Source organism: Triturus cristatus, chromosome 5_1 (genome assembly GCF_964204655.1).
Source record: "Triturus cristatus chromosome 5_1, aTriCri1.1, whole genome shotgun sequence".
Lineage (NCBI taxonomy): Eukaryota > Metazoa > Chordata > Amphibia > Caudata > Salamandridae > Triturus > Triturus cristatus.
This window is the reverse complement of record NC_140587.1, coordinates 326,971,377-327,043,465: the sequence shown is the minus strand read 5'-3', so window position 1 is coordinate 327,043,465 and position 72,089 is coordinate 326,971,377.

Here is a 72,089-nt window from a genome sequence, read left to right as displayed (position 1 = left end):
AAATTGCATTTGCCCAGACTGCATCATAGCGCAGTTTTAAAAAGGTTATAGCCACACTGCAAAACATCTGCACTGCTGTACAGCATGGCTACAAAACATTGCCAAAAGCTAATATCTCTCATAGGCGAGACCTATTGGCTTTCCCAATGTTTGTTCTTATTTATTTTATTCTCTGGCCTTTGAAGCCTTTTAAATTGAAAAGTTCATGTGCTGCCTTCCTTTTGATCTTAAAATACAAGTGCCTCTTTTTGCAGTAACCTGAGGTCACTTATCAGGCTAGGTGAAGTTTGGGTGCTGTTATTTCTGCAAGGAAGACGTGCTAATGTTGAGATAAAAGTTGGTAAAAAAGCTTGTAGCAGTCATGAGGGTGTTTTGTGAAGCTTCTTATGTTGATATTTCACCCCTGTGCTCATCGACCAAATGCAAGAATGAAAAGCATGAGCAGCTAGTACAAGTCACTCTCTGTTTGGTTGTGAGGGAACACATGCCTTAGTTGTGTAACTCAAAGCTTTGTTTCTGGCAAACCTGATAAGGCGTCACCCACCCGCGCCCCTCCAGTAGCAAAACACGAACAAGACGCGGCAGTAACTCGGTTAGTGTCTGACTTAAGCACCAGTCTACTTCTCTAGGTTATGCTAATATGCAAATTATATTAGCTGAGGAAGCCACACCCACTCTTGTGCAGCATGATTCATCACCCGCAACCTCATCCCACCCTGATAATATGATACAATAAGGGTGGACTCAACCTTTAAAGAGAAAAGTCGGGATACAGGTGGTTAAAATTACCTTGACATAAACCCGAAGGAAATACCCTTATTAATAAGTATCTAAGGTGTAATAAAAAAAGAATATGAATAAGTATGATGGTTGGGTCAAAAGCCCATCAGAGCTGGGGGATCCCTGCTCCTACTGCTATCCTTGCATACACACATGGGGAAGGAATTTCCTACCTACACAGCAAAAAGTGAAATGAACCTAGGAGGGAATGAAAACATAATATTTATCTATGATCCCATGCAGAATTCACAGATAAAAGAAGGCAATAAATGCATACACTGTTTGTTTTCAAGAGCACAAGCATATCACAAGGGATGGCACACAGGTTACACAGCACAGCAAACAAAACGCTGTAAATGTGTTGAGTGAGATGTGAGTAAAAGCATTCAAGCATACGAACACCTACTCTAACTCTGGCTTATTTGGGCAACCTGGTCTTTGCCGAGGGGAGGCACCCTCTGTAGAAACACACTTCCAAGGATGACAGATGAATAAGAGTAAATTACAAATCCAAAAATCATCAACCAAACGTAATGCAGATGAGGTGTCTAACCTTGCACCTGCTGTTGGCAAACTGTCCTGGTGGAGAGACTCAATCTCATGCAAATCATGGCGCATGTTAGAGCCAGTCTTCAATGTAACAAGTAGGTTGCTTTTTAGTAGCTAGATTGATGGAGAATGCAAAAACAACCCCATCTGTACATACACAAGAATTTATGTGGACATCTATAAATCAATCAGGGGAATTGTAAGCGTGCTACTCACCCGTGAGGGTCTCAATGTGCTGCGGGGGGGGGGAGGAGGGGGTAAGCAGCTCCGTTCAGTCGAAGAGCCAGGTCTTGAGCATCTTCCCGAAGATGTTTAGGGAGGGGGTGCATCTGATGTCGATCGGGAGCTTGTTCCAGGTCTTGGCCACGATGTAGGAGAAGGCTCTTCTGCCTGTTTGGCTCTGCAGATGAGCGGGGTTTCAGTGAGGGTAAGGTCAGAGGATCGGAGGTTTCTCTTGGGTGTGTGGAAGGAGATTCTCTCGTTGAGGTATTGGGGTCCGGTGTTGTGGAGGCATTTGTAGGCGTGGGTGAGTATCTTTAATGTCACACTCTTCTCGAAGGAGAGCCAGTGGAGGTTCCGCAGGTGTTGGGTGATGTGATTATGTCGAGGGATGCCGAGGACGAGCCTGGCTGCTGTGTTCTGTATGGTCTGGAGTTTGTGGAGTAGAGACTTGTTGATCCCGGCGTAGAGGGCGTATCTGTAGTCCAATCTGCTGGTTATGAGTGCGTGGGTGATGGTCTTCCTTGGTTGGGGGGATCCATTTGAATGTCTTTCAGAGGATGCGGAGGGTGTTGAAGCAGCTGGAGGTGACGGAGTTGACCTTTCGGGTCATGGAGAGGGGAGTAGTCAAGTACGATGCCGAGGTTTTGGGCGTGCTACGTGGGGGTGGGAGGGCTGCCGAGGGCGGTGGGCCACCAGGTGTTGTCCCATGCAGAGGGGGAGGGTCCGAGGACAAGGACCTCTGTCTTCTTCCAGTTGAGCTTCAGGCAGCTGCCGCTCATCCAGGATGCAACGTCCTTCATTCCTTCCTGGAAGTTGAGTCTGGTGGTGATGGGGTCCTTGGTGAGGGAGAGGATGAGCTGGGTGTCGTCAGCGTAGGACCCTATTCTGAGTCCATGCTCTCTGATGATGGTGGCGAGGGAGGCCTTATAGATGTTGAAGAGCATGGGGCTGAGCGATGATCCTTGGGGTACTCTTCAGTTAATTTCTGTGGGTTCGAAGAGGAAGGGTGGCAGTCTGATCCTTTGGGTTCTGCCGGTAAAGAAGGAGCGGATCCAGTCCAGGGCGGTTCCCTGTGTGCCGGCGTCGTGGAGTCTGGCGTTGAATGTGCGGTGGGAGACGGTGTCGAAGGCTGCAGAGAGGTCCAGTAGGATCAGGGCCGCGGTGTGTCCTTGGTCGATGAGGGTGCGGATGTCGTCTGTGGCGGTGAGTAGAGCGGTCTCGGTGCTGTGGGTGCTGCAGAATCCGGATTGGGAGGGGTCGAGGATGGAGTTGTCTTTGATGAATTTTGTTAGCTGGGCATTGACGATCTTTTCGGTGACTTTGTGAAGGTGAAGGGGAGGAGGGAAATTGGGTGGTAGTTCTTGAGGTCGGTGAGGTCTGCTGAGGGTTGCCTGAGCAGGGGTCTGACTTCTGTGCGTTTCCAGTCATTGGGGAAGATGACGGTCTTGAAGGTGGTGTTGATGGAGTGTCTATGTTCTGGAGCGATGTGCAGTGGGGAGGGATCCGTGGGGGCTCCAGAGTGGATGCCTTTCATGGTCGAAGTGGTGTCCTCAGTGGTGACTGTGGTCCAGGAGGAGATAGTAGGTTGGCTGGCGTTGCTGGAGAGGGAGGTGGTTTCGGAGTCAGGTGTCTGGTTGTTGAAATGGTCGTAGTGGCCCTTGATTTTCAGATTAAAGTAGGATCCGAGCTTGTCACAGAGGTCCTAGGAGGGGGTGAGGTCCGTGGTTTCGCTGGGGGGGTTTGTTGAATTCCTGGATGATGCTGAAGAGTTCCTTGGAGTTGCTGGTGAGGATCTTGTTTTGGATGAAGGTCCTTTTGGTGGATGTGATGCGTTGGTGGTACTCTGCCATGGCGTTCTTGTAGGTGGTGCGATCTTCTGGCGTTTTGCTGTTTCTCCAGTTCTTCTCGAGACGTCTGCAGGTGCGTCTGGATTCTTGGAGGTCGGTGGTGAACCAGGAGGCCTTCCTGGGGTGCTGTCCGTCGGGGTAGCATAGGGGTGCGAGCTCATCTGTGCAATTGGAGATCCGTCTGTGGAGTTTTTTTGCTGCGAGGTTGGCGTAGGTCGATGTGGTGGGGGCGTCGCGGTTGAGGGCGGAGTTGAGCTGCTCCTCAGTGATTTTGCTCCAGTTCCTTCTTGGAGGTCGTGGTGCAGGTTTGGGGATGGTGGGTTTGTTGACGTTGAAGTGTATGCAGTGGTGGTCCGTCCAGGTAGGTTGCATGGTATGGCTGTAGTGGATGCTGTTGCCTCCTGCGAAGATGGGGTAGAGGGTGTGTCCTGCCTTGTAGGTGGGCATGGTGACAAGCTGTTTCAGGCTGATGTTGGTGAGGTTGTCCAGGAGGGTGGTGGAGTTGGGGTCGCTGGGGTTGTTGAGGTGGAAGTTCAGGTCTCCGATGAGTATGTAGTCCATGGAGGTGATGGCATGGGGTATGATGAGCTCGGCGATGGATGTGGCGAACGAGGCACGAGGTCCAGGGGGGCTGTAAGCGAGGGTGCCGCAAAGTGTGGTTCTAAGGCTGGTCTGGATCTAGAAGTGAAGGTGTTCGGTGGTGGTGGAGGGTCAGAGGGAGCTTTTGTGTGTGATAGCGGGCCCGCCTCCTGGGCAGTTGGGGCGGTCTTTCCTCTGGAACTTGTATCTGACAGGGATGGCGGTGGCGATGTCAGGGCTGGAGGAGGTGTTGGTCCATGTTTCTGTAAAGAAGGCGACGTCTGGAGAGAGGGTGTCGTGGAGGTCCCAGATCTCAACAGCGTGTCTGTGCAGGGAGCGCACGTTGAGTAGGATGCACTTCAGCGTTTCTGAGGTATTCGCGTTAGGTGCGGTGGTGGTGGCCGAGGGTGTTAGGGCGGTGGTGAAGGTCTGGCAGCAGTGACAGCAGGAGAACTGTTTGTGTGAGGTGCTTGGCATAGATAGCTGGCAGTTGTTGAGTGCAAGGAGGGCAGCTGAGTCGTAGAAGTGGATGACTGGAGTTCCAGGGTTCCTGACGCTGGCCGCGGTCGGGTTGCGGGCGGGCGCAGAAAGGCTTGCCTTTGGCACACCAGCGGTGCAACCGGACAGTAGCCGCCATTAAGTAGGGGAGGGTCGAGAGACAAGCGGCTGGGAGGCGGGAACAGGCATCGGCAGGGGGGAGGGGCCGCAGGGGCAGCAGCGGCGGGTAGAGAGCCGGGCACACAGTCACAGAAGATAAAACAGTTAACAATGAGCAGTATAATTACAGTAAGAAAAATAAGAGGCAAAAATGAGCGTAACATTACTGTAAGAAAAATAAGAGGCAACAATGAGCAGCAAAATTACAGTAAGAAAAAAATAGGAGGCAAACAACAGCGCAGGATGCAGCACGGGGCACTGGGCAGGCTGAAACGAGCTGGCAGGTTGGAACGGGCACAGCAGGGAGCGGAACGCAGCGGCCTCGAACCTCAGGCAGGGAGGTGATACTGAGTCCGCGGCGAGGCAAGGCACAGCGGAGCTGCTGGGGAGCGGGCAGATCTCAGACCATGATCTTGATATGGTCGAGGAAAGACAGTCCTAGGTAATTAAAAATAAATTCATAAAAGTGTGTCCTTCATGTCATTTATGTAATTTTCAGTAAATAACATTGGTGGCAGTGAGGCACTTTTTTAAAAGATCTGGAATGAATAAGTGTATATATATTCATAAATTCAAACACACCTAGTTTTTTTGAGGTTCAGCCATATTGATTAAGTAGAACCTAAGCAAAGCATAACATGGCATAGGTGTACTCCTGTCTGGCATATCTGGTACGCCATACATCATTTCAATTTCTTAGCTACATGTACATTGCAAAGAGGATGCTCAGAAAGAAACCATCCCTTGACAGGTGGGGGCACACACACTGACTGCTTCTGAGGTTGGCCAATTCCTGCAGCAACTCTGCCTTGCGCTCACCAGGCAATGTAGATGTAGGAAACTGGGTTACCCATGGGGAGGTGAAAATCTATTCAACCAGCAACCACAATTCTAGTCAGAGTAAAACACAAGCAAACCCCAAATTAACCTGTGCTCAACCCTCTGATAGCTTGGCATAAAAGCAGTTGGTTAAACTTAGAGGCATCAGCCTCAATTTTTGTCAGGGTGAAACACAAGCAAATTAACTTGTGCTTATCATGAGAGCAGCTTCAGGATTGGCCTGAGCGCCGAGGATTTGCACTCCCAGGGAGTCTTGGAGCCTGTGCTTTGCTGTCTCCAATCCAGCAATGCAGCTGGATTGAAGAGAGCCTCAGTGTGCAGGATGGTTTGGTCCACCAAACCATCATGCACATTGATAGCAGTGCCCACCACTCCCTTCGTGCCGATCATCCCTCTAGCCCCACCCTCAAGACTCGGCCCGGAAACAAAATAAAACAATAACAAACCGGAGTTTATCATTTTACTTTTATTAACGCTCCTGGCAGGGGGGCGATGCACCTTCACCGTAGAGGAGGAGCCCCTTCTGATAATTTGACACCAAAACAACAAACATCCAATCAGTAGAGCCAGAGATATGCAATTTTAAAAATTTAGGCGCACAAAGCATCAACTGTGGTTATTTGGTCGCACCGGACTGGGAAAATGTCAGGCGGTCTGTGATAGAGCATGGGCTGGATACAGGGACCAAGTTAGTCCTGTTGAAAAATTTACCGTGAAGTGATGAGCCACGCAGCGGCAATCCAGAGGAGCAATGCGAGGTCCGCATGCAGTATGCGTCACGCAGTGGTGGTTCCGATGAACTGCGAGCCTCCGTCAAGGCTGCATCACACTACGTTGGTTCCAGTGAGGAGCTGCGAGGTCTGAGTCGAGGATGAGGTGCCGCAAAGAGCTGTATTGGGATTTATCATGCTGTGTTGGTTCTGATGAGACCATATCTGGGCTGACAGAACATCTTTGGCTCAGTGTCCAAGGGTCCAGGATTGGAGAGGCACCACTTGGTGGGTTACGACTCACAGTTGAGCAGACAGAGTCCAGGTGCAGGGGTCAAGATGGTTGGAGCCTTTTCTGTCCCTGAGGTTCTGATCAGGAGGACAGCAAACTAGCCATTGGAGTAACTCTGGTGGTCCTGGTTTCAAGATGCAGGTCCAGTCCTTCACACAAAGGCAGCAGGCTAGTTCTTCTTGAAGCAAACCAGCAAAGCAGTTGTTCTTATGAGCCTTCCACCGGTCCAAAAGGGTACTAAAGATTGGATCTGAGAGGCCATTATTCATACCTGCTGCCCACTTTGAAGTGGGAGAATCTTCTAGAGTCTTCCCCCTACACAAGTGACTGGAATTTCCTACCTCCCTGTCCTGCCCAGCTTGTCTGGGGGCACAAAAGAATAGTGTGAAACTCTTTGTGAGTGTGCTGGGGCAGTGTGCTTGTTATGTGCAAGTGTGGTAGGTGACACCTCTGCCCCTATCAAGTCAGAGATTCTCTGCCCAACACCTATTTCCTCTTTGTCTCATGTCTGGGAGCAATACACAAAGACCAACTGCCAGGAACTCCTAGTCATGTGCGCGAGGATACAGGTGCAGTCACCAAATGGTTAGGACAATTAAATGCCAACTTTCTAAAAGTCAATATACACAGCAAAATACCTCTAACACCATCAATCAGTTATTCTTTCGGCCTCAGTGGTTATCTCAATTAACCCTTGGCTACCATTTATTTATGGGATCATTCAATATTTTATAAAATGCAAAGAAGAGGTTGCCATCACATAACATTTCAAGACATATGACCCCTTCTATTTTGGAGCAGGCAGTGTTTTTAACACAAATACAAAAACAAGTTTACACTTATTTCATTGCAAATATTACAGTAACCTAATATTTAAACACAAAACAAGACAAAACACCAGGTTTAAGACAGTGCTAATATACATTTGTTATAGGCAACAGTGGTCAGTCCTCCATATTTTTTATATAATTGGGACTTTGTGATATTCGGTCCTCAATTCTTTTTTGGTTCAGGTCCTAGAGAGGTCAGGGATTTATTAGCAGACTCTACTACAGAGCATCAACTGTTCAGCTCAAGAGTGCCTGATATGTAGTAATGTCTTCGAGTTAGGCAGGTCTGAACCTCTCTTTATGTTAAGCCAACGCGTTTCGACCTTCAGTTGTTGGGACCAAAAAATTCTTTCAAACGAAGGTCTTCATCAGGGCGGGGTTTTGAGATGGTAGGATTTTGAGTGCCTGCATAAATGGGACTTTAAAGGACCTGGTCAGTGACTCAAACTAATTACCTATTATGTGCATTAAATTAGTTAGTTAAAATTAGGATTATGACACTGTTTTAGGCTCACATGTAGGAATAGCGTGGTATTCCTATACTCCTTTGAATGGCATTGCAATCAGAGCTAAATTCTTCAAGTCTATATTAGAGAGAGGAGGAGAGGAGGAAAGGTCAATTGGTATCTGTGCGGTTAAACAGCATACAAGTTTGATCTGCTTGCAAACTTCATTAGATAGCTAGGTGATAATAGTTATTGTGCTAGCACCTTCCATGGTGGTAAAGTTAGTGGAGCGTGTTGGCGTCATGCTGGAACAGGTTTGACCCTGTCTTGCGGGCATTTCTTCTGCTTTAAGACAGGTGGGGGACAGGCGAGGAGATTATAAGAGTTCACAGCGCTCGGAATATGCCCCTGTCATATATGCGTTTCTTGTGAGGAGCGGAAGGTGGGGGCAGTGCTGGACAAAATGAACGGCTTTTGTGCATCCGTGCCATGCATGCATGCTTTCTAAAAGTGGCATTTTCAGAATTGTGACTTAAAATCCAACTTTACTATTGAAGAAATTACAATTCTTTAGAGATCAGACTCGACTTTCCTACCTGATCCCAATTGAAAGCTATTACTTATTAAATGTAATTAGGTAACCCAATGTTATCCTATGAGAGAGGTAAGCCTTGCAGTAGAGACAAATGAATTTAAGAATGTTTTACTACCAGGGCGTATAAAAGTTAAAAGTTCATGTCCAGCTTTTTCAATACGCTGCACCTTGTCCGATGGGCTGTTTAGGGCTTCGCTAGGGGTGATCTATGTGTATTAAAAAGAAAGGTTTAGGTTTCTTTTTAAAATTAGAAGAAAAGCTGTGCACTCATCAATGCACTGCAATTGATAAATAGTTAATCAAAATTCCAATGGCTAGTGAGCTTGTGAGTATCACTCTCCGCTCATGGGTGATGCAAAGTCAAACACCATATGCACGTACAGAAAACGACACGCGTCTCCTAGAGCACTACTACAGGTACTGTGAGGAGTCTCCACTCCTAATCAATCATCAGGTGGAAAGTGTACTAACGTCAAAAGAAAGCAATAACACTATTAACTATCTTGTATGTGGTACATTTCAGCAATATTTTCCAATAGTAAGTTTAGATTAGCACATACCAAATTAAATAATCAAAACCCATGCTTTATATCAAAAGCAAATGTTTATTTTTTGCATATGCCGCATTGAGTTCGCTTTGTAAGTGTCTTATTGGTGCCTTCATATGCATTGTAATGTATTCCTTGTTATATCTTATGGGATGTAATTATGGATATCATTTTCTGATCTGTTTATGAATGTATATCATGAGGATGAGCAGTTTTGGTTCTACTTGTTTTATTTTACTTTATTTATTTTTCTCTACTTCTCTTTCTTTCTATTTGTTTTGCCGTTATTCTAGCGCTTCAGATGTCAGTGCTTCATATAGTGTACTCCCCCACCCTATTGCATAATCTTTCATATTCAGGCAATGGACTTTTAAACTACTTGGAGTCCTTTTTCTGTGTTAAGGACACACGATGCCCCCGTTCCTGAATGTGGGCGAGGCCACACTTGTGTCCTGTGACTAGTTTACCTAGCCGGATTACGTTGTTATCGTTGAGGCCCTGAAAGCATTCAAATACGAAGCAGCACATTTCTACGTGTCACGTGATCCTTTCTGACATGGAGAACGCTGCTATCCCACTGCAAGCCTGACTGAAGATGCCGCACCGGAGGGTGGCTGAGCGTAGACTTGATCTCCAGCATCAAACACAAGTAAGTGGTTCAACCTAGTTAATTTGGTGGAATTTTTTACCGAGCAAAAGCAGTTTCTGATTCAACCGCCCTCACTGCTTGCCTTTTTCGCTAGGAACTTGATTTCCTTTTACTGTAGAGACGAGTTCCCATACTTGATGAGCTTCTGTGAACCGTAATGGAGGGTGAATCTTAACCCCGCTGCGTTTTACTTTAGAATTTCGATGTAAGCCCAGTTCGTGCAGTATTTTTTTTACCATGTTTTATTTCACAGCCATTTAGGATCCATTACTGACTGTAACACTTGTTTTGCCTCTACATAGTAATCATATATGGAACGATCTTTTCAAGGCACCCACATTTTCCTTTTAAGATGGTCAGTCATGTGTTAAGTTATAGGTTAGTCTTCATTTTTGTATTGCACCACACTATGGACTCCCTAGCACTTACTACTCCTTTTTCCTTTGGCTTACTTGGATTCTTGGGTTTCCTTTTTAGTTGATTAAGATGTCCAAGAAGTCCTCATTGCATGGCTTCCCACATTCTTCTACTTCTTGATTTAAACGCCAGAATTTCAGCCTTTCGCCTATGATGCCCATTTTTTTAGAACATGCATGCTGCCTTGACAAGACACTGGTGGTGGAAATCTATTTACTGTTCTTGGTGGGTATTTAAAATGATGTTTGACACCCGGTACTTTGGGAGTCTATAGAATCTTGACCTTTCTTACTCACTTTTTACATTTTTTTTTTCTATTTCATTTTGGTCGTCGTTTTTGCTGTCCAGCACGTACACTGCTTGTCCAAGAGAGGTGACTAACTGTCATACAGCATACCTCTGAGTGAAAATACCTTTTGTAAATATAAGAGAGATGATATTTATTTGTATATATTACGTTGTAGGTGTTGCATTCCTTTTGCCATTGACCCCACAATTTGGAGGAGTCTGACAAATTATGAATGATATGCATAAGAAATTTCTACACGCTCTTTTCTAAGTAGACGGTTGAAGTATCCCCTTGAGTGTGTATGGGACTATCTTCCCTCCTTTCGGATTGCTATTTGAATTGTATTGTTTGTTTATTGTTTAGCATCCTTAACACAAGAACAGGTAGGAAGGAATTGTGTGTATATATGTATATGTATTTACTTTTGTACATGACTTGTGTGTTGTGTTATTTAAAAGATAAATATACTTTTTGACTACTACTTCTGGTGTTGGTATTAGAGTCAAATCAAATAAGTGTACAGATTGTACGCTCAACGAGAGGGATTTATGTTTCTGAGCATGAGGGTGTCCTCTGCATCATGTCTAAATTACATCTGTCTCAATATAAGCCATTGCGAAAAATATATTTCAAACACAATAAGATGATGGACAGAGAACTGAAATTTTCAGACACTCACCCCCAGTGGGCATACCATGCCAGCTTAGGTTTAACAAGCAAACACAATAAGATGATGGACGGAGCACTTACACTTTTCAATCACTCATCCCCATTGCGTTTGAAAAATATATTTCCCCATTTCTTTTTTCAAAATCTCTTCAATTTGAAAATGTTGGCATGTATGATGACGCCTACCTGGTTGCTTGTGCAGTCTAGGCTGTCTTGTCAAGTATAAAACCTTTGCTCCGTAATCATGAGTTTAGCAGCTACAGGAGCAGCTCGCATGCTTGTGAGGAAATTATCCACAATTAGTTAGCTGCTTGGTGAAGTTCATGGAAGTTAATAAGAGGCCCATCTGCCGCCAGAAAGGCCGCTCAGGCCACCACTGGGCCGGTGGCGGCATCTGAACTGCAAGACACAGTACATATCAGCCACCACACTAGCCAAAAAAGGAACCCACAGCAGGTGCAACTTGGATACCGCCCCATCGCCGACTGCCCGAACTTCAGCTATTTTTAATAACAAATGAAGGACGTCACTAATACTATTAGCTAGTCAGTGGTTGAAAAGAAATATAGGTGCCAATTTGGCATGGAGAATTTTACATCGAACTGTATTTATCTATTGTGCAAACATCCCTCTCAGGTGACATCCTTATTCACAAATTACTTTTGCACATGGAGGCTTCTCCAGCTATTTAGTTACATGTTCAGTCACATATATCTATTGTACTTTTGGAATAACTCTCTGGTTTCACAATCTTTTAAGTTACACCCTCTTTCACACATATTGTTGTTGGACATGGGCATACCAAATGAGCGTCCTTATTGTAGAGAGCCACCTGTGCTCTCTTATAAAATGTAACCACTTTTCACGCATGCCTACACCCCTCTGGGCGGGCTCATCCCGAGGGGATAAATAAACGGCAGAAGACCGCTCGGGGTCTTCCGGCCATGAAAGTAAAAGCACTGGTGTCATAGCTTTATTTAAGCGCAGCAGCGGCCTAGTTCCCCGTGGCCCCGCCGCGCTACATTGGCGACGAGGCCGCTCACACCCCACGCGTGTCTTGCCGCTCACTTAGCAACCTGCTGGGAGCTCGTGGAGCCCACCCGCATCACCCTGCTCCGTCTGCCGGTAAAATGCTGCCCTGGTGTCTCCATGGGCCTGCGCGACGTCCGCGGCCTGCATTGCCTGCCTGTGAGAGGAGTACCGCTGTGCTCGCGCCCGCCCATGCATCTCCCTGTCCAGCGGGAGCGCGTTCAGCCGGCGGTGCATGCTGTGGCCGTTTACTGGGGTGAGTGCCTGCCACGCGAGGTTCTCCCAGCTGTGTGCCCCGCGGTGGCGTGATCAGCCACTCCTGCTCCCTGCACTGACTGCACCAGCGCATGGCCTTTCCTTCCTGCCTTCATCCCCCAACAAAGTCCGTCTGTGTCTGGGATGAGTGCTAGGTCCCAACACCTTCTAGCTGCAAGGCCCCAAATCTGAGGCTGCCGAGCTTGCTGCCTGCATCCACCAAGAAGACGAGGGACAAGGGTGTAAGAGAGGGCAGCACTCCACTGCCTTCATCACACACAAAAAAAAGAAAAAAAAAACATTGGCAAAGGAAATAGAAAGGAGGACATACTAGGATCCCAGCAAGGCCCACCAGCACGCACAAAGGTTTTGGCACCCGGTTTGATCCCCTGGATGCGTGCCGACTGCAGACGAGATATCATCGCCACAGTCAGCGCCCAAGAGCAAAACGTGCCTCTTCTGCGCCATCAGGGCCAAAAGACAGGCCATCGTGCGTAGCCAAGCACTAGTGCGCACGCCCACCCACGGATCCTCGGTGCCAAAATCACACCCTCACACCAGTGTGCTGACGCACGGTCGTCATGAGCAACCCACCCACATCTGGCGCTGCCAGCCAACAGGCCGGGGGAAGCAATCCAGACAGGGGTGCTAATGCACCACCCTGCGGACATGGCCACATGGGTGTGGCACCTCTGCCACTATTCAGCGTAGCCTCAGACCCTGCCACGGCTGCGCCACGATGGAAAGCGTGGGTTGGACAGCTCAACCACTACTTCAAAGGGACATGGGAGACTGATGGCACCGAGAAACGGTCGCTTCTCATCTACTACGGAGGCTCAGAAATCTATGACCTCTTCGAAACGCTCCCCAACACGGGCAACGACAATGACTACGAGGCGGCGGTCGCCACGCTTAACAGGCACTTTGACCCCCAAATCAACCCAGACTTCGAGAAGTTCAAGTTCCGGAGGGCGTCGCAGATGGACTCGGAGTCCGTCGATATGTTTTACTCATGGCTGCGCCGGCTGGCCAGGACGTGCACCTTCATGGATCACCGGGAGGAGATACGGGACCAAATCATCCTGGGAGGCCGCTCCAAACTCCTGCGGAAACTGATCCTTCGTCATCCTGGGATCTCGCTGGACGAGATCCTTGTCCTGGCCCGTTCCCACGAGCTGTCGGACATACGAGCTGAGGCTGCCTTACACACACCAGTTGCCGCCTCACATGGAACCAGACCTCCCTAATCAAAGAAGAGAGGGTCGAGGCAATCCAAAGGCGCCCCAACACAGCTCGTCAAGCTCCAAGACCGCCACCAGAAGGGCAGTGTGGATACTGTGGGGAAGACCACTTGGCAACAGCCATCTGTGGGCGAAGGGGAAGACATGCTCCCGCTGCGGGAGGCTCAATCACTACGCCAAAGTGTGCCGCAGCGGACGGTTCAGACAGACTCCATCGAAGCCAAGGGGCATGTCGCAGCGTGTTCGCCAGATCTGCCTTGAAGATCCGCCATCGACATAGGAGGCTCAGCAGCAGGAACGATATCCTGTGTTTGAAGATGATGAGGTGTTTGTGGTGTCATACGTCATAATCTCTTCAATTTGAAAATGTTGGCATGTATGATGACGCCTACCTGGTTGCTTGTGCAGTCTAGGCTGTCTTGTCAAGTATAAAACCTTTGCTCCGTAATCATGAGTTTAGCAGCTACAGGAGCAGCTCGCATGCTTGTGAGGAAATTATCCACAATTAGTTAGCTGCTTGGTGAAGTTCATGGAAGTTAATAAGAGGCCCATCTGCCGCCAGAAAGGCCGCTCAGGCCACCACTGGGCCGGTGGCGGCATCTGAACTGCAAGACACAGTACATATCAGCCACCACACTAGCCAAAAAAGGAACCCACAGCAGGTGCAACTTGGATACCGCCCCATCGCCGAGTGCCCGAACTTCAGCTATTTTTAATAACAAATGAAGGACGTCACTAATACTATTAGCTAGTCAGTGGTTGAAAAGAAATATAGGTGCCAATTTGGCATGGAGAATTTTACATCGAACTGTATTTATCTATTGTGCAAACATCCCTCTCAGGTGACATCCTTATTCACAAATTACTTTTGCACATGGAGGCTTCTCCAGCTATTTAGTTACATGTTCAGTCACATATATGTATTGTACTTTTGGAATAACTCTCTGGTTTCACAATCTTTTAAGTTACACCCTCTTTCACACATATTGTTGTTGGACATGGGCATACCAAATGAGCGTCCTTATTGTAGAGAGCCACCTGTGCTCTCTTATAAAATGTAACCACTTTTCACGCATGCCTACACCCCTCTGGGCGGGCTCATCCCGAGGGGATAAATAAACGGCAGAAGACCGCTCGGGGTCTTCCGGCCATGAAAGTAAAAGCACTGGTGTCATAGCTTTATTTAAGCGCAGCAGCGGCCTAGTTCCCCGTGGCCCCGCCGCGCTACATTGGCGACGAGGCCGCTCACACCCCACGCGTGTCTTGCCGCTCACTTAGCAACCTGCTGGGAGCTCGTGGAGCCCACCCGCATCGCCCTGCTCCGTCTGCCGGTAAAATGCTGCCCTGGTGTCTCCATGGGCCTGCGCGACGTCCGCGGCCTGCATTGCCTGCCTGTGAGAGGAGTACCGCTGTGCTCGCGCCCGCCCATGCATCTCCCTGTCCAGCGGGAGCGCGTTCAGCCGGCGGTGCATGCTGTGGCCGTTTACTGGGGTGAGTGCCTGCCACGCGAGGTTCTCCCAGCTGTGTGCCCCGCGGTGGCGTGATCAGCCACTCCTGCTCCCTGCACTGACTGCACCAGCGCATGGCCTTTCCTTCCTGCCTTCATCCCCCAACAAAGTCCGTCTGTGTCTGGGATGAGTGCTAGGTCCCAACACCTTCTAGCTGCAAGGCCCCAAATCTGAGGCTGCCGAGCTTGCTGCCTGCATCCACCAAGAAGACGAGGGACAAGGGTGTAAGAGAGGGCAGCACTCCACTGCCTTCATCACACACAAAAAAAAGAAAAAAAAAACATTGGCAAAGGAAATAGAAAGGAGGACATACTAGGATCCCAGCAAGGCCCACCAGCACGCACAAAGGTTTTGGCACCCGGTTTGATCCCCTGGATGCGTGCCGACTGCAGACGAGATATCATCGCCACAGTCAGCGCCCAAGAGCAAAACGTGCCTCTTCTGCGCCATCAGGGCCAAAAGACAGGCCATCGTGCGTAGCCAAGCACTAGTGCGCACGCCCACCCACGGATCCTCGGTGCCAAAATCACACCCTCACACCACTGTGCTGACGCACGGTCGTCATGAGCAACCCACCCACATCTGGCGCTGCCAGCCAACAGGCCGGGGGAAGCAATCCAGACAGGGGTGCTAATGCACCACCCTGCGGACATGGCCACATGGGTGTGGCACCTCTGCCACTATTCAGCGTAGCCTCAGACCCTGCCACGGCTGCGCCACGATGGAAAGCGTGGGTTGGACAGCTCAACCACTACTTCAAAGGGACATGGGAGACTGATGGCACCGAGAAACGGTCGCTTCTCATCTACTACGGAGGCTCAGAAATCTATGACCTCTTCGAAACGCTCCCCAACACGGGCAACGACAATGACTACGAGGCGGCGGTCGCCACGCTTAACAGGCACTTTGACCCCCAAATCAACCCAGACTTCGAGAAGTTCAAGTTCCGGAGGGCGTCGCAGATGGACTCGGAGTCCGCCGATATGTTTTACTCATGGCTGCGCCGGCTGGCCAGGACGTGCACCTTCATGGATCACCGGGAGGAGATACGGGACCAAATCATCCTGGGAGGCCGCTCCAAACTCCTGCGGAAACTGATCCTCCGTCATCCTGGGATCTCGCTGGACGAGATCCTTGTCCTGGCCCGTTCCCACGAGCTGTCGGACATACGAGCTGAGGCTGCCTTACACACACCAGTTGCCGCCTCACATGGAACCAGACCTCCCTAATCAAAGAAGAGAGGGTCGAGGCAATCCAAAGGCGCCCCAACACAGCTCGTCAAGCTCCAAGACCGCCACCAGAAGGGCAGTGTGGATACTGTGGGGAAGACCACTTGGCAACAGCCATCTGTGGGGCGAAGGGGAAGACATGCTCCCGCTGCGGGAGGCTCAATCACTACGCCAAAGTGTGCCGCAGCGGACGGTTCAGACAGACTCCATCGAAGCCAAGGGGCATGTCGCAGCGTGTTCGCCAGATCTGCCTTGAAGATCCACCATCGACATAGGAGGCTCAGCAGCAGGAACGATATCCTGTGTTTGAAGACGATGAGGGGTTTGTGGTGTCATACGTCAGCAGGACGGACCATCACCGAAGACCACCTCCAATGTGCTCCGTCTCAGTGGGGGGCACGGCTGTTCAGGCTCTCATCGACACCGGCGCCTCTGTCAACATGATGGACCCCGAGCAATACGACCGCCTGTCACCACGGCCTCCACTTGCACTCTCTAGGGCCCGGATCTACACATACGGAGGGACTGATCCACTTCCTCTCCGCGGAGTCATCCAGGCCAAGGTCGCCAGTGGAAAATACACCACTGATACCAAATTCCACATCACCGAGGGAAGAAAAGGGACCCTGCTCAGCTGCCACACAGCGGAAGACCTGCGACTCGTCTTTTTTGCCAACCAGATCCATGATTCACATGCCAAAGCCATTCTGAAGGTATTCCCGGCTCTATTCACAGGACTAGGAAAACTCAAGGGCAAGAAATTCACACTGACCCCTCTGTGAGACCAGTCGCACTCAGGCACCGGAGAGTGCCGTTCAATATTCTCATGCAGGTGAAAGAAGAGCTGAGGAAACTTGAAGAGCTCAACGTGATTGAGACGGTCTCTGGCCCCACCCCCTGGGTGTCCCCGCTGGTCGTGGCTCCCATACCCAAGCATCCCGGAGCCATCCGGCTCTGTGTGGACATGAGGCTACCGAACACGGCCATTTAAAGAGAACGCCACATTACCCCCACCATGGATGATATAGTGGCTGACCTTAACGGGGCCAAATGGTTCTCCAAACTGGACTTGAATGCCGGGTAACATCAGCTGGAACTAGAACCCGAAAGCAGGTATATCACCACCTTCTCAATGCACGTTGGACTCCGAAGGTACAAGAGGCTCATCTTGGGGGTGTCGTCGGCAGCCGAAGAGAGACACTGTCAGGGCTGCAGGGCGTGATTAACCTCAGTGATGATATCTTGGTATTCTCAGACACGTTAAAGGATCATCACATCACAATCACTTCCGGGCCACCTTGAAGAGACTAGAAGACTGCGGATTGACTCTTCACAAGTCCAAGTGCTCGTTCTACCAAGAATCCGTTGATTTCTTTGGATATACCTTCACCTGAGAGGGACTGCTAGTAGATCCCAAGAAGGCTGCAGCCATCCGAACAGCCAGCACTTCGAAGAACCCCACAGAAGTAAGGAGTTTTCTCTGCATGGCCACCTATTGTGGGTGCTTCATTCCAAACCTTGCTGCCATGTCGGAGCCACTCCGGGCCCTCACAAGCAATGATCACAAGTGGGAGTGGACTGGGATCGCCCACAAGGCATTCAATGACATCAAGGCAGGACTGCTCGATAAGACAGTAATGGCCTACTTCCATCCGGGGCGGCGCACTGAACTGATAGTTGACGCCAGCTCAGTGGGTCTGGGAGCAGTTCTCCTTCAGGAACACGGCCCTGAGGTCTGGAGGCCAGTAGCCTACGCCAGCAAGGCCCTTACCGACACAGAGACAAGGTACGCCCAAATTGAGAGGGAGGCCCTGGCCATCAAGTGGGCGTGTCAACACTTTCACCTCTACCTATGCGGCCAAGAATTCCAGGTGGTGACCGACCACAAGCCTTTACTCCCGCTCTTCGCAGGCTCATCCAGACTGGCGCCCCCGAGAATCGAGCGATGGGCAGTACAGCTGCAGCCTTGCAACTTCAAGATCTTGTTCCGTCCTGGGGCCCACAACCCAGCTGATTACTTATCCCGACACCCAGAGTGCACGTCACCTCCAGACCCGTCAACAGCCCACATGCAACGCTGAGGCATTCGTGAAGATGGTGTTGAAAGGTGCGTGCCCCACAGCCATGGCACTCGAGGAGATCGGCTGTGCTACGAAAGAAGATGAGACGCTGTCACGGGTGAAGACTGCACTGGACACTAACGGATGGGCACACTTTATGGATGGAGCCTGCCCTCTCCGAACGGAGATCAGCCACGCCCGACAACAGCTCTGGCAAGTACGCCACAAACTCAGTGTGGGGGATCAGGGAGTTGTTCTGAGAGGACAGCTGATCGTAATTTCAGAAAGGCTACAGAAGCGGATTCTCACACTGGCACATGTCGGCCACCAGGGGATGGCCAAGATGAAGGCAAGCATGCGAAACAAGGTCTGGTTCCCCGCAATGGACTCCATGGTGGAACAGATTGTGAGACCGTGCCATGCCTGCACAATCACAGGAGGAGATTCGTTGCCGGTGATTACTGAAGAGCCTAGTAAGACCCCCTGGGAAAAAGTCAGCCTGGACTTCGGGAACTTCTCCGATGGACGTCACATGCTGGTCATGGTTGACTTGTTTTCGAAATACCCTATTGTGGAGGTGGTAGCGTCCATAGCGTTCACTCACGTGAAGCGAGTTCTTGACAAGACATTTGCAATGATGGGGTTGCCCGAGGAGGTCAAGTCAGACAACGGCCCGACGTTCCAGAGCCGGGAATTCCAGGAGTATCTCGAGAGCAAGGCGATTCGTCATCGGAAGATCACCCTGCTGTGGCCTAAAGTGAATGGGGAGGTGGAACGTCTGATGCGGACACTGAACCAAGCGCTGCGCATCGCCGTAGACCAAGGTGAAGACGCCGAGACAGCTCTGGACCAATTCCTTGGCACCTATCGCCAGACGCCTCATAGCACCACCAAGTGTGACCCGTCTCATCTGCTGTTCAAGCGGCCCCCGCAAGACAGAATCCTGTCAGACCCGATGTGGGAGCCCTTGGAGCGAGACAACGAAGCGGTTCAGGCCAAAATGGCGACGACGAACCGCAAGGCCAGCGAGGCCCATCGGGCACAAGAGCCCCAGCTAAAGGTGGGAGACCGACACCCCGGTTGGAAGTTCCGAACGCCCTGTGAGCTGGAGGTGTGGACCGTCGTGGGCATTCAAGGGACCATGGTCACTGCTCGGAGAGGACAGCACTCTGTCACGAGAAATGTGTCTAGCTTCAAGAAGCCGGGCGAGAAAGGTCTGGCCACGAAGAACTCGATCATCCAGAAACAACCCCAAGTCTCTCCCCACCTGCCTCGCCAGGTACATTGAGTCCATCGCCGCGGTAATCCAGAAGTGTGAGCGAAGGTAGCGTCCCCATGGCTGGGTCGGCCTGTTCTGGCGAAGCGCTTGAGTCGTCCCCGGATGTTTTGTCCAGCGCAGTGGTCAGTTCCAGCTCCCGGAGCCAGAAGTATGGTCTCCGGCCGAACCATGCACCAAGTCAAAGACTGAAAGACTTTGTATATATGTCTCCATGAACTGGTGTAACCCTACGGTCTGTTACTAAAAGAAAGGAGGGATGTAGAGCCACCCAGGCTCTCTTCTAAAATGTAACCACTTTTCACATATGCCTACACCCCTCGGGGCAGGCTCGTCCCGAGGGGATAAATAAACGGCGGAAGACCGCTCGGGGTCTTCCGGCCATTAAAGTAAAAGCACTGGTGTCATACCTTTATTTAAGCGCAGCAGCGGCCTAGTTTCCCGTGGCCCCGCTGTGCTACACTTATCTCTTTATAATTTATTGCACCACCCTGCAGTGTGAGGTAGGAGCTTTCCGAGCTTTATGGACCATCAAATACTTTGCTTGTGAGCGAAAGGATCCATTCTAAAGCACCCAACTATTTGTGTTACACAGGCAAGTTTCCCTACATTTGTCAGATTTTCTTTTCTTTTTGTACACTCATCAGACTCTGCGTGCACATGCTTATTTTCATTTTACATACTAGATGAACTATGCAATATTATCTTTCAAACATTAGTTGTCCAACAGGGGCAGTCAGCATTGTTAACCATACTATTTAGCTAATGTAAGATAAGGACTGCAGTAGGCCCTTGTTTTGGACTAGGTACAGTGCTTTAAATGGGCCGGTGTTGTGTAATATCTGGTATCCTCTTGGGATCGTGTATTCCCTGCTCTTCCGCTTCTTTCGGGACTCCTCCCACCTCGTACACATTGACTGCGTGCTCCTCTCAACCCTCTTACGCCATGCACACTCTTTTCTAGTCCGTACCCACTAGTGCCATTCTTGCAGGAGCAGACAAAAGAGTAGCACGCCGAGCGGGGGACTGATTTAAGGTGCACTTGTATTTTCACTCAGGCGCTTATTTACTTTTTACAGTAATGTATTATAGCAGTGGCCAAAAACCATCGATTAAGGCCATTAAAGTTCATGTGCTCCCAGTCTTTCTAATATAAGCTGAGCTGGGTGTTGATTTAAGATGTGTCTATGTATCATGACTACATCGCTTCTTTTCACAGTAATTTATTATAGCAGTTTTTTAAAATTGTATTTATTTATTTAATGCGATTTTATATAGCGTGAACATTACTCGAAGGTGTCAGAGCGCTTTACAAAAGAACCAGTTGCGTTACATAAGGACTTTGGATTACATGAGTTACATAAGAGATGCAAACCGAAAAAAAAGAAAAAGAAATTGCAAATATACAAGTGGAGTGAAAGGAGGGAAAAATTGCAAATGTAGAAGTTGTAAAGTCACTCAAGGAAGAGATACAAACTCTAAAATCACATAGGAGTGGTAGTAAGTACAAAGGTCTACTACATATACTAGTGGTTAGAGTTATATATACAAGTGGGGTGAAAGGACGGAAAAATTGTAAATGTACAACTTGTACAGTGGTGGTCAAAAACAAAATCCGGTGATAATTTTACAGACTGCAGCGAATTTTACAAATCGATACTGTATCTAATTAGGCCTTTAAAGTTTGTGTTGTCCCAGTCTTGCAAACATAAACTTATTCCAGAACGTCTGCAACAAAGTACGACAGCTCCAACTAGTGGCTTTGAACATACGGTAACTCTCTGGATTTTGCACATTATGTGGTATAATGCACGGCCAAATCAGCGAATCCCATCCAGTACTCTCCTTGTTGCTCAATATTGACATTTACCGTAGATAGGCTCTGGGTACCGCAAGCTTGACATGCTTAGGAGGAGTGGGTTTATGCGCCTACGCACAAGAGTGTAGATTCAATGGGGGGAGGGAGTGTCTTTGTGATATTATGCCCCCCTAATAAATGTATTTTCTTGTAAGTAGTTCGGTACAGAGGCTTATGGTGAGGTGTCTGTCGGATTTTCCCAGAACTTTTCAGATACAAAGAGACAATTCACATTCACTCGCTCTCTCTGTTTTGAAAGTCTTCAAAAATTGTTAATTTCTAAAATATTGTGTTTTCCCTCACTTCGTACCCCTACCAATCCACATTCCTCTCCTTTTCCACTGCCCCTTAAGCCGCTCTAATGTGCCCTGCTAGCCATATAATGTATTTTAATAATATATGCAAGCGTGATTATTGAAACTCTGAAGCTCATCCTCTCCCCCACCTCCAATTTACTGATCATGCTACGCCCTTGCCTACGGAGGGCAAAGTAAGTAGAGGCCCTGCTAGACAATGAGGTGACATTGATGCTATTCCTATACAGGTGTGTAAGGGCCACAGGTCCCCCCAGCTTTCAGAACAGGTGTTGTGTAATATATGGTATCCCCATCATATCCTGTATCCACATCCCCAATATGTGTTGTTGTTTTATATTTGATATCCCCATCGTCTCCTATATCCCCTGCACTTTGGCTCCTTTCAGGATTCCTCCCACCTCGCACACAGTGACTGCGTGCTTCTATCAACCCTCTTAACGTTATGCACACTCTTTTCTACTCTGTGCCCATCAGAGCCACTCTTGCAGGAGCAGACACAAGAGCAGCACGCCGAGCTGGTGATTGATTTAAGGTGCGTTTATGTATCATCACTCCAGTGCTTATTTTCTTTTTACAGTCATTTATTTTAGCAGTGGACAAAAAAAGCCAGTGATAATGTTACACACTGCTGCACATTTTACAAATCAGAACTGTCACTTAGGACGCTAGCTCTGTATATACTATACCAAGTAAGGTCTGGGGTGCACATAGTCCAATGGATCCCCAGAGGTATGTCAGAGGATAAAATAGTTAACACTTTACTCTCTTTTGTGTTATTGTGTTTGAGCAGTCAGGCTTATCAGAGGGTATTGTTAAGCATTTGTTGTACACGCTCATGCAAGGAATGATGTCACACGCTCAACAGACTGAATCCAGGCCAATTGGTTGTTTAAACAGTTGTTACTTTGTTATTGTTATTATTAGAACCAAAATTCAATACTTTTCATGGTACAGTGTGCACTGGTTTTGTAGAAGCAAAAAAAATATTTTTCAGTCGAGAAAATGTGTTGTAAGCTCTAAAGAGCACTTGTAGAGCACTGGTCAGCCAGGGACTTCACAGTGAATGCATAAATGCCCCTGCTGTATCATTTAGTTTCTTAGCATCAGCAAGGGTGCCAAATTTCTTTCCACTCAGGGCGCTATGTAAACAAATGCCAGCTCTGGCTGCCAGACCCTTGCGGCTGTTGGCATGGTTTGGGCAGCACCACCACTACAAGATGTTTCCAGCGGGTGATGACTGAACAGATGGCAGAGCGTAGTGTGTCTAGACTCTTTGAAGACAGCAGGCACCCGGCGGCTCTGCCATCTTAGGTTCCCACATTGATTAGTTCAAGAAGATCCATGTTTCCATGCAGTCATGAGATTTGACTTTTTCAATGGTGCTTATGGTGTCAGAAAGAGCCAATGCGTGCTTTTGCCTGATCAGGGCATTCAGGAACAGAGGATGCTACACTTCTTTTGTAAAGAAATTTTAGTTACGCTTCTTTGGCTCTGCCCTTATTAGAGGCCCACAGCCGCACTTTTTTTAGCCCACTTAAAGCACTGGTGCTTAGCCAATAAAGCAAGCCTTGGGAAAAGGCAATTGGTCTTGCCTTTGTGATCTATTGGTTTTGCCAATGCCTTTTAACTATGGTGTGCAGCATGGTTAAGGAGGAAACTAAAATAAAATTGCTTTGACATAGCACTGCGGCTGTGTCATTTCATCAGTGCTTGCACCACGCATGCATGATTAGTTAGGGCCTCTGCTGGAGGCCCGGACCCATCGTGCGAGGAAACCCAGGCTGGGGAGCGGCGAAATAGAGAGGCCGTCCTCTCCACTCCCCAGCCTCTTATACCCTGAAAGGAGAGGGCAAACCGGTCCCGACCAGCTTGCCCGATGTTGCCTGAGCGCATGAACCGGAAGCACTACTAAGTGCTTCCGGTTCACGCCAGCCACCAGCCAATTACCAGTGGACCCAGGGGAGGCCGGGGTGCCGCAGCACTACTGTGCACGGCGCGTCCCGCCTCCCATTGATGCGGGAGGACTGGTGCACCCGCCATAATGGCAGCGTGCCCGAGTCCGTGCCCTGCCTTTCAAAATGTGCATGTTCTTTTTTTTCCTTTTTTATTATGGATCTAAGTTGAATTGGTAAATGAAAGGTAGTGCAAAAGCATTTTATTTAGAAAAGTGAGTGGAGGATATAACAAGAAGAGTGTGTATGAGCTTCTATGAAATTTAGAGCCATGATGATTGAAAGGGTTGTGGTGGTTGTAATGGCAAGGGTGGTCATGCTAGGGTGGTGGTGTGAGGGTGGTATTGTGGTAGGGGTGTGGGGATGATTAGGGTGGTGGTGGTTACAGTAGGGTTTTAGTGGTGTTTACCATGGAGGTGCCGTTACCGTGTTGATGGGTAGGTTAGGGTATTGTGGTTAAGTTATAGTGGTTGTGGTTATCTTAGGTTGGTGGTGGTAAAGCGGGTGGTGCTTATTTTGCTAGGGCAGTGGTTTGTGTGGTGGTGGCAGGTATGGTGGTGTTGGTGGTTGTGTTGGGGTGGTGGTGGTTAAGGTATGGTGGTGGTGGTAATTGTGGTTATGGTGATTATGGTCGTACTGCTGATTAGGATGGTGTTGGTCAGGGTGATGTTAGAGTGTTTCTTGTGCTGTTAGGGTGGTAGTTGTTGTGTTGGTGGTAGGGTGGTTCTTATAGAATGGTGGTGGTAGGGTGGTGGTGGCAGGGTTTTGTGGTGGAAGGGTGGTGATGGTAGTAGGGTGATGGTAGAATGGTGGTGGTATAGGTGGTTGTGATAGGGAGCTAGGGTGCTTGTGGTAGGGTGGTGGATGTAGGTGGGGTCTGCATTTTGTGTGCATGCATGTGTCTGAGTGCTTCTGAGATATTTTATTTAGATGCTTAAGAGGCAAGCAACAATGCACAGCGGAACAGTGGGAGGGAGAAGGCCTGCAAACACCTTCACTCTTAAAGAGTGCTGCAACTAACATTTTAAACAGTTCTCCGAAAGCGTGTGCGCAGTGGAAGTATCAGTGAAAAACATTCGGTGCCTCAAGGAAGCTATACTTTGTCCACGCTCCAGGGGAGGGACAAACACACTAGAAGTGAAGCAAGCACGTCTAACTCAAACTACTACCCAGCATACACATATCTAAGCACCTTAATATCCTCTACTGTCTCCCTAACCACAAACACGCCTTTTTCAAGCTTCTCACACACACCTACAAGTCACTACACAATCGAAGCCCAGAATACCTCAGTTGCAGCATCCATTTCCACACACCAGCCATACTCCTTCCCTCTGCCAGCCTTCTCGCCCATGTTCCATAGCCAGAGGCCACAGCTTTTTCTTTCTGTGCCACAAAGCTTGCAATAACCTTCCCTACTACATCAGAGCTGCTAGGTACACAATACCTCAGGAAATTGAAAACATAGGGGCATATGTACAAGAAATTGGCAGAGTACTGTGGTACGCCAAAATTGATAACGCCGTGCTCCTTCAGTTTCAAAATGCAGGGATGCGCTGTATTTTCTAAAATAAGGTGCACCCCTGCGTTTCTAAAGAAGCTGCCTAGCACCAGCGTAGGCACCCTAGCGCCATTTTGCTAGGGTGCCTATGCTGCACGGGGGATTTTTTATGTGCAGGAATGGACAACTTCCAATTTTCCAATTTTACAATGCCACCAGCACGTTGCAAAAAGTGACGTTCTCTGGCGTTAACTCCTGGTTATTATGACCCATATTTTTTTTCATAGGCTGCAGACAGGACAGCCCCTCCCTTTTTTTTGTGAAATGTGAATTATACAAACGAGTATGACATAACACAACATGTAACATGTGGTATTATTTAGTGCTTGTATCAATATTTATCCTGAAGAGCAAAGAATAAACATTACTAGTTTTACAATAGGCCTTATGGCAATCAAAACATATATCGAGCATTAACAAAATAGATTAAAAATCAACGTAATACCTACCAAACACCATTCCTTTTCTAAAATTTGGTGAGTTTGTGAAGAGGTTGCTCAGCAACTTCTGTTTCACCAAATAATTGTTCACTCATGACTATCCAAAGAGTTTGCCCACACCTGCAATCCGGTGTTTCCGTAAGTTCTTGTATATGTTTGTTTCTAAATATTTTGCAAATATTTTGAATTTAAAGCCTACATTTGAGGGCTTATTGTTGAGCATAAAATGGATTATGATTAACAAGGGGCCCATATCGCAAAATAAACAACTTTTTTCAATGCACAAGTGATGGGTTGTGTTTTACAAAAATCTCAATCTGCCACTTACCTTTTATCTTTAAGTATCAATGTTAAGTATTTTTTTTATTTATTCTTGTTTTTATTTCTAGACTTACAGAAATCAAGATCGCCAAACAAAGTTTATGTAGTACTGCATGCAAGGGAGGCACGAGTTTTTGCAATGCTCTAGATATTGCTACACTAGTTGTGTGAAGTCCTGGGTCGGTCAGGGGTTACTGGGTTCAAATTGTAAGATGAAACTCTTTAGAACCAAGCACACCCTATTCATACTTGACCCTCCGGGTAGCAAATTCAAGTAGTCCAAGGGTTAGTCGAGGAGTTGTTTTGGGTTTACAGACTAGACAATAGACAATGTAATCTCAATCATTAAATCAGTGTTCAGTCAGTTCTTTCATTTAGACAAAGTATTTTAACTCTAAGGCACAACATAATACCATAAATAGTTACTAAAGGCCACTTCAATTGGCAAAACAATATCTTGTGTAATAATCCTGATAAGGGGGGCTTGGCCAACCGCAGAGCGAAATGGCCGCTTCTTGAGGCGGCTCCTTCCGAGCGCGCCCATCCCAGTAAAATATCCGTATGTAATGATTCAGCAGATGGCACAACTGTACGCCAGAACACTTCGTAACTCCTGGGAGTCGTCGAAGCCGAGTCACAGCTCACCCCGAGTGGCGGTTCCGGAGTCTGGACCGCTGACGTACTTCACCGGGGATGGCTGCCTGCTTTGGCGCCTGGGCCTCCCTGCATCGCGGCCTACACCCCTGATCCCGCCCACCGTCCGTGACTTTCCCGGCCGGACCAACGCTGGGTGATCATTGGGAATCCGCTGTCCTGCTGGGGTTGAAGGTGAGGAGGACTGGCGGCGGCAGCCTGGAGGCGTATGGAGCGGCACGACTGGTGCGAGACACCATGCCTGGAGGGGGTGGCCTGTGCCCTACCTTGCGCTGCCGGTGATAGCCCTGAGTGACATCCGGTGTCACGTGGCACTGAGCCCTCTGTGTGACTGCCGGCAATGGGCCCTTTTGAGGACTTAAAGGCGCCAAGCCAGAGAGATACGGCCTACACTGGGGATAGGGACCTTAGCTGGGGGCGTTGCTAGAGGTGCCTGGCGGCCATACTGAGCCGGGGAAGAGTGTGGAGCTGCGTTGCTGGGGAGAGACGGATCCTGTTGCCCTGTGGGTCTCTGAGAGGCCTGGCACGCAATCTATATCGTATTCATCCTGTGGGGAGCCACTGCCTGCCACTGGGGCCCAGCCTACAGCGCCACTCAACTGCCTTGCCATACCAGGCCCAAGTGGAGATGGGCTAATAGTCGAGGTTGCCGGGCTTATAGTCGAGGTTGCCAGGCTTCCATTTAGGCCCATTCTCCATGCCATTCCGGGCCTGAATCAGGTCCAGCAGGGCCATATATACCATGACGGGGGGGCCGCAGTTCAAAAGCAGCACTCCAGGCCAAACTAACTAAATATGCCTGGGATGGGGGCCCTGGCACAAGCCCAAAGGGGGGACCAGTCACGCTGGCCAAGCCCAATCCTGGCGGGAAACGGAAGGAACCGTCGTTGCAAGATATCCTTGAAGCCATCACGACTGTCCGTACATCCTTGGAATCGCGTATTGACACTGTCTCCCCTGAAGTGTCCCTTATTCGGGCAGACATGCACTCGATGAATTCACAATTAAAAAACGTCGAAATTAAAGTAAACTCTCTTGTTGAGGACACATCCACACTACAGAGATGGATGGATGAAATGCAGTCGCACGCCGCGAGGCCCCCCCATGGCCTCTCCTTGCTAGGATCTTCAACTTCCGAGACAGGGATGTTATCTTGAAGTGTGCTCGCTCAGTCCCACCGGTGGAGTTCCAAAACAGTAGCATCACCTTCTTCCCGGACTTCACCCTCAAGGTATAGCGACAACGGCGCAGCTTCTTGGACGTGAAAAAAGCACTCCGACACAGGGAATTGAAATATGCCATGCTTTTCTCGGCCCAACTGAGGGTGGAAACGGAGGGAAAAACTTGGTTCTTTACTACCCCGAAGGAGGCCTGGGACTGGCTGGACAGATGGCGTAAGGCAGCCGAAACAACAACCACACCAGGAGTGCCGGGTCGAACGGGGTCACCAGAGACTCTGATGGTGGCGCATCCCCTTGTGAGCAGAACGAGGTGACAGGTGACATCAAATAAATGGATGTATACTTCCTTTTTGGGGGTGGAAGGTTCCTTCAATGACTGGGGGCTGAGGCGGAGTGGTGGCTCCCCTGCGGGCACCACACTTCAAGGTGGTGCTGAGCTGGACTCTCACTGTCAACTCTGTCAAACTGGTCTTTCTCAGACTCGCCTGACCACGTATAAGTTCCCTAGCGCTCTCTGGGATTCGTTTGACGCTCTTAGTATGTTTATGTTATTTGAATGTGATTACCATCTGACACATTTCTAGGGATGGGTGCTACAAGAACCCGTATTGCTGGGGGGCAGGAAGACTTGACACCGCCGAGCAGGGAGGCGGGGGGGGTATTGAGGAATGTTTTTTGGGTCTGCGGGGAAGGTGGGATGGGATTGGTTTTGTGTTTGTGTTGGAGTTCTGTTGTTTTTCAGGCATGATTTCTTTGATTGGTCCCATGTACAATTAGTTGCATTCTTGATGTCCTTATTGATGAGAGGAGTGGGGGGTATGTCGGTGACTCTCCCCATGGGTCTTGCGAAGTGCTTCTCTCTAGGTCACCACAAATCTTCAGGACTGGGTGATGGGCACGGCGAGTAGACAGAAACTTAATTTGCTCTCCTGGAATGTCAACAGACTGGGTAATAAAATTAAGAGGGGGTAGTTCTTCAATTCCTGAAGCCACATTCACCAGATATTGTTCTTCTGCAGGAGACACACCTGCTGGTTAATGGCTGTAAGGCCGTTTCACGATGGGGCTTCCAGTTGGCAGCCCACTCAGCCTTTGGTTCTGGTTCCCGGGGGTGGGCATATTAGTCCGTAAATCATTCCCCTTGACCGTGGACGTGGTCCGTACTGACCCTCTGGGTAGATTAGTTGCTGTCTCCGGGATTTGGGAGGGATCCACACTTAATCTTGTCTCAGTGTATATACCACTGGGATTACATACGCAGGCTTTTATTGATCTCTGTGATCTCCTTCTTGGCTTGCCGGATGGGAGGTTATTGACCAGGGCGACTTTAACTCCATTGTCTCTGACTTCCTGGACCGTTGGCCCCAGAAATACCTGCCGCCCTCCCGCAAAACGTATCCATAGTTTTTTGGGAGCGATGGGCCTTGTGGATGTTTGGAGGTGTCTGTACCCCGATGAGCTCCAGTATACTTATTTTTCTGGATCCCATCACAGCATGTCATGTATAGACTATGTGCTTACTCTTACACACCACCTTTATACTGTCAAGGACACACAACACTTGGCCAGCGGGATTTCGGATCATTCACCTGTTCAGTGCAGGACAGAAGTGGGCGAAAACCACGGTCGGCCGGGTGGCGCCGATCAATTCTTGGTATCTCACGGCCCCCTCCATCAAGGATAAGGTTCTGAGCGAGTCAGACCTGTATTTTCAGGACTACTTGGGATCGGTTAGCTCGTAGCACTTTCGGATCGACAGGTGGCTCCTTCCGAGGGGTAGTTTTGAGGGTGCGTTTTATACTTGGTCTTTGAGACCTGCCCTCTCTGGCCCGACCAAGCATGGCGTGCAAGTGTGGAAAGATGCTAATAAAAGCTTGGGCTGGGAGGGTAGGCTCACTCAAGTCATGCCGCTCTGGCACTGCGATCAGTTGGGTCGGCTGTCTCCATCTAAAGGTTTCGATAAATGGGACCTTATTGGTATCTCCAGGGTGGGGAATCTCTGGAAATCGGGCGAAGTTATATCCTTTTCCCGACTCCAGCACGATTACGAAATGGCCAAATCTGAACATTTCCGGTACCTTCAAATTAGGCACGCCCTGCAAGCAGTTCTCCCACAGGGTACGGTCCTCCCTGATTCCTCCCCTCTAGAGGATAGGATCTTAGACGGCGACCTACCCAAAAAAGCCATATCTCTGATCTACAAAAAACTCATTATTAACATGACAAATCCCCTGACCCGTCTGAGAAGTAAATGGGACCACGATGTGGCCGGCCTGGATGACGAAGAGTGGCGGGCTGTTGTGGCTTCTCCCCATGAGGTTGCCATTTCCTCCCGACTCCGACTGGTCCAACTAAAGATTCTCCACAGAACATACCTGTCGGGCCCCTATTGGCCCATATGGGCTATAACCAAGATGGTGACTGTGTGCAACGGTGTGGGCAGGAGGGTACCTTTATCCATACTCTCTGGGAGTGTGCAGTGATTCAGAAATACTGGGAACGGGTGGTACTCATGATGGAAGAGGTGTTGGGGCAGCAGATACAATGTAATATCAAACTGGTTTTGTTGAACATCTGGGATCCTACTGACCTGAACGCCAAGGAGAGAATCTGGGTAACCCTAAGTTTCACTGTTGTTAAACAAAATATTGCGCGATCATGGAGGGCTCAGAGACCAAGGATTGTTAATTGGGCTAATGATATGGACTGGTGTATGGTTACAGAGAATTCCATTTACGAATCCAGAGGGTGTCCAAAAAAATGGTCACAGGTACGTGGGCCATGGAACTCATACCGGGGGAACATTGTGAGCCGCCAAGTGTCCGGGGAGATATAGATGTTGAGACTGGAATGTATTAGGCTAATGTTGCCAACCCTATGTTATTGTGCATATAATCATGTGGACATATTACTTGAATGATTACTACTGACTACCTGATATTGCTGCACAGTAATTGTACCATGCCTCGTTTCCTAATAAAAAGAGTTTAAAAAAAAAAATCCTGATAAGTTACTGAATAGTCATTATTTTTTTTGTTTAAACATTTTTTTATTATTTCTGTACCAACAACCAATACAATTCCCTCAGGTGCCCCAGCACCCCACCGGAGAGTGTTACATACAACAGTACGACTATTTATGCATAGGAAAAGTTATTCTTCCCGCTTGGGCTCCCCCCTCCCCCTCCCTCCCGCAACCCATGTCAGTGTGCCCCTGTCTTCCTGTCCTCCTCCTGATGCGGCCCCCCCTCCTACTATGACTCGTGTAGAGTTGCTCAGACTCACCCATGGCAGCTTGGGCTTTCCCCCAGGGTCAGCCGTGTCGAGCGTGCCCACCCACCATCATGGCCCCCTTCCTACTCCCCACTGATCGCTTCCTCCTGTCCATCAGGTATGCTCCCTTCTCCTCTATTGTCCGACCCCAGCCCCTGAAGTTCAACCACCAATGACTCCCAGGCACGGGCCGATGCCAAGGACTTGTCGTCGTTCCTCCTATGTGCTAACTGCAAACGAAGTGTGCCCTCCGCACCTGCCCATTTCACAAAAGCCGTCCTCCACCTCAGAAAGCTAGGCCCCGCCCTCGACTTCCAATGCATGGTGAGCTCCCTCTTAGCCATAATCAACCCTAGGTCATAGAACTTGCTAGTAACCTTCGTTCGGCGGGTGTGGGGGAACCAAAGCAACAGGCAGGCCCCCATCTCCAAAGTAATTGTGCGATCTGTCACGTGATTCAGGCAGTCGATGACGTTGTCCCAGTAACCACCCAACGCCGCGCAGGACCAAAACATATGCCGGAAGTCTGCTCCCTCTCCCCCACAGCGCGGGCACTGAGCATGCGTACCCCCAAAATATTGCAATATCTTAACTGGCGTCAGGTAAGCCCTGTGCAGTGTGAAAAACTGAACTAGCTGAAACCGGGCGTTACGCGTTCCCTTCCAAGCCCGCCGCACCAGCGTTGGCCATGTCGACTCGGGGATGGGCTTCCCAAGGTCCCCTTCCCATTTATCCTTCAACGTGTCTAAGGGCGGCAAGCGCTCCATCGACAGCCTCCGATAGAGGCAGGTAATAGCCTTGGACGTCCCCGCGGCCATAACCACGTATTACGGCTCCGAAAGCCCCACATTCCAATGCTTCTGGAGGCCCGCTACAAGGGACGCGTGAAGTAAATAGTCTCCCCGTGGGAGCCCATAAGAGTCCGGCAGGTCTTGGAAGGGCAAAAGCACCCCCTCCCTAAATAAGTCGCCCACCATTTGTATGCCGAGATCCTCCCAGGCGGCTAGTCCCGACCAATCGCCCCCATGCGGGAGCGCCGTGCACATTCCCAGGGGAATCTCCGGGGCATAAGGGTGGACTATGGCGACCCTCTTCTGACACCGGTTCCAGCACAGCCGGAGGGTGCGTTCCTCCAGAGTGAGCTGGGCGAGGTCCATCCGCTGTTGGAGGACTATGAAAGCAAGCACATGGTGAGGGATCAACCTGCCCTGCGGGCCCTCTGGGCCTCTATATTCCCGTGCCACCGCCTGTGTGAGCCATTGTAGCTGTGCTGCCAGGCAATACCACTCGAAGTCCGGGGCCGCCAGGCCCCCCTCCACTCTCCGCCGCCGTAATGTGGTCAAAGCCACCCGCCGCCTACCCGAGCCCCATATGAAGCCCGTGGACAGCGCACGAAGCCACTCAAAAAACGATGCCGGTATCCATATGGGCAATGTATGAAAAAAGTACAGGAGGCGCGGCAGCGCCACCATCTTCAGCAGCGCTACTCGTCCCAGCACTTGACAGTGGGAGCGTGCTCCAGAAGCCCATGCTGCCACTCAAGTCCCGGATTGCTCTGCCAATGTTCCCTTCCAGCAAATCCGGTTGGGTGCAATAGATATTAACCCCCAAATAACGCAGACAGCGGTCCTCCCAATGTATCACTCCCAGCGCCTGGGGGGGCCTGTCCATTAGGCAACAACGGGAACAAGCATGTCTTGCCCCAATTTACTTTGAGCCCCGACAGGCGACCAAAGATATCCAGCAAGGCGGTCGCTCCGTGTAGTGCGCCATCCGCATCTGCCAAGAACATCAGCAGATCATCCGCATAAAGGGATATATAGTGGGCCTCCCCCCGTAGCCATAACCCAGCATAGGAGCGCCCCAGTCGGGCATGAGCTGCCAGTGGCTCAATGGCCAAGGCGAACAGCAATGGGGACAGCGAACAGCCCTGCCTCGTCCCTCGTCGCACCCGGTAGGGCGCTGAGATGGTAACCCCCGTCTTCACGCTGTTTCCGTGTTAACCGCAAAATACTGCTCTATACAATCGCTGACCTCAGCCCGGAAGACCTGATCCTCCAGTAGCAAGGGGTTTAGACGCCAAGTTGGAATCGCCTGCCGCTGCCTTGTCCATTGTAGCGCCACCAAGCATGGGTTATGGTCTGAAATAGTTCTCGCCAGGTACTCACTATGCCGCATCAACGCCTGGGCATCCTGCGAACACAATATGCTATCTAACCTGACATGTAGCTCATGGGGGGCCGAATAGAAAGAATAATCCCTGTCTGTTGGATGGTGGGTCCGCCAAGTGTCAAACAACCCCCAGGTGTCCTGCCAGGCCCGTCTACTGTTAGCCACCCTACGGATAACTGACTGAGCAAGGGGCGGGTGGGACCTATCCAAGCCAACGTCAGTCACCGAATTAAAGTCCCCTCCCAACACAACCGTTCCCGTCAAATACGACGCTAGCTTCCCCGATAGTCTGGAAAAGAAGGCGGTCTGTTCTATGTTAGGTGCATATACACTGCATAACGCCACGTCCCTCCCGTCCAGGCACCCCTGCACTGCTACAAACCTTCCCTCCGGATCCACCAGTGTCGTCAATGGTTGGAAAGGGACCCCCACTCTCACTCAAATCAAGGCCACCCGTGCAAACTTCGAGATGGTAGTATAAAACAATTGGCCCCTCCAGTGCCGATGCAATGCCTTCCCTTCCGCTTGATCTAAGTGGGTTTCTTGCAGGAAGGCCACCTGTATCCCCCTCCGCACCAAGTATGCATGGACTTTATATCTCTTCGCCATAGAGGTGAGCCCCCTCACATTCCAAGTTATGAATTTCAATTCAGGTGGGGTCCTCATCTAGCAATCGGACCAAAATCCGCCCTTCCCTGACCCTCCTAGGCACACTGACATCACCGACAAACCGTGCATCTATCCAACTCCCCGTACTCCCCCCCTCCCCCAGAACAGGTGCTAAACCGCAGTTACCCATCCAAATACCACCCCAATTAACCAAACACTCTGGTAGCCACCAGGGTCTCACAACGTCTGTGAGGTTGAGGTGGCGGCTCTGTGCCTGACGGGCTTGTCTACAGTCCCCCTTTGTGCATCCATGCCCAGTCTCTATGAATCATTCCCCGGTGTCCCTTGCCCCTCAGGCCACCCGCCCCAGCGTCCAGATCCCCTCAACATACGACACCTGCATTCCTCTGCTATCGGCTTCCAGCACCCCGTTGAACACCGGCCGAAGCCCCCCTCCCCAGACGTTGCCCACCCAGTTCGTGTCCTCCTTACGGTACATAGGCAGAGCCCGGAAGTGTCAAGCGTCCAACATCTCATCCGCCGTCCCTGGAGTAACATCAGGCAGCGACTCCGCGTCCCTCACAGCGCCATCAGAGGGGGAAGTCTCAGATCCCTTCTGGGACCCCGAGTCCTTGCCGAGCTTGGAAACTGCTGCGCCGGAAATCACAGATACTGCCCGCAACGCTGCCTGTCGCTCCAGCGCCGTCTGGGATGACACCGGGGATCTGATACCCACAGTCCGCTTCCTAGTGCGCCGGCTGCGGCGGGACCCCACCGAGGTCCCCGACGTCTCCACCCCGTCCGCGTGGGTCGCAGCTCCAGTGCGGTATGTTTCCAATCAACCCCAGGCTGCCTCGGGTTCATTGAAAAAGGATGTATTGCCGTCCAGCACGACTCAGAGACGGGCCGGGAACAGCAACGAGTACTGCAGGCCCTCGTCTCGCAATGATTTTTTCACCGCTTGAAATGAGGAGCGCCTGCGCTGGACTTCCATGGTATAGTCAGGGTAGATAGAGACTGAAACATTCTCAACCTGGTAGGGGCTCATTGTTCTAGCCTTCTGGAGGATAACATCGCGGTCCTTGTAATGTAGAAGGCGTGCCACCACCGGCCGGGGGGCCGACCCGGGTCCGGCGGGCGAGCCGGGACCCTATGCGCCCGCTCCAAGGTGTAAAACTGCGTGAGCCACTCCGGCGCCACCACCTCTCACAGCCAGGCCTCCAGATAGGTCAGCATGTCCCCCCCCTTCAATCTTCTCGGGCAGTCCCACCACTCGGATGTTGTTGCGGCGGTTACGCCCTTCTGCGTCCTCAGCCCTCTTCTCCAGGAGCTGTACTCTCCGCAAGAGGTCCGCCGTCAGAGCCTCCGAAGCTTCCTGTGCCGGAGTCACCAATTCCAGGGTGTCCTCCGCCTGTCTGTCAGATTCCGATGGTCCGCCCGGAGCAGTCCCAGATCCGTGGACACCCGCGCAATGTCGGTCTGCAACGCGGCTCTCGTGTCCGAAATGGCCTGCAGGATATGATCCAGCTGGCGTTGTTGGAGGCCAGTTGCAGGCTCGCCGCGGGTCCCTCCGTCCCGGCCACCGGTAGGGTCGTCTACGGGGTCCGCCGGAGTCACCCCCAGCTTGGGTCGCGGTTTGCCCATGTTTCCAGGCGAAGATACACCCCAGGTGGTCGCAACTCAGCTGTCCCTCAGGGCACCCCCTCGGGGGATCCGCTGCTGTGGGGCACCAAGGCTCGCCTCACCGCGAACAGGGCCCGACACGCCCTCCGCCACCGGTCCGCGACGGCGCTCCGCTGCCCTCTCACTCCCTGGGGCCCCCAGTCAAGGAGAACCCATGCCTCCTGGCGATGTGAACCCACGGGGCACAGACGGTGTGGGCGCAAGCAGCCCCGCCTCAGGTAGCCGCTCCCCCTCCGCCTCCGCGCCCCGATGCTGTCGCCGCCCTCGAGACGTCCGTAGGGAGCCGCCGCTCCCCGGCGGGTGGGCCGTCCCAGAGATCCCAGGAGGTGCCGGCCAGCGGGCCGGGTTCCGGCAGAGCCCACGTCCCTCGCAGCCCCGGGCAGGGCGGTCCATCCCCCCCGTCGGCCACAGTCCGGTATTCTGGGGGTCGCAGCCTTCTCAATGCCCCTAGGGCCTCCGCCCGCAGTACCTGTGGCCACACTCTTCCTCCGGGCCAGCCGCGCCTTCCAACCACCCTCCACGCCTCTGGGTGCACAACGGCAGGCTCCACCCACGACCGGCAGTCCGTGGGGGTACTGTGGCACAGGTCCGTCTGGTTCCCACGGGGGTCCGCGATGTTCCGGCTTTGTTAGCGGGGGGACCGCCTCTTCCGGTTTTCCCTCGCCGGACAGGTCTCTCTTCGGGCGGCTACCGAGGCACTGCGCAAGATGGCCGGCGCCGACTCAAGCTCGCCCCAGCCCTCTGCCTCGATGCGGGCCCCCTCTGCTCCACGCTGCCCCGCCGCGTCTCCTCTGGGGTCTGTGCTGGGCAAGGCTGCCCTCCGGGGCTCCCCGGGACACCGGGGCTTCATTCAGTCAGGATTTTAGCTGGGCTGGATGCGGAGCTCGTCGCTCACGCGTCCATGCCCGTCGGCTTCCAAGCCACGCCCCTACTGAATAGTCATTATGATTCAGTCCTATACCCTTTCTGGGGTGATGGTGTGGCAAATGTTCACAGGTAGCGCCTGTGGGCATGTATTATCTGTGCCAAGAATTGTAAGCACTGATTATGACTTTGGCAGTCTGGCAGCAGGCCGCCACGCAAGGACACGGTGCAAAACCGCCAAAGTCAATTGCCGGACGTTCACCAAATTGTAAGTTTCCTTGTTGTCGGACAGATGGGCAAACATCAGTCCTATTGCTATGCCTATAGAATAGGCACCACAACCGGAGTGCCTAAGGCCGTTCTTGCGAGTCAGGGATTATGCAGTCTATGCCATGCAGTATAGGGGTGCATGCAGAAAGGGGGGTACAACATGTGGCCCCCTGCATGCATCCCTGTGCACAGTAGCAACAGGAGCCATGTAGGGCTCCCTTTGTTTCCCCATGGCTAGCCTTTTCATGGTGGTGTAACTGCCATGTAAATGCTGGGGGTTAGGGAAACTCGTAATATGCTTCGTGGTGCTGCAGCAGCACTGCCAAGCATATAGCTTCCCCAGAACGCCTCAAGACTGCCAGGTATTGCGGATCCCTGACGGTTGTGGTGGTTTTCTGGAGGTCCAACTGACGTATTTGTAATACAGCAGTCGGACGGCTGGTGCGGCAGTTCCTCCACCGTTAGTTTGGCGATCCTATGGACCGCTAAACTCATAATCGGACCCTAGGTTCCCAGACCACTATTTTCTCCTTCCTGCTGTTCCAGGTGCACAGTACCTTTCTGTCCTTTTGGTGGCCGTGTGCCAGGTAAGCCAGCTGGTGACATGGGCATCATTATGATGTGTGGTTTATTTCTTTACATGGCCCAACAAGTAGACATTTTAATATTAATCCTGCACCAGCCCAGCTGATGTTGGTGTTTATTTGCGTTGAGTGAGCATGGGCAAGCACAATCAGGTGAGTGTTTCTCCAGTGCCAGTATATTGTAGATTTTAATACTAAATATTGAAATAAAAAATATTTATATGCAAATATCGAACACCCTAAATATCAACAACCATAATAACTACAACGCTAAATAATGAATCCAAAATATTGAATAAAGTTAAACAAAAAATATAGATAACAATATTATACACCATTTTTAAGTAGCATTAAAAATAACCAAAGTATTAAAAACCCAAATATCTGACAGAATATATTTCAACAGTTTACAAACATATTTATGAAATATATTATAATACATATAACATAAATTAAAAATATAAATAATCTTTAATACACAAACATAGTAAGTAAGAGACTTTATTTCGGTTTTGTTTCACACCATAAAAGTACACATATACACAATACAAAACATAGTACATGAGGCAGATAAACAGAATAGAATAGAATATAAAGTGCAAATAATGTCGGGTTTGGTACAAGCTAAAAAGATCATGCAATGGATAAACTGATCATACTTGGAGAGATGCGACTTCACTGATCCAAACAATTTCTCAGTTTAACTGTTAATTTTAAAAATTCTATTACATGTAAAACACTATCACTATGCAGGAGCAGTAGATGCACAAGTGCTGGTCTGATTTGATTAAAATTAAGTTTTTTTTAAAAGGGCAGCAAGATAACGTCTGCGCGGGTATTCATAAAACTTGCATAAAAATATAAAATGCGGCATATCCTGTGGAGACATTCCGTCGCAGCCACAGGAAGCAGCGGTCTTACTAAAAATATCTGACTTTGGTCTAATTAAAAGATGATGAAAAATATTGAGCCTAAACCTTGTCAACAAGAATTTTTCATGCAAAGTAAAAGTGCCCGTTAAGTACGGCTCCATTGTGTCACAGGTTTTAAGGATCACATATTTTCTGATACTGGGTTTCATAAGCTCCACCCCTTCTCTTTGGGCCACCCTATCCATGTAAAAAGCCTGCTTGATTGCTACCACATCCCCCTTTACAATACCTTTACAATTTAAAGAAAATAAAACATCTATATTTAAAAATAAATTTTATTAACACTTAGTTCTGTATTACAAATAAAGATGACTGTATTTTAAATATATAATTATAAAAAATACATTTTCCATTAATGACGTCAGTATACCCCCACTGGCCGATATGCATGCCCCACATATATATTTTACATAACATAACAATATATTAACATATATTTAGAGGGGAAGCATTGTGGGAGAATAGTTATTGAAATACATTTTTTTTATATATATATTAATTCCTCTCTCTCTCTGTCTTTCTCTCTCTAGACATATATATTCTGCCTTGTTCAAATAGTATAACATTGTTTGCTTATTGCCTGCACAGTGGAAATATTCTGTTTTTCTTTGTGAAGTCCATTTGTTTCACTTTTTCTTGAATATTTGAGGGCAGATTAACTAACATTTTGAATTTCGGCTGTTTATTAGAGATTTACAAAGACACCAAGGACCTTTTTGGAGACCCTTGTAGAAAAAGAAAAAAGGAAATGAGCGCATTGTGTTGCCTTGCTCTACCTTGCGTCGGGGAGGTGTTTCATGTACTTTGTCACAATACCAGATTTACTAAGGTAATGAAACCTGGGATTTTACCAAAAAGGATGTGCCTCTCAGACCCAGACATAATGAGGAGGAACCTCTCCCTTTTTCTGTGTGATGCATTTCTCAAAAAAGGAAAATACCATTAAAGATTGTTTTCCTGCAGGAAGGTACCCCGCCCTGCACAAAAAAATCTGGCTCGTAGCCCAGGCACCTTTGTAGCAAGGCGCAAGGGTGCCTGCATTGGCATTAGGCTGCACACAGTGTGCGACTGCAATGACCGAGAAGAAGTGTGCTACATGACACACTTCTCCTCTTTCTGTTTCACGCAGCACAGCAACTTTGCTTGCTGCTTCCGTTGTGTGACATCTTGTGACTCTCTCTATCCTTTTGGATTCTGATTTTTGCCCTGACTGGCTGTTGTTATATATGTATATATATCCAACCTTCGTTACATGCAGGAACCCAAGCTGCTTGCAAAGGCGGGCCGTGTCAGGGTCGCGAGCCCTTATAAATCCAAACGGTATCGTATTCAATGTTTTCAAGAAAACCATACACCGCGGCCACAAACAGTCCTTCAGGGTGATTTATTCCATATGCCAAGTCACTCTACGTGTTTCGGAGTGTCCTGCTCCTTGCTCACAAGTAAAAGTGAATGCAAAACACAGTATATTTAAATCATCATGTGACACCTCTGCGTGAAAACAGTGAGAACAGACTCATTCCTATATCCCGGTCAAAGTGGATATATAGTTAAAGCAATGTTAACAATCTGTCACAGTGATACAAAATGCATTAGTCCATATTTAAACACAAAAGAAATGAATTGAATCATTTCACAAGGATTTTTTTGCACGTGTGAGGTGCCTGTGAGAAGAAAGACTCCTCCATAATACCGCGTACTAGCCCTTAATCGGGAACTACTTATACTTGGCTACATAAACAGCTGTGTTCGCAAAATGCATTTATACGCAAATGAGACAAATGAAACAAATTAAATGAAATAAGCCCCAGAACTGTAGATATGCAATATGCCCAAGTGGGCAAACATTTCTAACTTGTCTAAAAGTAATAAGCCATCATACCCGGGACTGCACTTGCTGGTATACAAAGGATCTCTCCAAATACATGGCACTTTCTCAAGTCCCGCCACAGTGAGCAAAACAAATCAATCCAAACCCAGTGGGAAAAACGCCTTCCTTTACTGCTCCAAAGCATGGACAATGCAAATTAATTTCATTCCAAATTGGAAAACCCTTCGATTGAAACTTTGACAGATAATTATTCCCTCGTTTTGCCTTCAACTTGCTGTTTAACAAATCCGAGATCTGAAAAAAATACAAAATAACAAAAAGGTGAGATATAATGTACAGTGCTAGATTGGTTTACATTTAAAAACAATTCATATAAAAAGATTGTTAAAACAAGTGATTTCATACGGCTCAGCAATAAATCTTGAAATTGAACAGGACAGAACACAAATCATCCCAAGTGCACAGAAAGCTCCTCATCACTATTGTGTCCTCCCGGATACAATGTGTGATACTTAATAATCATCCTTGATTCAGGGCGTCTCAACTCTTGCACTCTATCTCCACCTCTTTCTCTCATTGTGGTATTGTCTAATACACAAAAAGACAACAAAGCACTGTTCTGGTTGTGGTAGGTCATAACATTTCTTGCTATAGGGTATTGCTTGTCATTGTGCTTTATTGCCCTCAGATGCTCCAGAATCCGTTTCTTGGCTTTATGTATGGTACTGCCAATGTAGTACTTATAACATGGGTATCTGAGGGCATACACTACAAAGTCTGTATTGCAAGAGAAATGTCTCATTGTAATGGAGGAGAAAATGAGAATTACTGATCCTCAGCAGCCTAGTGAGCTGACCGTACTCCTGCTCAGGTCAATGAGGGTGCACGGGGTGTGCCCCTCAAGACCACAGAGCATAACTTGTGGTCGCTTTCCTTGGAAATGGAAGGCCTCAGTGCATACTTGGTTATTGTGTGTACTCGGTCCAAAAGGCAAAAACCTACATAGCGTACTACTATGCACTCCAAGCTGGGCCGCCCCTCTCTAGAGCCACAGAGGACCTTTTCTATCACAACAAAAATGTTTTGAGGTTTCATGTTATACAGTATGCTAGTACTGCATGTGTTTTTAGAGTTAGGGTATAAGTATGTTGAGCATTGTGGTTTAGAGTTATGTACAAAACTATGGTGGTTAAGCGATTGAATAACATTAAACTAAGTGGTTGGATGTAGTAAGATATAGGACTGGAGCACCCAACAGAAAGGCTGAGTCCCTATAATATATATAAAATGTATAACTTGAGAGAGGGTGAAAAAAATGGCACACTTGACTTTCAAATTAATTGCCACATGCATAGACCCCATTACATGTTTAAGTTTCATTTTCAAAGTGTAATATTTGAACCTTCAACGTTAATGAAACCTACTTTAGAGACTCATCTGATACTAGCGTGGCTAGACTAGGCACTCACTCCCATTAAGAAACAGTGAAAACAGGGATAAGGGTAGAGGGAGGCCCATTACATATCCTTCAAATTTGATTTAGCAGGCTATCTATCTTTATATTGTTTTATAAGCTGCCTGCCTTCATGAATAGGATTTCCTAAAAACATAAGGACTGTAGTCAACAGGAGGATAAAAGTTATAATTGAGGCTCCCTGTTTTTCCATTTTTACTGATTTCTACAGATAAATACAGACAAAAAAACATTTTTGTGTGTATTTATTTTTAACTGTGGATAAAAATGGAAATTGGGTTGCTTTTTGAGTGATTCTAAATACCCTCTGCAATGAGTGCCAGGCCAATAGCTGAGTGGATTGAAAGGTAAGGGGTTAAAAATGAAAGTCATTTCAGTAAAGTGGTTTAAACAACAGTAGATATGCACAAGGTTTATAATGGCATTCGCGTATATATTTTCATATAAGTGCATTGATTTCTCTTCTGCAGGTGTTGATATCACTGAAACCCATCAGAAATTCAAGCATGAGTGCATATTTATCAGATAAATAAATGTGGAAATATGCCAGTTTGCCCTTCATTTTTTTCATAAAATCTAAAATAAATATGGATAAATACAGATAAAATGAGCAAGAATAAATATGGATAAATACAGGCGGAAATGTCAAAAACATAAATACCATAAAACCGAGAGCCCTAATTATAATTGACGTTTACAAATTGAAAACCTAGGAATTACATTTCAATAAATGAAAACTACCACTGAATCTGAACTGGCTAATATATGTTAAGCAATCACTTTGTGCATTGGGTGCTCCTGATCTTTGGAAATGCCCAGAGTGCAACTTGGCTTCATTAAAAAAAGGTCACATATGCTTTCTGGGCATATGAGTGGAGAAGGTATCACCATCAACTAGTAGTGGTAGCTTATCTGAGATCTTGTTGTACCACAAATGTGAGCCAAGGTTCGAAACCTATTTTGATGGATCGATCCACCATTCATTAGATTCTTTTATATAAAATTCAGGCTGGGTACTTTGCAACTTTTATCTTTTACTTGTAAAAGAATATTTCACCCAGAGAGTACTACAGTGAGTACAGCATGTGGAATAGACCAGGAGGCACTTGCCCATCTACCCAGAATTCACCACACAATTGAGACGCTGGATTGTAGCCTTGTGTAAACACCTTAGAATACATTTCAATAACCAGGACTTTCGTATTTGTATGTTAGACATTGGGTCTTATGTGATCTTTTTATAGCTAAATTCCTAGAAGCAATCTAGCCTATCTGTGCCTGGATACTCATGAAAATTTCAAATGCTAAACATTGAGTAAAGGAATTAACTACAGTCACGATAGTCGTTAATGTATATTTTTTGTCCAGCTGACTACTAAATACAGTCTCCTAAGACATTTAAAAATTTTTAGCATCACAATGTTTTTACATTGCTCGGTTTTTAAAATTGCGTTTTATTCCAAAACATTGAGCCTACTTACAGATTTCATTGTAAATTTGAAATATTGTGGTTATTTTACCTTAAAATATTAGCTTTCTTTTACTTGATTAATATCACAATGTGTTTTTTAATCTGTGTTGCTTTTATGGTATACAGGTATCATATTCACACCAAATAAGGAAATCAATCAAATGAATGCCAAGATAGTTCTAAAATCACTAAGGTGCAAGTCCATTAAAGAGTAGCCTGATAGTGTGCCTCACATGTTGACTTGAAGTTATGATAAATGCAATTACACCAGACCTTTTTTCTACAACCAATAACATTAATTTCATGTTCTATTTAATATCATTACTGTGTTGTCTTCCAACTGCTAGATAAGGATGTATGAATGTTTTCAAAATGTTTGTAGAAAATGAATCCAAACAAAATTCAGTAATTCGTAGAAGAGTCAGCAAATTCCAAGTGTCAGGTATGTTTTAGCATATAAACAAAATTGGTTTATTAAAATAATGAACATGTGATGAACCTTTTGGAAAAAAAATGGCACTGTATTGTTAGATATTTTGAGACAGTTTAATTACAGTACCCACAATCCATGTAACATGCATGCATGTAGAATGTGATGTCCAGTATAAGGTTTACCTAATCATGGGTTTTAGTGGATATAAGAAATGTCACACCCATTTTTTAAAAATTGTTCTTGTTTTTCATATTAATTTATAATTCAATAGCGCTGCTAATATTACATGCAATGGATATATACTTCACTCATGTAAGCAGAGTGGTAAGATGTAAACTAACATTTTACAGCTTTAGTAAGGCACACTTTGTTTGAGTGCAGTACTTTAAACAAGAGCTAGGCTTCTTTTATGAAAATGTTGCATTGTTTTATGCTAGATCTTAAAGAAAACATGGAGGAAGAAGTAACATTCAGTATAGAGTGGCGGAGGAAATTCAATCTTTGTATTGTCCTTTATGTATAGTATCTCATCCCAAGATTTATCATTTTTAATTCAGTCACAGAATTGTTTGTGCATGTGTCTGGTAGAGATGCCACTTTTTGGATGATGTCTAGTTACTACTGCCCTCTTCTAACTCAGACACAAACGTTATCTCTCATAATGTTGATATGTTATATCTTTTATAAAGAGCTCTGTTACAATTGAGGCCAGGACTGTGTTGTATAAGAAATTTCTGTTACGGTTGATAAAACAAAGATGCTTTACTTTACAGTGCTCAATACCCGGTATAATGTTGTGTCTCCGGATGTCACACCTTACGTTTTTTCCTATTTTCTGATGCTCTATGTGCACTGATAGACAAATCAGTGGATTGGGGCCCACATCCCTGGCAATCATCAAAAACTGTTACAGCTACATGATTCATTAAACATTCATAAATTGAACTGGAATTGCCACCTGCATAACATGTATGGGTTTAGGCTGCCAAAGAAGTAATAGGAATTGAAAGTCCCGTTGACAATTAACGGGACCAGAGAGGCACTAATGATTGGTACTGCACACCATCCAAAGTTCATGTTTATGGAGGTCCTAAAGTTCTGCAGTTGCCACTTTGATCTGCTAGGTTCAGTGGATGTCACAGGGCTATAAGTTGCACTAGTTAACATAAATTGTTATCCCTGGCAAGTCATTCTCAATGTATTGGCCATTAATATTTGTAAGTCATCTGAGAGCACTGAATGTTTGGGAATTTCAATTTTTTTCTGGATAAGACAGAGCTTCTGTGATGTGAAGATCTTCAAATATTACCTTAAACATCTGAGTGATGAAAATTCCTTCCATGGCCGAGACAATCAATGTTCTACAGATGACCTCTAATAGAACATACAGCCAGAGATTTGCAGTCAGTTGGTAGATATTGTTTATTAACCCAAACAGAAGAGTTCTGTTACTGAGATCAATTATATAATATTAGGCAGTATGTCCATTGGCAGGAGACAGATGTTTAGGACGAAGATCCACAAATTGTAATGCAGATGATGCCCTCTATGGGGAAGCACGGGTTCTAGGTCTGATGTCCTTTGGTGTGTTCCTTATTTCCCATGCCCAAAATTGCTTGCAAAGTGCATACAGCGTCGGCACGTGTAACAATAAAGACTATTGCAATCAGGGTTGTGATTGCCTCTCTTGCAGCACACTAGTATACCTTTTGGACAAATATGGCACATTTATTGCTAGGTTTCTTCCAGACCCTGTTTTCCATCCAAAAATCATGATTATGAATATATCCACTGTGACTGGGGCGTTTCCTTTCAGATTCTAATCACTATCGGTTGCTTGTGTGTCCTTGGAACTTATTATGGAAGTTATTTGTCTGGGCCTTTCTTTTTGGGGAGTTTTATATAGCACAAACTTGACCCAAAGATATCAGAGCGCTTTACATGAGCATCAGTTGCATTACAGACGGATACAATCATTTTGTGAGGCACGGGGAGATTAAGTAAGTTGCTCAGAATCACAGGATGTTGCGCGTCCCTTCGAGGAAGCAGGAAAAAGGTTGGTGATTCTTAAACACTTCCCCCCCACATCAACAAAGATATAGACACAATCATTCTATATCTTACCTCTTCTTTTCAAAATATTTATTATTATTTTCAATGTTTGTGAATGTTGGGGACAATGCCAATAGAATTCCTGCTATTTTAATCTAACTTTTCCTTTTGTGTTAAATGTTAGCTTACCTAAGTCAAGATTTCATCCAAAACAAGTGTACATAATTGTTTTATTTTGTTCTTGATACAGGAGGTGAACTTTATTGCCAAAATATTGAAAAAGATGGTCGAACAAGAAATGCAAAGGCTGTTTCTAGCACAGGAGCAGCAAATGAGATTTTTATAAAATGCCATGCCAGTGCTCTAGGTGCACACTGTGCCATTGCTAAAACCTGTGACTCTATTTCCCAACGTTACTACTTGACCAAGTATAAATTTGAATATTTTCAAAAGGGTAATCATTTATTTTATTATTTATGTGATATATCAACAGTAATGTTACCTGTCAATCCAAAGATTTTCAAGTACTGAAGTGTCACTTTTCTATCTGTTTTTTCAGCAGTAGTCATACCCTGTCATACAAGTGTGGGTATGGGATGAAGTGTTTCTTGTTTAGATAATTATTTACCCAGATTCCATCAATCAAATGCTGCATATCAATCCGGCATAATTTAGTTCATAATTTAAAACCTCTATATTTTGAAGGTCATATTTCTTTTTGTAATTAACAATACAGTGCTACAAAGATTACCATTGCCATCTGTGTTCTCTGTATTTGAGGTAGTTGTAGTTTTGAAACCATGTTCTTTTCATGAAAAAAGCACAATTTGTCCCAAAACATACTATTGTAAATCTTTAACTTTCTTGCCTACTTCAGAAATTATATGAGTTTTTCTGACATTATTTGTTGCTTTTTGGGTCTGGTTTGATAGTGTAGCTATATGTTTGTCTACGGTTACTAATTTATACACTACAGTTGGCCAGATTTTCAAGCTTTGAGAAGGGTCTAACAATGTCATTGAGATTGGAAACCTTGTGTCAAACTGGGAACTGAGTTATACATCAATAATGGAAAGTTGCTGGGCACTTACAGAATACTATAGCCAGACTCAAATACTGTCACTGTATGGATTGTTCCAGAAATATATTTTCTAAAATGGAAGTGGTTAGCTATTCCGGTCCAGCTGATGGCCTCATTTTCCACTGCCCAATTCTCTATAACTTCCGTTGCACCCACAATTCCTCTTAAGTGCAAGTGTGTATGGGAATTGTGGTCCATCCTGTCTACTCACTTGTGCCTTCTGTATCCTTCCTCTAAGGGATGTGCAATTCCACTCTGTGATTTAGTTTGACTTATAGGGCCTGGTTATCGTGGTGGGACCGCCACCATCAGGATGTCGGTGGCTGTCTCACCGCCATCCAGGCCATTGGTCCGTTCACCGCATTAGGATGCAGGCGGTCGGAGCTTATCTGTCGGGGGGAAAGACCGCCCGTCTGACAGGATCAAGGATCCTGTCAGGGTGGCGGTCGGACTCCTATTCCCTGCAAAGAGGTGTAGGGATTAGAATGTCCCTTTCATGGCTGTTCACCTGCCATGAAAAGGCAGGTGGAAAGTGACTTTGGGGGCCCCAGCAGGGCCCCCTTCTCTCCTGGCTCTCTGCTATAGGACCTGCATGGATGTTTTAAATGTGTTGCGGAATGTGCTGCAGCACATGCTGCAATCAATATATATATACATTGCGACCGCCATGTAGGCGGTCACATTGTAATGCGGGCAGCGGGACCGCCGACTTCTTGTTGGACAGTCCTGCTTTCGCCACGGTGCTGGTTGGACTTGTGATCAGGCCCATAGTTACTAATATAGACCTTCTGTTTTTCCCGTTGCCTCTGGGGTGCGAATTCTTGGGTCATAAAATTTATACTATATAATTTCAGGATTTGAGACACTAGTCCACAGTACTATCTTGGAGCTGCAAGGGCCGTTGGAAACTGCTACACCCAGCTTCCACTTAACCACATTCCTTATTATAGGCAGAACAGAACAAGCACCACCACCACCATCTACACCCCCCCCCCCCAGATGAAGGGAAAAAATCTGTTCCCTCTCTGCCCCCGACTGTCCCTCTATGATAAAGATAAAAAGCTCTGCACACAATTACTGCCTCAAAGAATATGTTAAACTTTTGTTATTTAAGCATGATTTTCCCTTCAAAGGGAAATAAAACATTCTGATATGGATTTATTTTTCATAGATCTGTAAGTTATTGCACATCGTGGCAGCAACAACATACAATTCTTGTAAAATCATTATGGTTGATGGTGACCAGAATCATTATCTCTGCGGCTGTCATCTCCCAGCGGAGTTAAGACAAGATAGTAATAAAGCCTATAGTAGGCTTTTGCTCTGCAGAAGGGAGTATTTGACTCACATCTTGTGTTTGTCTATTTGGTGTAACATTCTGCTTACTATGGAGGGTTTGCATTTCATAGTATTATGACTTGTTATACATCTTAAAATTACACTGAATCATAGGTTTTCAAGTTTTCTCACTGATGTATCATATAGAGAAAACAATCTGGTTTGTTTTTCATTGCAGCAAATGTTTTAGACAGACGCAAAACAAAAACAAAGATATATTTTCTTTGGCAGTGCTTATTTAAGTGTGTTGTGGATAGAGCTCTTAGGCATCTGATAGGTGTCACACTAGCAGTTTTATACTGGAACCTTAGCTTTGTAATTTAGCACATAAGGAGGGTGTTCCTTTAGTGGATTAAGTCAGCTGACATTCTGGTTCACTCTCCTGTGTGCTAATTCTCACACCTTTTTGTCATTTGTGCAGTTTTCTTTTTGAATCATAGATCTCATGTGTTTGTATCCATTTCTTTCATGTGTTCAGGTAGCTGGTTGGTTGTGGGATTCCTTCGTATTCACTCTATCCCCCTAATGTCCATTACGTGTACAGTTTAGCATCACATACATACTCTGAGAGCACTGGTCTCCTTTACTTCCTGCTAAGCTATTCAATTAAGTATTTGGATATGTTTGGCCTGTGGTTTGCCACTGGAATGTGGTGTGTTTGTCTGCATTTTCTGTTTACTTCATGATATGCTATAATTGCGGCCTTCTGAGCAATGTTTGTTGAGAGAGCATATTTAAGTGTAATAGATATTTGTGGAGGTTGAGTGTATTGGTGACTGAAACTATGCGATGATGATTGATACTACAACAGATGGAAAGATTGCTAGGGATACAACCAGATGTGAGATGCTACAACTCTTCACATGATTATCAAAGTTGGTGCTGGTAGGAATATTATCTCTGCTAAATAGTAGCATGGTGTACATAGACATTTCGATGTACCAGTAACTTGCCTGCTGTATGACTGCACATTCAGTGCCTTCAAATCATGTTGCCATTCTAAGTGAACATCCTAGGGTGCTGTGGCATTGTCATTGTCATTGCAGCAATTCTGTGGGACGCAATAATACCAACAAAGATGGTGGACAAAGTTAAAGTTCTAACTTTAGCTATGCTGCTAGTGATGCAGATGTCGATTTGTCTTCATACTGTGTCCACTGTTAAAAGAAAAGTAGATGAATGTAATGCTAGAAAACTTAACTAGTAAGGCAAACATACCAATTATGGACAACCAATTACCATAACACTTTACACAGGGAACACTTGCATCTTGACACTGATCAGCAGTGGCAAAGTGCGGCGGTCTGAGCCCGCAATATGCTGGTGGTGCTGCTGCGGCACCACCATGCATATTCCAAGTTTCCTCACTGCCACAGTTTTTATGGCGGTGAGCCTCCAGGGTCCCCTGTTGCCTATGTACCAGGGGATGCATTGACCCTCATGTTCCAGAACAGCATGGACTTTACAGTTCATGCCGTGCAGGTAGGTGCAATGGCATTACCATTGTCGTTCCTAAGGCTCTTAGCATTCACTGTTTTGACTCAGCCGCAGCAGGACTGCCTGACCTGGATTCCACTTGGAATCCGATGGGGCCTCTCATCATGGCTATGGCAGTTTTGGAGCAGGGCACTGGCGTAGTGTGGCGGCCCGGTCCAAGACTGCCAAACTCTCAATAAGGCCATAAGTAAAGTATGATAGTCTATTTAAAATTTAAAAAGTGTATGTATTTAAGTGCGGAAGCAAGTTACTTTAGTACATTAGGTTATATCTATGCTTTCAGATGCATTTTTTTAACTGCAGAGTTTTTAAACATGCACTGTGAAACATTCCAACCTGCTCCCTGACAACAATGCCATTAGTGAGCTAAAAGTCAGTTGTCATGTGCAGACTGTATCTTGCCTAGATTTGTATTATATTCCGAGCAACGTTATAGGCTATTAAATCAAGCACTTAAGAGGCTTTTGAATAGCTCACAAATTTGAAGGTGCTTTCATTTGTTAAAATGAACAAAAAATGGTCTACTTTGAGTCAAGGATTCGTCTAGGCTTAGACAGTTTGGTGAAGCTGTTCAGCTGGGATGAATCACAAATTTTCAAGTTTCACATTTTGCAGGACAGACACTGAAGAAGTAACTTTTTCTGACATCAAAGGCTAGTACTTTGACCTTAATGCTTCAAGATGTGATACGTGTGGGTATAAGGAAGACTCCACATTGAATTGTTAGCAGTTTTTCACAGTACAAACCTTGCCCATGGACAAAATAATGCTTCAGAACATACAGACTGGCTTTCAATTTTTTTTTGTTTTGGTGCAAGGTGTCATAAACTAGTTCTTGTCTCTTCTCTACTGCTCAGCTGGAATGTGTGATGACCTCATAGAATGTTTGGGTGCCTGTGTGTGTGTGGAGCATCAGTTGGAGAATGCAGGCTGAGTAGCAAGGAGGCTGCTCCTGGTGGGGCTACGCTTCATCTACTCTTTACCTTCTACTCATCTATCCTGGAACTAAGCTACAATAAAGACATCTTGTTTATACACCCGACCTGTGTATCATCTATTTACAACAATTTGGCGACGATCTTGAAGAATCTACGCGTGGCGTAAGGAAGGCCCTGTACTAAGGAACCAAGAGACTGAAACTTCAAGGAAAAGGAAACGTTACGGTAACCTAGTCATTGAAATCTTGAGAAAGCGCCCTGGTCAGCCCCACCAGTGTCCTTTACCACCTGGACAGCCTACAGCCTGGGCGTTTCACCTCTTTCTACTGGTCTACATACAGTTACTGTCAAACCTGTGGTCATCCAGATGCCTCGTAACTGCAGGCGCTAGAGTTTTCACTACCCTATGAAAGGACTCTGTGTAACTTCAAACCAGCCGGCCTACAAACAACCTCCTGCTGAAGTAAGTTGAAGATTGGTCTACATCTCGTTATTAACCACAGTTGGAGGAGAAAATTGGCAGAATCATAGTCAATAACACTGGCAACAGGAGAAAATTCTGTAGCATCATTTTGACACCAACCGGCACCATTTGGCCTGCGTGGGACGTCAGCGCCGACATTTGTGGAGTTTTATGGAGGCTGCATGTGGTGGTGGAGTGCATTACTTCATGAGAACTGGCCCTTAACTGTCACTGCACATGTGGCTTTTATTTGATGTGGGCACTTCTCGGGTCTGTGATTTGGAGGTACCCTGGTGGAGCCAGTGACGACGTCTCTAACTTCTATATTAGAGACTATTTAGGACACCTGTTTTGTTGGTGAGTGCCTCTTTGGTGTATTTGACCGTTTGCCATGCTTCGCGCTACATTTGAAAGGGCGCCACGAACAGCGACATTTGAATGTGCGCCGCGAGCTCAATCCAAACACCAGCATGCGTATTCTTACCTGGGTTCTGTGTGTTGCCTCTATATGTCCTTCTATCCAGGTAAGTTAAGAAGAACTAACCTATGGCTAGCATGTTTTTTATAAAAACGTCATCCACTCATAAGACATCTGGTACACACTAACACTAATACCATCAAATACACTGTGGTCGGCTGGCAACTGTAGCTCATACAGGCTGCCCTATAACGCTATTATACTGCTTAGTTCTCCTACAGTCACGTAGGACATATCTATTATAGGTCTTGTCCATCTCCTGGCATTCTACTAGCCAATTAACCAGTTACCACCAAACAGTTTGCATGGAATAACTGAAGAGGTCTGCCACACACTCCTGGCCGTTTGGGGGACTATCATCTAGTCCACCCTGCAGGTATCAACTAGCTACATAGTAAAACTGTTCTTTACTTTTGACAATGACATTCATGTATGGGATGACAGTAGGTCCAGTCCATCATATCTCTCCACCACGTCTCGGTCCAACCTGTACTGGGCCATTAACTTTGAACAAAATATCAGGATGAACAACCCAGGACAGTAACTATCCAAGCAGAATGTGATTCTAAGAAATACCATATAGTGACCTGCAGAAGTGCTTAAAGCCACCAGCTTACTGAAAACTATATAGTGTGTGTCTATTTCTTGTACTTATTCATTAACCATACTGCTAAATGATGCATTCCATAACACGATAACCTCACGTCGGTGGTCATCACGCATGAGATGGAGGTACTTTTCCTGTAAGATGAGACACAGATAGCATCCTTACAACCACACAACTTACACAGTGCAGTTTGCCGCCCATGTAGGTAAGTGCTTCTGTGCCATGCATAGAGGTATTACACACTGTATAGACACTGCAATACAATGAAATACAATACAAAAGAACTCTTGGTCCCTATAGTTTTGCAAGTAGTTTGGGGTCGCTCAATATCACTCTTGAACAATCTAAACACAAATATATGATGTACAATTCCAAACACATAGTATTTCTAAGGTGCAGAAAGACCAAAACCATAAGCACTACTGTCCTCTGTAGTAAGGGGAGTACAATCTGACCAGTTGGGACCCAACAGCTGAGATGTTCCTCAACCCCCATGGACAGAGTTCAGCTTCAACCAACTCTCCATATGATATGATCCACTAAACTTTGGTGTCTCTGAAAAGCTTACCACGGCTGCAGTGCCTATTCCCAGCACCAGTAGCTCCCTTGTTAAAACATGGTCTTTAATGACTATTTATAGCTGGTACTGATTGTGAGAAGTTGGCCTGGCATATGCTGGTCAGTAGTTATAGTGGCCACCTTGCACCAGTCCAATTCGACTCTTATGATAGATAGGTTTCAGACAACCTTTTAAAGAAAGCTATCCTAGTGATAGCTGTGTAGAGCAGCCTTCAGGCTAAGTCTCTGAGGAATGCAAAGCAGCTTGTTTTACCTTATAATCTCTTGAATTACCAAATGAAAAGGCACCACACAGGTATATATATCAAATATATATGTATTTATTTCTAGACACACTCTACTAATCTCTTTATGAGATTAGAAGTCAGGTAAACATTCAAATGTCAACAGTTCTCAATAAATTAAGCACAAATATGGCTGGAGCCCTAGGGGCGTACCAGACCATATACTAAAAAAATGGTTTAACAAAGTCGACTTGCAAAATGACAAAGCCTAGGGCCTTGGGAATCGCTGGGGCTTCACTACTGCAGTGTTAGCAGGTAAGTAACAAGCCCACGGGAGACGCGTGCAGTGTCTAAACACAGCCGCGGGTTTCCTATAGGTTACAATGGAGCAAGTCGCGGTTTGTATTTTAAAGTTTTAGGGCACTTCGAAGGAGTCAACAAGCAAGCCACTTACAGGGTAAGTATTTCGAGGGCCAACACACACTTGGGCACCGGAGTGCACGAGTTACCTCACCCAGGGAAGCCGGGTGCATAGGTGTCTTTTGGTGTCGGGTCGCGATGCTGTTTTCAATGGAGACCAATGAAGACTTGCTTCTTGAGACGACTGAAGAGGTGTCCGCTGGAATCCGAAGGTGGATTGAAGATGAAGAGGACTTGAAAATTGAAGGGACAGTGTTCAAAGTCACTTGCCAGTGACCGGTGGCCAGCAAGATGGATGACCACAGATGTTGCGTCGCTTCAGGTCATCGATGGTGTTTTGTCTCTTCGCTCACGAGGTCCAGGAGGGATCGACGATGACCAGCAGCTGGATTCGGAGTGTCCCACGACGTCTGCAGCTGCAAGTCTTGTGTGGACTGAAGATAGTCGGTGATGCAGACCAGCAAGGTCTGATGGACTTACCCAGCGAGGGTAAGTGAGAGCAGGCCCGGAGCAACCAGGGGAGCTCCTTGAATCATTGAGAAAGTCTTTGGGGGACCCACTAGCCAACGGGCAAGGGATCGCAAAGACGCCGCCACAGGAAAAGTTTCATAGGAGCCCACGGTGACTCGGGACAGGGTAGGCCGCTGATTTTTGGAACAAGACCTGCTGGGGACTTGGGCCACAAATGGTCTAAAACACAAGTTCATAGAACGTTGTTTAGGGTTTGCACTCGAAATCAGTGCACGGTTCCCAGGTATTGCAGTTCCTTGTCACTCGTGGGGTCCAGATGCCACAGCTTCGCTGGGGACTCAAAATGGCCGTCGAGAGGTCAGGAAATCCACTTCTGGGGCCGCAGGGACTTCGGACTCCGGCGGCAGCGGTGAAGTTTGCAACAGTTAATTGAGGTTATAGGTGGCTGCCAAGCAGGGGAGTCACTCCTTGACTCCAAGGGAGATTCTTCAGTCTTCCAAAGATAGTGGAACGTCGAAGGGCCAGGATTCTTCTTTGTAGAGCGTCGTCCAGGGTAATCTGAATTGCCTTGGCAATGTTTGCTATCTTATAGTGAAGATAGGGGAGGGACTAGCTCTATGACCACTCCTCTAGGAGGGTCAGGGTAGTGAGTGGTTACACCCACTTCCCTTTGTCCAGTTTCGTGCCAGAGCAGGGGCAGGTAGCCCCTGAACCGGTTTGAGCTGGCATATGCACAGAGGAGCCTACTGCTCACCCAGTGCAGGACTTCAAAGCATTCTAAGAGGGCACCCACCCAGCTCCAATACACTAAATCCTGTCTGGGAGGTGGTGACACCTCCCTGTGACAGGATGCCTTTTGTTGGGCTTCCTCCACTGCGAGTTTCGGTCAGCAGCAGGAGGGCAGCCCAGTGTCTGTGCTGGTGGCATCCATTTTGTGACGCCAGGGCTCTAGGAGATTTCTACCGTTTAGTATTTACCGCGAGGTTATAATGCACTTAAGAGTATATGGTTTAACCGCATCCACAAACAGTAGCAGAGAATAGACTCTGCCAGCTGCAGAGGGGTCCTGCTCAGGCAGAAGCACCCCCTCACATAGTAAACCAAGCACCCTGCCCTCAGGATTGTTAGGGCCAGCAAGAAGGGTTGGCTGATAGGTTTATATGTGTGTGTATGGTGAGATATAGGAACCTATACCTCAGTGAGGAGTGCTAACACTACCTCACACAGGCTGCAGTAGCAAGCCTGTAGTGTCAGATTGAGAATGCTTCCCAGGGGTGGCATAATACATGCTGCAGCCCCTGGTAGGCCTGTGAAGTACCAATGCCCTAGGTACCTAAGGTACCATATACTAGGGGCTCATAATGTACCACAGTATCCAATCACTAGTGCATCTAATATGTACACTAAGTTGCTTAAGGGAGTAAGCAGCTAGGCTGGGGTCCTGGATAGCAGGATCCCAGCAAGACTAGTCAAAAACCATGCAAACACCAGGAAAAAAGTGGGGGCAACCATATAGTCAGATTCCACCTTCCTACACAGATCTCCAATCTTTGTGATTGTAGGTTGAACATTGCATGCTTTTAAATGTATTTTATAGCTTTGACCTTTGACAATTAATTGGCAACAGTACAACCACTACTCCAATGTGGGTGTGACAAATACTTTACTTTGAGTTTGATATTTTTCTTGATATCTTTCTCATTCTCAGCCAACTGGGTTCCAGATTCCAAACCAGAACTACTGAGCAAGTAGGAAAAAGGACAACCAATGATTGCACATTTTCTTTTTCCCCAAGAGACATTTATCATTATTGTCTGTAATAACAAGACACAAAGTTTTACAGACATTGTGATCCATGTGGCAGTATTGACACAACCGCTAATGATTTCCTAAATATGGCCACCGGAATAATGCGATTTTGTCGTCATAGGACATAATTATGGATATGCTGCATTTGAACCAAAACCACCATTTGATGCATAATCTTTAGAGTTTAGTGAAACAAAATATTTTGTATCTTAAACAAATTATACATTACGAAATACACAGCAGTATGTATTGCAGTGAAAAGCCTGTTGCACACTCTGACTGGTCACCTTTTTGTTCCTTACTTCTACATTTGGGTGTCAAAGTGTTACCAATGAGGTGACTTCATCCAAAAAATGTTAACCTGTGTAAGATTTAAAAATGTAGCGGTGATGGCAGTCTGAAATATCCGCAGATATCACACCAGCACAATGGGACCGCCTTTGGCGCGACATTTCTAAGGTCTATAGATGCATCTCCCAGTGGGAAACTGCATATAAGGTTATGACCCAATGGTATTACACCCCAAGCAGGCTCCAGAAAATGTTCCCTATATCCTCTCCTCTTTCTTGGCGATGCTCGAACTCTCCTGGAGACTTCCTTCACATCTGGTGGACCTGCCCATGTCTGGCCACATATTGGAAAGAGATCCTCAGCCACATCCAATTGCTTCTTGGCTTCCCCCTGCCTGAAAATCCAGCCACAGATCCCGCGGCCGGCCCACCAAAGGGTTGTAAGCGATACGCTGTGTACATGGTGAGTCTTCTTCTCTTCTTTAATAAAACAGATTCCCACCAAAAATGTAGAGGTAAAACTAACACAAAGTATGAAGCATTACACCACTAAATTTGCCTGTTCTGTACTATTATATTTAGCCAACCCTGACAACAGAATTTGGTTTCCTGTACTACATAATTCCAGTGGCCCTGCATACACCTTTGAGTTTTGTTGCGATTTACAATAGTCATTTTAATAGAGCAAATTAATGAGGGTTTTTTTTCTGATGCATTTTAAAAAGACTTTTGACTGCTCATACTTAATCTCAAGAGGAGTACCACAAAAAAATAAAAAACAACACCTTCTGTCACCAGAATCTAATATAAAGAAAAATTCCAAAATGCCTTATCCAGTAAATATTTTCTCGTCTGATATTGTCAAATATTTTACAGCATCAGCACTTAGCTAAACAATTTTATAATTTGTGAAGCTAATATATATGTTATATTTTATGCACAAATTAAACAATTTCTTTTACAGATCACTAAGCAAGTTGGTAGTTGATAAACCAGAAAATTGGGATTTGTACTTAGATGCTGTTATGTTTGGCCTCAGGACCAAAAAACAAATTACTACAAAATACTATTTCCTTTTGTATGGACGAGAGGCAAGATACCAGTCAGACGTTCCTGAAACAATTGAGGTTATTTTATTTCATTTATTTGTTTTATTCTTTTATTTTATTAGATGACCTGGGTTTTAAATTAAAATGTAGAAATTATTTTTGCTGCAAACATTTCAAGGTTTTCACTGAATACAATTAGACAAACTCTGCAATGTATATACAATAAAGTTATTTGAAGGAACTTTCCAGGTGTATGCTTTAATATCAACTATTTACTTTACACTTTCAGCTCAATCAACAAGATATTGATACTGTGACAGCAAGCGAAACTATTGCGAAATACATACAATCACAATATTAAATGTTGTCAGAAAGAATATTAAAAAGGCGGGAGAGAAAGTTAATGTAGAAAATGAAAAAATCGCCAAGTTCTGCAGGTCAATATAAAAACTGGAGATAAGGTCATGCAAAGAAATACACAGTCTGAGCAGAGAAAGGGAGAACAATTAGATCCTTCTCTTCTTGGACCTTTCATATTTGAAAACCTTTCAGGTAAATTGGCTGAAATTCGAGACAAAGCTAGAAACATTATTCCAAAAGTCAACATTGACCACCTACAGCCAATGAAACAGTTTGAAGAGCGTATTCCGTCAAATGTATTAAAGTCTGATATTGGAGGGACATCATATCAACCTGAATCAAGTTCAGCTTCCAAAAAATCCAATAGAGCACTTCAGATCCATGTAAAAGACCTTTTTAAAGATTTCAGTAATAAATCCAGTGACCTCAAGCAAGAAAGTACTGAAAAATCTACTTACACATTCAAGAAATATGCCACTGAACGTGCACCAGAAGGCAGCCAAAAAGGACCTACCTCTTCAAATGTTACATTCAGTGACAACAAGCAAGAGGGCAGCCAAAAACAGTGCAGTGTTTACTAAAATGTCAACACTTAAAAAATGTTCACATACAGGTTATCAATATCCATCAGTATCAAAGGAAGCAATTCGACATTATGAGTGTAAGTTTATAAACATTTTAACTATTTTTGGTTGTTTTATTTTCAAAACTTCTACTCTCCATCTATTTTTCAGGGATTAATGATGCATAGAATAATATCACAGGACACATATTAATTAAAAAAATTGAAGATTACAGCATTTTTGATTCCGACTTTGTTTGTCTTCAACCAGGACAGGAGCTGGAAAGGCAGGTACTTTTTTAATAGAAATACCATTAAATAAGATTCTAGATTGCACATTGTTTGACATGGATGAGTTTATAATATATTTTGAATTGGATCACTATTTTGTGACCACATATGTACCTTTAATTTACCAGGAACTGAGGAAACCTCAAGTACAAAGGATGTATGGTTATTACAATATTTTGAACTGTTCAACAAATGTGTCTGTTTTATATTTTCTTTACACATAAATTATTTCTAAACATAGCTTTATGTCTGTGTGCATCTGAGCTATATGCAGTATTTGAATACGTTATGCATGCTGATGGAAATGTTCTCAGGGTCTCTGTAAAAAAGAGGACAGTTACACTGATGGGTAGAAAAGTAGTAGTCTTGATGGCAGCCATAATGCAGTGTTCACAATACCCAAACAATGGGTGGTTACACCCACTTCCCTTTGTCCAGTTTCGCGCCAGAGCAGGGGCAGGTAGCCCCTGAACCGGTTTGAGCTGGCATATGCACAGAGGAGCCTACTGCTCCCCCAGTGCAGGACTTCAAAGCATTCTAAGAGTGCACCCACCCAGCTCCAATACACTAAATCCTGTCTAGGAGGTGGTGACACCTCCCTGTGACAGGATGCCTTTTGTTGGGCTTCCTCCACTGCGAGTTTCGGTCAGCAGCAGGAGGGCAGCCCAGTGTCTGTGCTGGTGGCATCCATTTTGTGATGTCAGGGCTCTAGGAGATTTCTACCGTTTAGTACAATGGGTACATGTCATCCCCTCTAGAAGGGTGGGATCATACTCCCACACCAGTTACTGGTGTGGGGGTATGATTCCAAGTTGTTTGACACCAAACACGACATGTTTTGATGCAGTCATTCCAAAGTTAGCATGTACCGCAAGGTTATAATGCACTTAAGAGTATATGGTTTAACCGCATCCACAAACAGTAGCAGAGAATAGACTCTGCCAGCTGCAGAGGGATCCTGCTCAGGCAGAAGCACCCCCTCACATAGTAAACCAAGCACCCTGCCCTCAGGATTGTTAGGGCCAGCAAGAAGGGTTGGCTGATAGGTTTATATGTGTGTGTATGGTGAGATATAGGAACCTATACCTCAGTGAGGAGTGCTAACACTACCTCACACAGGCTGCAGTAGCAAGCCTGTAGTGTCAGATTGAGAATGCTTCCCAGGGGTGGCATAATACATGCTGCAGCCCCTGGTAGGCCTGTGAAGTACCAATGCCCTAGGTACCTAAGGTACCATATACTAGGGGCTCATAAGGTACCACAGTATCCAATCACTAGTGCATCTAATATGCACACCAAGTTGTTTAAGGGAGTAAGCAGATAGGCTGGGGTCCTGGATAGCAGGATCCCAGCCAGACTAGTCAAAAACCATGCAAACACCAGGAAAAAAGTGGGGGCACCCATATAGTCAGATTCCACCTTCCTACACAGATCTCCACTCTTTGTGATTGTAGGTTGAACATTGCATCCTTTTAAATGTATTTTATAGCTTTGACTTTTGACCATTAATTGGCAACAGTACAACCACTACTCCAATGTGGGTGTGACAAATACTTTACTTTGAGTTTGGTATTTTTCTTGATATCTTTCTCATTCTCAGCCAACTGGGTTCCAGATTCCAAACCAGAACTACTGGGCAAGTAGGAAAAAGGACAACCAATGATTGCACATTTTCTTTTTCCCCAAGAGACATTTATCATTATTGTCTGTAATAACAAGACACAAAGTTTTACAGACATTGTGATCCATGTGGCAGTAGTGACACATCCGCTAATGATTTCCTAAATATGGCCACTGGAATAATGTGATTTTGTCGTCATAGGACATAATTATGGATTTGTTGTATCTGAACCAAAACCACCATTTGATGCATAATCTTTAGAGTTTAGTGAAACAAAATATTTTGTATCATAAACAAATTATACATTGCGAAATACACAGCAGTATGTATTGCAGTGAAAAGCCTGTTGCACACTCTGACTGGTCACCTTTTTGTTCCTTACTTCTACATTTGGGTGTCAAAGTGTTACCAATGAGGTGACTCCTTCATCCAAAAAATGTTAACCTGTGTAAGATTTAAAAATGTAGCGGTGATGGCAGTCTGAAATATCCGCAGATATCACACCAGCACAATGGGACCGCCTTTGGCGCGACATTCCTAAGGTCTATAGATGCATCTCCCAGTGGGAAACTGCATATAAGGTTATGACCCAATGGTATTACACCCCTCACAGGCTCCAGAAAATGTTCCCTATATCCTCTCCTCTTTCTTGGCGATGCTTGAACTCTCCTGGAGACTTCCTTCACATCTGGTGGACCTGCCCATGTCTGGCCACATATTGGAAAGAGATCCTCAGCCACATCCAATTGCTTCTTGGCTTCCCCCTGCCTGAAAATCCAGCCACAGATCACGCGGCCGGCCCACCAAAGGGTTGTAGGCGACACGCTGTGTACATGGTGAGTCTTCTTCTCTTCTTTAATAAAACAGATTCCCACCAAAAATGTAGAGGTAAAACTAACACAAAGTATGAAGCATTACAACACTAAATTTGCCTGTTCTGTACTATTATATTTAGCCAACCCTGACAACAGAATTTGGTTTTCCTGTACTACATAATTCCAGTGGCCCTGCATACACCTTTGAGTTTTGTTGCGATTTTCAATAGTCATTTTAATAGAGCAAATTAATGAGGGTTTTTTTTCTGATGCATTTGTAAAAGACTTTTGACTGCTCATACTTAATCTCAAGAGGAGTACCACAAAAAAATAAAACACAACACCTTCTGTCACCAGAATCTAATATAAAGAAAAATTCCAAAAAGCCTTATCCAGTAAATATTTTCTCGTCTGATATTGTCAAATATTTTACAGCATCAGCACTTAGCTAAACAATTTTATAATTTGTGAAGCTAATATATGTTATATTTTATGCACAAATTAAACAATAATTTCTTTTACAGATCACTAAGCAAGTTGGTAGTTGATAAACCAGAAAATTGGGATTTGTACTTAGATGCAGTTATGTTTGGCCTCAGGACCAAAAAACAAATTACTACAAAATACTATTTCCTTATGTATGGACGAGAGGCAAGATACCAGACAGACGTTCCTGAAACAATTGAGGTTATTTTATTTCATTTATTTGTTTTATTCTTTTATTTTATTAGATGACCTGGGTTTTAAATTAAAATGTAGAAATTATTTTTGCTGCAAACATTTCAAGGTTTTCACTGAATACAATTAGACAAACTCTGCAATGTATATACAATCAAGTTATTTGAAGGAACTTTCCAGGTGTATGCTTTAATATCAACTATTTACTTTACAGTTTCAGCTCAATGAACAAGATATTGATACTGTGACAGCAAGCGAAACTATTGCGAAATGCATACAATCACAATATTAAATGTTGTCAGAAAGAATATTAAAAAGGCGGGAGAGAAAGTTAATGTAGAAAATGAAAAAATCGCCAAGTTCTGCAGGTCAATATAAAAACTGGAGATAAGGTCATGCAAAGAAATACACAGTCTGAGCAGAGAAAGGGAGAACAATTAGATCCTTCTCTTCTTGGACCTTTCATATTTGAAAACCTTTCAGGTAAATTGGCTGAAATTCGAGACAAAGCTAGAAACATTATTCCAAAAGTCAACATTGACCACCTACAGCCAATGAAACAGTTTGAAGAGCGTATTCCGTCAAATGTATTAAAGTCTGATATTGGAGGGACATCATATCAACCTGAATCAAGTTCAGCTTCCAAAAAATCCAATAGAGCACTTCAGATCCATGTAAAAGACCTTTTTTAAAGATTTCAGTAATAAATCCAGTGACCTCAAGCCAGAAAATACTGAAAAATCTACTTACACATTCAAGAAATATGCCACTGAACGTGCACCAGAAGGCAGCCAAAAAGAACCTACCTCTTCAAATGTTACATTCAGTGACAACAAGCAAGAGGGCATACAAAAACAGTGCAGTGTTTACTAAAATGTCAACACTTAAAAAATGTTCACATACAGGTTATCAATATCCATCAGTATCAAAGGAAGCAATTCGACATTATGAGTGTAAGTTTATAAACATTTTAACTATTTTTGGTTGTTTTATTTTCAAAACTTCTACTCTCCATCTATTTTTCAGGGATTAATGATGCATAGAATAATATCACAGGACACATATTAATTAAACAAAATGGAAGATTACAGCATTTTTGATTCCGACTTTGTTTGTCTTCAACCAGGACAGGAGCTGGAAAGCCAGGTACTTTTTTAATAGAAATACCATTAAATAAGATTCTAGATTGCACATTGTTTGACATGGATGAGTTTATAATATATTTTGAATTGGATCACTTTTTTGTGACCACATATGTACCTTTAATTTACCAGGAACTGAGGAAATATCAAGTACAAAGGATGTATGGTTATTACAATATTTTGAACTGTTCAACGAATGTGTCTTTTTTATATTTTCTTTACACATAAATTATTTCTAAACATAGCTTTATGTCTGTGTGCATCTGAGCTATATGCAGTATTTGAATACGTTATGTATGCTGATGGAAATGTTCTCAGGGTCTCTGTAAAAAAGAGGACAGTTACACTGATGGGTAGAAAAGTAGTAGTCTTGATGGCAGCCATAATGCAGTGTTCACAATACCCAAACAATGGGTGGTTACACCCACTTCCCTTTGTCCAGTTTCGCGCCAGAGCAGGGGCAGGTAGCCCCTGAACCGGTTTGAGCTGGCATATGCACAGAGGAGCCTACTGCTCCCCCAGTGCAGTACTTCAAAGCATTCTAAGAGTGCACCCACCCAGCTCCAATACACTAAATCCTGTCTAGGAGGTGGTGACACCTCCCTGTGACAGGATGCCTTTTGTTGGGCTTCCTCCACTGCGAGTTTCGGTCAGCAGCAGGAGGGCAGCCCAGTGTCTGTGCTGGTGGCATCCATTGTGTGATGTCAGGGCTCTAGGAGATTTCTACCGTTTAGTAGAGTGGGTACATGTCATCCCCTCTAGAAGGGTGGGATCATACTCCCACACCAGTTACTGGTGTGGGGGTATGATTCCAAGTTGTTTGACACCAAACACGACATGTTTTGATGCAGTCATTCCAAAGTTAGCATTTACCGCAAGGTTATAATGCACTTAAGAGTATATGGTTTAACCGCATCCACAAACAGTAGCAGAGAATAGACTCTGCCAGCTGCAGAGGGATCCTGCTCAGGCAGAAGCACCCCCTCACATAGTAAACCAAGCACCCTGCCCTCAGGATTGTTAGGGCCAGCAAGAAGGGTTGGCTGATAGGTTTATATGTGTGTGTATGGTGAGATATAGGAACCTATACCTCAGTGAGGAGTGCTAACGCTACCTCACACAGGCTGCAGTAGCAAGCCTGTAGTGTCAGATTGAGAATGCTTCCCAGGGGTGGCATAATACATGCTGCAGCCCCTGGTAGGCCTGTGAAGTACCAATGCCCTAGGTACCTAAGGTACCATATACTAGGGGCTCATAAGGTACCACAGTATCCAATCACTAGTGCATCTAATATGCACACCAAGTTGTTTAAGGGAGTAAGCAGATAGGCTGGGGTCCTGGATAGCAGGATCCCAGCCAGACTAGTCAAAAACCATGCAAACACCAGGAAAAAAGTGGGGGCACCCATATAGTCAGATTCCACCTTCCTACACAGATCTCCACTCTTTGTGATTGTAGGTTGAACATTGCATCCTTTTAAATGTATTTTATAGCTTTGACTTTTGACCATTAATTGGCAACAGTACAACCACTACTCCAATGTGGGTGTGACAAATACTTTACTTTGAGTTTGGTATTTTTCTTGATATCTTTCTCATTCTCAGCCAACTGGGTTCCAGATTCCAAACCAGAACTACTGGGCAAGTAGGAAAAAGGACAACCAATGATTGCACATTTTCTTTTTCCCCAAGAGACATTTATCATTATTGTCTGTTATAACAAGACACAAAGTTTTACAGACATTGTGATCCATGTGGCAGTAGTGACACATCCGCTAATGATTTCCTAAATATGGCCACTGGAATAATGTGATTTTGTCGTCATAGGACATAATTATGGATTTGTTGTATCTGAACGAAAACCACCATTTGATGCATAATCTTTAGAGTTTAGTGAAACAAAATATTTTGTATCATAAACAAATTATACATTGCGAAATACACAGCAGTATGTATTGCAGTGAAAAGCCTGTTGCACACTCTGACTGGTCACCTTTTTGTTCCTTACTTCTACATTTGGGTGTCAAAGTGTTACCAATGAGGTGACTCCTTCATCCAAAAAATGTTAACCTGTGTAAGATTTAAAAGTGTAGCGGTGATGGCAGTCTGAAATATCCGCAGATATCACACCAGCACAATAGGACCGCCTTTGGCGCGACATTCCTAAGGTCTATAGATGCATCTCCCAGTGGGAAACTGCATATAAGGTTATGACCCAATGGTATTACACCCCTCACAGGCTCCAGAAAATGTTCCCTATATCCTCTCCTCTTTCTTGGCGATGCTTGAACTCTCCTGGAGACTTCCTTCACATCTGGTGGACCTGCCCATGTCTGGCCACATATTGGAAAGAGATCCTCAGCCACATCCAATTGCTTCTTGGCTTCCCCCTGCCTGAAAATCCAGCCACAGATCACGCGGCCGGCCCACCAAAGGGTTGTAGGCGACACGCTGTGTACATGGTGAGTCTTCTTCTCTTCTTTAATAAAACAGATTCCCACCAAAAATGTAGAGGTAAAACTAACACAAAGTATGAAGCATTACAACACTAAATTTGCCTGTTCTGTACTATTATATTTAGCCAACCCTGACAACAGAATTTGGTTTTCCTGTACTACATAATTCCAGTGGCCCTGCATACACCTTTGAGTTTTGTTGCGATTTTCAATAGTCATTTTAATAGAGCAAATTAATGAGGGGTTTTTTTCTGATGCATTTGTAAAAGACTTTTGACTGCTCATACTTAATGTCAAGAGGAGTACCACAAAAAAATAAAAAACAACACCTTCTGTCACCAGAATCTAATATAAAGAAAAATTCCAAAAAGCCTTATCCAGTAAATATTTTCTCGTCTGATATTGTCAAATATTTTACAGCATCAGCACTTAGCTAAACAATTTTATAATTTGTGAAGCTAATATATGTTATATTTTATGCACAAATTAAACAATAATTTCTTTTACAGATCACTAAGCAAGTTGGTAGTTGATAAACCAGAAAATTGGGATTTGTACTTAGATGCAGTTATGTTTGGCCTCAGGACCAAAAAACAAATTACTACAAAATACTATTTCCTTATGTATGGACGAGAGGCAAGATACCAGACAGACCTTCCTGAAACAATTGAGGTTATTTTATTTCATTTATTTGTTTTATTCTTTTATTTTATTAGATGACCTGGGTTTAAATTAAAATGTAGAAATTATTTTTGCTGCAAACATTTCAAGGTTTTCACTGAATACAATTAGACAAACTCTGCAATGTATATACAATCAAGTTATTTGAAGGAACTTTCCAGGTGTATGCTTTAATATCAACTATTTACTTTACAGTTTCAGCTCAATCAACAAGATATTGATACTGTGACAGCAGGCGAAACTATTGCGAAATGCATACAATCACAATATTAAATGTTGTCAGAAAGAATATTAAAAAGGCGGGAGAGAAAGTTAATGTAGAAAATGAAAAAATCGCCAAGTTCTGCAGGTCAATATAAAAACTGGAGATAAGGTCATGCAAAGAAATACACAGTCTGAGCAGAGAAAGGGAGAACAATTAGATCCTTCTCTTCTTGGACCTTTCATATTTGAAAACCTTTCAGGTAAATTGGCTGAAATTCGAGACAAAGCTAGAAACATTATTCCAAAAGTCAACATTGACCACCTACAGCCAATGAAACAGTTTGAAGAGCGTATTCCGTCAAATGTATTAAAGTCTGATATTGGAGGGACATCATATCAACCTGAATCAAGTTCAGCTTCCAAAAAATCCAATAGAGCACTTCAGATCCATGTAAAAGACCTTTTTTAAAGATTTCAGTAATAAATCCAGTGACCTCAAGCCAGAAAATACTGAAAAATCTACTTACACATTCAAGAAATATGCCACTGAACGTGCACCAGAAGGCAGCCAAAAAGAACCTACCTCTTCAAATGTTACATTCAGTGACAACAAGCAAGAGGGCATACAAAAACAGTGCAGTGTTTACTAAAATGTCAACACTTAAAAAATGTTCACATACAGGTTATCAATATCCATCAGTATCAAAGGAAGCAATTCGACATTATGAGTGTAAGTTTATAAACATTTTAACTATTTTTGGTTGTTTTATTTTCAAAACTTCTACTCTCCATCTATTTTTCAGGGATTAATGATGCATAGAATAATATCACAGGACACATATTAATTAAAAAAATTGAAGATTACAGCATTTTTGATTCCGACTTTGTTTGTCTTCAACCAGGACAGGAGCTGGAAAGCCAGGTACTTTTTTAATAGAAATACCATTAAATAAGATTCTAGATTGCACATTGTTTGACATGGATGAGTTTATAATATATTTTGAATTGGATCACTTTTTTGTGACCACATATGTACCTTTAATTTACCAGGAACTGAGGAAATATCAAGTACAAAGGATGTATGGTTATTACAATATTTTGAACTGTTCAACGAATGTGTCTTTTTTATATTTTCTTTACACATAAATTATTTCTAAACATAGCTTTATGTCTGTGTGCATCTGAGCTATATGCAGTATTTGAATACGTTATGTATGCTGATGGAAATGTTCTCAGGGTCTCTGTAAAAAAGAGGACAGTTACACTGATGGGTAGAAAAGTAGTAGTCTTGATGGCAGCCATAATGCAGTGTTCACAATACCCAAACAATGGGTGGTTACACCCACTTCCCTTTGTCCAGTTTCGCGCCAGAGCAGGGGCAGGTAGCCCCTGAACCGGTTTGAGCTGGCATATGCACAGAGGAGCCTACTGCTCCCCCAGTGCAGTACTTCAAAGCATTCTAAGAGTGCACCCACCCAGCTCCAATACACTAAATCCTGTCTAGGAGGTGGTGACACCTCCCTGTGACAGGATGCCTTTTGTTGGGCTTCCTCCACTGCGAGTTTCGGTCAGCAGCAGGAGGGCAGCCCAGTGTCTGTGCTGGTGGCATCCATTTTGTGATGTCAGGGCTCTAGGAGATTTCTACCGTTTAGTAGAGTGGGTACATGTCATCCCCTCTAGAAGGGTGGGATCATACTCCCACACCAGTTACTGGTGTGGGGGTATGATTCCAAGTTGTTTGACACCAAACACGACATGTTTTGATGCAGTCATTCCAGAGTTAGCATTTACCGCAAGGTTATAATGCACTTAAGAGTATATGGTTTAACCGCATCCACAAACAGTAGCAGAGAATAGACTCTGCCAGCTGCAGAGGGATCCTGCTCAGGCAGAAGCACCCCCTCACATAGTAAACCAAGCACCCTGCCCTCAGGATTGTTAGGGCCAGCAAGAAGGGTTGGCTGATAGGTTTATATGTGTGTGTATGGTGAGATATAGGAACCTATACCTCAGTGAGGAGTGCTAACGCTACCTCACACAGGCTGCAGTAGCAAGCCTGTAGTGTCAGATTGAGAATGCTTCCCAGGGGTGGCATAATACATGCTGCAGCCCCTGGTAGGCCTGTGAAGTACCAATGCCCTAGGTACCTAAGGTACCATATACTAGGGGCTCATAAGGTACCACAGTATCCAATCACTAGTGCATCTAATATGCACACCAAGTTGTTTAAGGGAGTAAGCAGATAGGCTGGGGTCCTGGATAGCAGGATCCCAGCCAGACTAGTCAAAAACCATGCAAACACCAGGAAAAAAGTGGGGGCACCCATATAGTCAGATTCCACCTTCCTACACAGATCTCCACTCTTTGTGATTGTAGGTTGAACATTGCATCCTTTTAAATGTATTTTATAGCTTTGACTTTTGACCATTAATTGGCAACAGTACAACCACTACTCCAATGTGGGTGTGACAAATACTTTACTTTGAGTTTGGTATTTTTCTTGATATCTTTCTCATTCTCAGCCAACTGGGTTCCAGATTCCAAACCAGAACTACCGGGCAAGTAGGAAAAAGGACAACCAATGATTGCACATTTTCTTTTTCCCCAAGAGACATTTATCATTATTGTCTGTAATAACAAGACACAAAGTTTTACAGACATTGTGATCCATGTGGCAGTAGTGACACATCCGCTAATGATTTCCTAAATATGGCCACTGGAATAATGTGATTTTGTCGTCATAGGACATAATTATGGATTTGTTGTATCTGAACCAAAACCACCATTTGATGCATAATCTTTAGAGTTTAGTGAAACAAAATATTTTGTATCATAAACAAATTATACATTGCGAAATACACAGCAGTATGTATTGCAGTGAAAAGCCTGTTGCACACTCTGACTGGTCACCTTTTTGTTCCTTACTTCTACATTTGGGTGTCAAAGTGTTACCAATGAGGTGACTCCTTCATCCAAAAAATGTTAACCTGTGTAAGATTTAAAAATGTAGCGGTGATGGCAGTCTGAAATATCCGCAGATATCACACCAGCACAATGGGACCGCCTTTGGCGCGACATTCCTAAGGTCTATAGATGCATCTCCCAGTGGGAAACTGCATATAAGGTTATGACCCAATGGTATTACACCCCTCACAGGCTCCAGAAAATGTTCCCTATATCCTCTCCTCTTTCTTGGCGATGCTTGAACTCTCCTGGAGACTTCCTTCACATCTGGTGGACCTGCCCATGTCTGGCCACATATTGGAAAGAGATCCTCAGCCACATCCAATTGCTTCTTGGCTTCCCCCTGCCTGAAAATCCAGCCACAGATCACGCGGCCGGCCCACCAAAGGGTTGTAGGCGACACGCTGTGTACATGGTGAGTCTTCTTCTCTTCTTTAATAAAACAGATTCCCACCAAAAATGTAGAGGTAAAACTAACACAAAGTATGAAGCATTACAACACTAAATTTGCCTGTTCTGTACTATTATATTTAGCCAACCCTGACAACAGAATTTGGTTTTCCTGTACTACATAATTCCAGTGGCCCTGCATACACCTTTGAGTTTTGTTGCGATTTTCAATAGTCATTTTAATAGAGCAAATTAATGAGGGTTTTTTTTCTGATGCATTTGTAAAAGACTTTTGACTGCTCATACTTAATCTCAAGAGGAGTACCACAAAAAATAAAAAACAACACCTTCTGTCACCAGAATCTAATATAAAGAAAAATTCCAAAAAGCCTTATCCAGTAAATATTTTCTCGTCTGATATTGTCAAATATTTTACAGCATCAGCACTTAGCTAAACAATTTTATAATTTGTGAAGCTAATATATGTTATATTTTATGCACAAATTAAACAATAATTTCTTTTACAGATCACTAAGCAAGTTGGTAGTTGATAAACCAGAAAATTGGGATTTGTACTTAGATGCAGTTATGTTTGGCCTCAGGACCAAAAAACAAATTACTACAAAATACTATTTCCTTATGTATGGACGAGAGGCAAGATACCAGACAGACGTTCCTGAAACAATTGAGGTTATTTTATTTCATTTATTTGTTTTATTCTTTTATTTTATTAGATGACCTGGGTTTTAAATTAAAATGTAGAAATTATTTTTGCTGCAAACATTTCAAGGTTTTCACTGAATACAATTAGACAAACTCTGCAATGTATATACAATCAAGTTATTTGAAGGAACTTTCCAGGTGTATGCTTTAATATCAACTATTTACTTTACAGTTTCAGCTCAATCAACAAGATATTGATACTGTGACAGCAAGCGAAACTATTGCGAAATGCATACAATCACAATATTAAATGTTGTCAGAAAGAATATTAAAAAGGCGGGAGAGAAAGTTAATGTAGAAAATGAAAAAATCGCCAAGTTCTGCAGGTCAATATAAAAACTGGAGATAAGGTCATGCAAAGAAATACACAGTCTGAGCAGAGAAAGGGAGAACAATTAGATCCTTCTCTTCTTGGACCTTTCATATTTGAAAACCTTTCAGGTAAATTGGCTGAAATTCGAGACAAAGCTAGAAACATTATTCCAAAAGTCAACATTGACCACCTACAGCCAATGAAACAGTTTGAAGAGCGTATTCCGTCAAATGTATTAAAGTCTGATATTGGAGGGACATCATATCAACCTGAATCAAGTTCAGCTTCCAAAAAATCCAATAGAGCACTTCAGATCCATGTAAAAGACCTTTTTTAAAGATTTCAGTAATAAATCCAGTGACCTCAAGCCAGAAAATACTGAAAAATCTACTTACACATTCAAGAAATATGCCACTGAACGTGCACCAGAAGGCAGCCAAAAAGAACCTACCTCTTCAAATGTTACATTCAGTGACAACAAGCAAGAGGGCATACAAAAACAGTGCAGTGTTTACTAAAATGTCAACACTTAAAAAATGTTCACATACAGGTTATCAATATCCATCAGTATCAAAGGAAGCAATTCGACATTATGAGTGTAAGTTTATAAACATTTTAACTATTTTTGGTTGTTTTATTTTCAAAACTTCTACTCTCCATCTATTTTTCAGGGATTAATGATGCATAGAATAATATCACAGGACACATATTAATTAAAAAAATTGAAGATTACAGCATTTTTGATTCCGACTTTGTTTGTCTTCAACCAGGACAGGAGCTGGAAAGCCAGGTACTTTTTTAATAGAAATACCATTAAATAAGATTCTAGATTGCACATTGTTTGACATGGATGAGTTTATAATATATTTTGAATTGGATCACTTTTTTGTGACCACATATGTACCTTTAATTTACCAGGAACTGAGGAAATATCAAGTACAAAGGATGTATGGTTATTACAATATTTTGAACTGTTCAACGAATGTGTCTTTTTTATATTTTCTTTACACATAAATTATTTCTAAACATAGCTTTATGTCTGTGTGCATCTGAGCTATATGCAGTATTTGAATACGTTATGTATGCTGATGGAAATGTTCTCAGGGTCTCTGTAAAAAAGAGGACAGTTACACTGATAGGTAGAAAAGTAGTAGTCTTGATGGCAGCCATAATGCAGTGTTCACAATACCCAAACAATGGGTGGTTACACCCACTTCCCTTTGTCCAGTTTCGCGCCAGAGCAGGGGCAGGTAGCCCCTGAACCGGTTTGAGCTGGCATATGCACAGAGGAGCCTACTGCTCCCCCAGTGCAGTACTTCAAAGCATTCTAAGAGTGCACCCACCCAGCTCCAATACACTAAATCCTGTCTAGGAGGTGGTGACACCTCCCTGTGACAGGATGCCTTTTGTTGGGCTTCCTCCACTGCGAGTTTCGGTCAGCAGCAGGAGGGCAGCCCAGTGTCTGTGCTGGTGGCATCCATTTTGTGATGTCAGGGCTCTAGGAGATTTCTACCGTTTAGTACAGTGGGTACATGTCATCCCCTCTAGAAGGGTGGGATCATACTCCCACACCAGTTACTGGTGTGGGGGTATGATTCCAAGTTGTTTGACACCAAACACGACATGTTTTGATGCAGTCAATCCAAAGTTAGCATTTACCGCAAGGTTATAATGCACTTAAGAGTATATGGTTTAACCGCATCCACAAACAGTAGCAGAGAATAGACTCTGCCAGCTGCAGAGGGATCCTGCTCAGGCAGAAGCACCCCCTCACATAGTAAACCAAGCACCCTGCCCTCAGGATTGTTAGGGCCAGCAAGAAGGGTTGGCTGATAGGTTTATATGTGTGTGTATGGTGAGATATAGGAACCTATACCTCAGTGAGGAGTGCTAACGCTACCTCACACAGGCTGCAGTAGCAAGCCTGTAGTGTCAGATTGAGAATGCTTCCCAGGGGTGGCATAATACATGCTGCAGCCCCTGGTAGGCCTGTGAAGTACCAATGCCCTAGGTACCTAAGGTACCATATACTAGGGGCTCATAAGGTACCACAGTATCCAATCACTAGTGCATCTAATATGCACACCAAGTTGTTTAAGGGAGTAAGCAGATAGGCTGGGGTCCTGGATAGCAGGATCCCAGCCAGACTAGTCAAAAACCATGCAAACACCAGGAAAAAAGTGGGGGCACCCATATAG